This window comes from Pinus tabuliformis, chromosome 9 (assembly GCF_031772625.1).
Source record: "Pinus tabuliformis cultivar Carrire ecotype Pingquan chromosome 9, CPIR1, whole genome shotgun sequence".
NCBI classification, from domain to species: Eukaryota; Viridiplantae; Streptophyta; class Pinopsida; order Pinales; family Pinaceae; genus Pinus; species Pinus tabuliformis.
The window spans coordinates 1,765,587,665-1,765,659,753 of NC_142307.1; the positions used below are offsets into that span (position 1 = coordinate 1,765,587,665).

Here is a 72,089-nt window from a genome sequence, read left to right on the forward strand (position 1 = left end):
GCAAGAGAAAAAATACTTAGATACAACAAAATAACAAATGGTTTAGTAAATGGGGTATTTGCTTGAATGCGTGTCCCATAAACAACAAAGAGATAAAAGCTTTTGTTATGGAAATGTTCTACAAGCTTACTTGGGATAAGCAACTAGGAAGAAAGAAAAAGTACTATATTGAAGTGTTTAATCCCACTCATAGTCATCAACCAATAGCATACATAGAGGCCAATATCTCCTGGAGAGCCAAAATTCTTATTGCCTAGTTAAGGACTAATTTTCATCAACTCCGTTGTGAAACAGGGCGCTGGAAAAGGCTAAAAGAAGTGTGGGAGGAAATAGTATGCATTTTTTGTTCTTTCGGAAAAGTGGAAATAGAAAAACATTTCATTTTAGAATGTGAGGCCTTCAAAGACAACAGAGAAAATTATGCAGATACGTTGGCAGCTAGCTCTTGGGATAATCTATTTAGCGAGGGGTTTGTGAAGAAGCTGGGAGCATTTATTTTGAAGCTTCACTGAAAAAGGGCTAGCTCTTGGGATAATCTATTTAGCGAGGGGTTTGTGAAGAAGCTGGGAGCATTTATTTTGAAGCTTCAGTGAAAAAGGGCTGAATACATCAAATAGACGAAGAAGCAATGTGTCCCATAAGCTATCTTTAGCCTTCTGGATGTTAAAATAATTTTTCTTTCTTTCTTTCTTTAATATTTATCACACAATAATTAAAAATTAAAAATAAAAAGAAAAATATCATATTAAAAAAACAAACATAAAATATTTAAAATTATATATATTTATAATTTGAAAAAATATAATAAAAATATATATATTTAAAATGGAGTTGTCTTTAGTGAGACTTTTTGGAAGCTTTTCCGTTCAAATTTCTCTAAAATCCTGCAGCAATTTATCGAAATCACAAGTTTGATAGCTAATTTCTGCACAATCAAAACGTCCCAAGGGTTTTTCAGGGTGTTGAATCCAAATATGCAGTTAAAAAACCATTTTAAATAATACAAATCAAGATTTAACCTCAATTTTTTCGGCCGGATCACCGAAATCTCCAAAAAATCGCACTAAAAACAACTCCATTTAAAATTAAATAGGTACCTAAGTTATTTTTATAAAAAAATATAAATAAATTTTTAATTCGTAGATAAACTTAAAGTAAATTACTTGTATAAAAAATAAATAAATAAACCTAATTTTTTTGGGATTCATAAATAGAAATTTTAATAAGATGGTTTCGCCTTTTCTTTCTTTGGTTTTTCCAAAATAACTAACTAAATACCACCCCGCAAAAATTCTAATTCTAAATTCAAACCTAAGTGAATATGTCTAAGTAGTTCTTTGCCATCCCAAATTAAATTTCCACGCAAAGAAAGATTAACCTACATAAACAAAATACTTTCTTTAAAAAAATACATAATTAAAATGTCCACCAACTAAAAAGGAACACTTAAAGCTATAAGTGTTTTTTCGTTTTTACTAAAAAGAACATTTAAACCTACGGGATTTAAAGCTATAAGTGTTTTTTCGTTTTCGTTGTTTTGGATGGATTTGAGTCATTATAGGGTGAAAAAGGTGGTTTTTTCAAGTCCGGTATCCTGGTACTGGTAGTCCCTAAAAATGATATAGCAGGTATATTTACAGAGCACTCTGAATTTGGATTTCAATGAATTTGGCGATCGAATCGCCGATCGACCATCTATGCACATATGTACATTGTTTAGTGGGATATTTAGCGACTCCGTAGCGTTGGATCATCATACTGCTGTCGTTGCTCTCTCTGTCAGACCGCCAATTTCTCAATTCGGCCCTCAACCCGTCTTATTCGAACCCTCTTAATCGCCGTTTGAAACGCATTAAATACCAGAATCAGAAGGCTCTGCTAAATTTAGCTGGCTGCCATGGCGGATTTGATGAGCAGCGACGACGAGTGTGATACCCTAGAAGGAATTGAGCAGGATGACGATGAAGCCGTTTGGCCCTCCGGTTCTCCGTTAACAGTCAAGGTAATTCAAATCCTTTCCTTCGGAATTATTCCTTCTTCTCTATAGCGTGTACAATTCTGCTTAAATTTCAAATTTTCTGCTCTATTGTGTGAATCATGGCAGGTTTTCTAATTATGTTGAAGATGGGGGTCATTAGTTTATCAAAATTTGTCACTGAGAGGTCCAGGTTTCCAATTCCACGTGGTCCTGTAGGCAGTAATTGGAAAATTCTGAGTGGCTAGCTGAAATTCTGAACGTGAAAACTAGACAGTAGCTGGAAACCCTAGGCCTGTAGTCAATGTCTTGTTTAGACTCAATGAGCTTTTTAGTTGATTGAAATCGAGAATGAATATAACCAGGGTTCAATCAAATAAATAAAAATTCAAAATGTGATATTTTAAGAGTTCATTTCTTTGATTCAACCGCTTTGATATGAATTCTCTCTGTTTGTGTTGCCTCTCGTGGTCCGAAAATATCTTGGAATGATTTAGAATCGTCTCGGATATGAAGTGTCGTAGTTATCGTGTTTAAGAAATTAGCACTCTTTATTCCAAGGGGTTTGCAGCTGTGTCCACCATAGGAGCATAATTTGGCTGAATCAGAGCATATTCCTTATGGAAATTGGACCAGGAGTTTGTCTCAACTGAATTTCTCCCAAATTGGATTAGATTCACATGGAGACACTAGTGTGCCAAAAACGTCATTCGAACTTAAAAATCTCAATCCTCCTTCAAAACTGCAAAGTCAAACTATCGCAGGCGTTTGTGAATGCAAACTATCATAGGCGTTTGGAAATAGAAACTACAATAGATTATGTTGGGACTATAAATTACAGGAGTATCATTTTGTATTAGTGTGACATATGTTTCTATAATTTTGTTGAATTGGATTTTTTTTCCGAATCATACCGAGTTCCAATCCAAATTCGAATCTGTATATTGTAAGTACGGTGACCACCTTCTAGTTTTTCCTTGTAGGTCATGTGAGTTTGGTCAGATTCTTGAAATGTTGCTTTTCCTTTTCTAACTCACCCTTGCTAGTAGTTGCTAGGTAGTTTTGGTTCTCCAGATTTGGGGTGATTATGTCTTCGGAAGATTGTAATATACAGGGCATTTTTTCATTGTATAATATTGCGATCCAAGGGATTTTCTCTGTTTCTGTTTTCCACGTTAGTCTTTATATTAAGGATGTCTTTGATATGAAGTTCCGTGTTCACATATCACACCAAACAATTTTGACGATTTTATTTATTTATTTATTTAATTATTGTTTTATCTCCCCAACTTTGCTTTATCCTAGAATGGTTGTTGCTGGCTTGTATTACTGATCATAATATATTAAAACTTTAAAAGTATAGTGTACACTGATCAACGATGTAAATACTATAGTCCCAAGGTTGCCAGGAGTCCATGTTACGAGTATGGAGTACCTGGTATGGATCTCTTAAAATAGGGTATGTTCGGTATGGGTCCATATACATAGCTATGAATTCCATAAAGACTTGAGGGTATGTTCGGTATGGGTCCATATACATAGCTATGAATTCAATAAAGACTCGAGAGCATTAACATTATTTATGCACATTAAAGTTTGAAAATCATGAAATTATGAGTTATGGAATCAATATTATTAGCATAGATCTATCTATCTAAACGCTAGATTTAACAGGCATTGAGAGGGATCAAATTTCTAGAGATGCAAACTTTTTTTTAGAGTACAAAACTCAAGGAAAAGCTTAAACTATACACCTTGAGATTGGTTCCTGCATAGTGCATGATAGATTCTGGGTTTAGATGGATCTATGCTAGTTGAGATGAATCTTTGTTAGCATAATCTCAACTATAATATTGATATTATTTATATAAATATACCTATCAATTACATATTTATAATATATATTATCCATATATGCATGACATTAAGGTTACATATTTTCAAGTATCTTAAAATAAATTGCATTATTTCAATTGCTTTACTAAAAAAGCAGGCATCTCTATTTATGGCAAGAAAATCAATATTCATCTATATTATTTTTTTTTTTTTTCCGAGGAAAAAATCAAAACTTTTTATTAAGAACTATAAAAAGTTTTACAAGCTATTTTGGTCTTAAGCCATCACTGGTGGCTCAGAAATTTGCTGTTCTGCTCAACATTAAGGAGCTGTTCTGCTGATCGTTGGAGTTTGGAACCTGTACAAACTTCCTCCCTATGGAGGCAACATGTAAAAACATGGAGAAAGAAAAAAAAACATAACCTGGGGTCTCCTTCAAACGGAAGGAAAACAACCCCATACAACAAAAAATATATATAAGTTTTACAGCCCGGGAATGATACCATATGAAAGTAAATGTCTGAAACGGTATGCTGTGGTAAAAAACAGTGTACAAAAACTAAGTAAAGTAAAACTGGAAAATACATATATATACAGAACTGTATATAACCGCTACAAAACTGCTGTCAAAAAAGAGGAAGAACGACTGTGGTCAAAGAGACTGTGCATAAGGAGCCATATTTGATATGACTGACTGCCCCTGTCTGATCTCCTCTATGGTCCAGCTGCCCATATCCTGTTGTAAACCAGCCTTAGATAGCTGGTCTGCTTCCTCATTCTTGTCCCTGTAAATGTGGCAGATAGAAAAAACATTAAAAGATGCCTTTAATAAAGAAATTTCTTCAACAAGAGTCCTCAAAATCTGATTTTGACAAGATGCCTTTCCATTGACCCAATTTATGACATTTAGAGAATCCCCAAAAATCTGGATAGTGTTTATGTTTTTGTGAAGAAGCCAGCATAAGAGGTAGCGCAGAGCAGATAATTCAGCATAGTTATTAGTGCCTGTACCCAACCCAACAGAAGCTTTCAATGAGTGTTCCGGATTGATATGAATACACAGGCCAGCTCCAGCCCTATTGTTTTGTGAGGCCCCATCAAAGAAGCCACATGGAATGCCTTCCTGAATGTTGATTTGATTTTGTTTTGGTTTAGGATTTTTAGACTCAGGGGGCGGTAATGCAGTGTATATGGCAGCTATGTTAATGGCAATGACGGTAGAAGGGGTGTCCTTGTCTTGGAAAATACTTTTATTTCTGGCAAGCCAAATTCCCCAGCAAAAGATCAGAGGCAAATTTCTCAAGTTTCCCTCCGGAAAGTCTTGCCACCATTTCCTCCAAGCAGTCTCCATTGAATCATGCCCCCACTGGGCTTTTATCTTGAGCAAAACAGTGACCTCCTCCCAAATCTGTCTTGAGACAGCACAAGTTATGAAGAGATGATTGATGGATTCTTCTTCAGACTTGCACAGGGGGCATCTACCTGGCCCAACTAAGAACCTTGCCTGTAAAATTTCCCATGTTGGGACCTTCCTTTTTAAGATACACCAGTGGAAAAGCCTGGCCTTTGCTGGACTTTTGAGTTCCCAAATATTTTTGGCCCACCATTCCGGAACTCCCCAGCCTTTCTGTCCCATTAAGAAGAGGTAACCATCTTTTGGAGAGTATTCCCCTGATTTACTCTGAGCCCACATTAAGCAGTCAGGTTCATCTTTTATCCTGACATTTGAGCGTTGTAATTCTTTGATGTATCCCTCCCACTCAGCCTTCCATCTGGCATTTATCCCCAGATCTACATCATCCTTCCAAGCCTGTCCCCAAATAGTAGACTGTCCGACCTTCTCCAAGTGTCTGAGTATCCCTGGTGATAAGGCAAAATCCTCATTGCATCCTACCCATGGATCTCTGCCAATCCTGACCAGTCTTCCATCTCCAACTTTCCAAGCTAATCCTTGTTCGATCACAGAGAAGGCTTCCACCGTGGCCTTCCATATGGCTGATATATTATTTATCTTCTTATTTTGACTCCGAATCCAGTCTTCCATAGGTATGGGATCAATGTACTTCCTTTTCACCACTCTAGTCCATAGATTTTCCATAGTTATTAGCCTCCAGCCAGATTTTGCAGCTAAAGAGAGGCTAAACTCGGGGAGTCTCTTAATTCCCCATCCTCCCCATTCTTTTGGTCTGGCCACTTTGTCCCAGGCTACCCAAGGTAAAACTGAGGACTCCTTTGAACCGGCCCATAAAAATCTACAACATATTCTCCTGATTTTCTCCAGCACACCTTTGGGGATCCAAGTCAGGGCGGCCCAGTAGACCGGAATGGCTAGAAGAACTGATTTAATAAGAGTCAGTCTCCCAGCTCTGGATAACCATCTAAAGCTCCAATGTGATATTCTGGCTTCAATCTTAGCAATGAGCCAATTCCAGTCCTCTTTTTTGTAGCCTGCTGGCTTTAACCAGAAACCCAAGTATTTGAAAGGAATATCCAGGGGCTGTATGGGAAAAGGGAATAAATTTGCCAGACTATTCCTTTCTCTTCTTTCAAAATCTGCCACACATGCTTGGGACTTTCTTGAGTTTATCTGCATTCCAGTGGCTTTTAAAAAAAGATCAAAAATGCATTTTAACTCCTTTAGTTCATTGGAGGAGCCATTAGTGAAAATCAAAATGTCATCAACAAAAAGAAGGTGAGTGATGAAGAGATTGATTGCTACCTCGATACCCTTTACCTTCTCCGCTCTTCTGGCTTTATGAATCAGTCTACTTAGCCCTTCTGCCACAAGAAGAAACAGAAGAGGTGATAGAGGGCAACCTTGCCTGAGTCCTCTCTGACTGTTGAAAAAAGAGGATGCTGCACCGTTTACCAGAACTGCAAAGCTGACATTTGTGATGCACCCCATGATCCAGCTAACAAAGGAGTAGCTGAAGCCTAGTTGTGTCAACAACATCCGCAAATAGAGCCAGCTGATCCGATCATATGCTTTTGATAAGTCAATTTTGAGCACAGCCCCTTTCTTTTTCTTCAATCTGATACTATGTATAACCTCCTGGGCTACACCAATGGCTTCATGTATTTGTCTTCCATCCAGGAAGCCAAATTGTTCCATCGATATATTTTGAGACAGGATAGGAGCTAATCTGAGGGCAATAACCTTTGCAATAATCTTGTGAGTGCAGATACAAAAAGAAATTGGTCTGAAGTCTTCAAAACTTTCCGGATCCTCCTTCTTCGGAATAAGAGCAATAAAAGTTGAGTTGAAAGGTCTATAGACTTCACCTTTCTGTCTCGACTCTTCAACTACTTCAGTAATTTCGGTTCCTAATTGGTCATAAAAATGGAGAAACAGTTCTATAGTCCAGCCATCTGGGCCTGGGCTCTTATCCTTGCCCATGAGCTTCATAGCTGCTTCAACCTCCTCCTTTGTGACCGGGAATGACAGATCTTCTGCTTCATCAACCTCAATGTACCTAGGAAAGCTTTGCACCGTTTGGAAAACTTCTGCAATAGTAGCCTCCCCCGAATCTGAGAAAATATTCTGAAAATGTCTTTTTCCTAACCCAGAAAGCTCTGGGAAGGAATTGACAACCCTCCCTTCTTCGTCTTTAAGACGCCAGATAGTATTTGCAGCTTTCCTACCTTTTGCAAAGTTATGAAAAAACCTAGTATTCTCATCCCCAGATTTTAACCATATTGCCCTACTTTTTATCCTCCATTCTTCTTCCTTATCCAAAAGAATTTTATTTTGCTGCTTCTCCAGATGGAGGATTCTGTCTTTGGAGGACTGTGAATAATAACCATCTACCTCCATACTTTCCAACTGCTCCAGTTCCTCCCTAATTTTAACCATCTCCTCATTTTGTTTCAGTTTTCTTTCCTTTGCCCAGGAGATTGTGGCTTTCTTCAGTCTTTTAAGGTTCTCCATAAACAAAAAACCTTTGTCCTCATCTGTATTATGAGCAGGGTGGATCCATGTAGCATTAAACAGATTGCAGTATGAGGGGTCTTGGAGCCAAGCAGGATTGAACTTAAAAGGGGCAGGAGGTTTGGGAGGAGGGAGGGAAAGGTCTAGAAAAACAGGGAAATGGTCCGAGTTCCCTCTTTCCTCAACCCACTGTCTGAGCATGGGAATTTTGGTAAGCAAAGACTCAGCTACCAAGAAGCGGTCAAGTCTTTTTGCAATGCGATCTTCACCAATTCTTCTGTTTCTCCAAGAAGGCTTTAGTTTGATCGGAGATGGATCTGTGAAATTATTATCCGAGATGAGGTTAAGGAAGAAATCTGAAAGAGGGTCTTCTCTAGCAGATGGTCCCCAAGCTTCAGCTCTGCCTATGGAAAAATTTAAATCACCACCCATAACCAACGATGGGGTCTTCATCACAGATTTCGACATCAGATCTTCCCAAAAAGGTTCCCTGCCCTGACAGGGCCCATAGACATTTACTAAAGAGATAGGAAAAGAGAAATCAGGGGAGATAACCTCCATGCCCATAACATTTTTCATCCCCCATTGGTTTATGACTTTTACCCGTCCTTCTTTGATTCCAATAGCTATGCCCCCCGAGTGACCAGTGGAGTCTACAGCAGAAAAGATCCACCCAGGCAGAAGGGAATTTAGCATGGCTTCAATCTCAAGGGCCCTCCCCAAAGTTTCTTGCAGGAAGATAACATCTAGATTAGAGTTATTTATCCACTCTTTCAAGGCCAGTTTTTTAGGTTTGCTGGCCAAACCTTTGCAATTCCAAGAAGTCAAGATCATTTTATAACACTCTCAGGGGGATGGGCTGCTCTAAGAACCCCCAAAATAGAGTATTGTTTACCATCTGCAACATCAAGCTTAGCTTTAAGTTTAGCTTTGGACATATCCGATTTCCTACCTCTCTTATTTTTAGGGCAAACTTGAGAAGAGGTCTGTCCCAATCCACCTAAAGTCCCTGGGTCACTATGTTTCCCTCCCATAGATCTCAGGTTATATGGGCAGGATGATCGAGGAGCTGAATGTGAGAGGGGAGGCCAATGATCTTCACAGTTTAAATCCAGAGCTGGTAAAGCATCAGCAATAGTGTCTACATTTGGGGATATTGAAATATGACCAATAATTTCATCAACATTATATTCTGGTACAAGACAATTTGGTAACGTAACATGTGAAGGAACAGAAACATGCTCGGGAAAAACTTGAGAGGAGGAAGGAAACCCTGACATACCCTTTTCTTCGTCTTCGCGTTGATCTTGATTTACCGGATCTGCCTTGACTAGCTCCTCCGCGACCTCCACTTCTTTGTCAAGTTCCTCCACAGCAACCGCCGGGCAGTTAACGCTTTCCGGGCCTTCCTCATGATTCGGAACAGCTTCGCCCGCAGAGACCTTAACCGTCTCCTCTGCCTCCATATCCTCTGCTCCTTGCATCTCCGGAGTTTCATTTTCCATGGGCATCTGAACAGGGGTTTGAACATTTCCTCTGTTCGCTGAAGACCGCCGGAAATGTCGCCTTCTTCTCAGCTGTGGGCAGTCTTTTGCCAAGTGCCCATACTCATGACAGAGATGGCATCTGAACGACAGATATTCATAGTCTAATATCTGCTCAAAAACGTAATCCTTATACTGGAGATTTATTTTTTGTGCCAAGCCTCTGCTCGGGTTAAGGAGAGCCAGGATACGCGCCATCGTTCTATCCTTTGTTTTCAAAAAAGTCATATCTGCCTCCAAATACACCCCCAGCCTATTACCAATGGATTTAAACACTTCTTCAGTCCACAGGAAGGAAGGTAAGCCCGGGACTCGTACCCACACAGGGAACTCATCCGTTCTCTCCTTGAATGCATCAAACATGGGAGTCCATTTCTTTAACAGGATAGGAATGTTCCCAATATGCCAATTGCGCTGAAAAACCCATTCTGCCGAATCTTTATCTACAAAACTGAGCTTAAACCAACCCTTCCCTAGAACTTGGGCTTCAAACTGTATCGGTCTATCCGTCACGAAACAAGACTCACCCCATACTTGCAGAAATTCAGAAGAGTATTTCTTACCTCGAGCTCTGCCGACCAAGGTGCAATCTGCGACAGCTAGGGTTTCTTCGATAGACACCTCCATCCCAAGGACCAAATTGCCTTCAATCTCCTGAGATCCAATGGGTCTTTGCGGTTTCCTCTTCGCCCCTTTGAAGCTTAAATCTTCCACCGGAGAACCATAACCCCTTCGACCATCATTTCTTTCTGTATTTGCCTGCGAGATGCCCCCAATAGTTTCTATCTCCGGCTGCGACAGGTTCTGACTCGCCAATCCTGCTTCATAGTTCCCTGAGGGAGAAAAGCCCTTTGCCAGTCCATCAGAGCCTGCCCGCTCCCCAACAGGAAGTTCTCCGGAGCCGATTGCAGAAGGCCCTTTTAAGGAGAGGGATTCCCTTGGCAGAGAAACCCTAGTAATCGATGGAAGACCCCCAGAGGCCCTTGTCAGACTATTACCTGCGGAAAGCCCTAATTTAGATAGATCTTCAAACCCCTTGGAAGGCGGAAAATGCGGTGATGCTTCTATACCCTTTGGGTCTATGGGCAACCCTTCCTCTTCTGCTCCTCTGGGAACAAAATCGTTGCCAACCTGCTTGGAAATGGCCGCTATGCCAGTATTATGGGCCGCATTGCCCGCATCTTTGTCAACTAAACGGAACAAAGGAGTATCAAACTGATTTATCTCTTCCAGCCTAGACAGTTCGAACGCCCCGAAATAATGCTCCACATTCTGGGCGTTGGTATCCTTCCCCCACATGGACAGGATGTCCTCTAATGCTGGGTCCAGGTCTACTAATTCTGCGGGGTTAACCATAGTTACTACCCGTTCCCAGTAAAAGCAACAGTCGGTGGTCAATGGAGGTAGCCTTCACGGTTCTTGTGGAGGATAACGTAAAAATGCGAATAAACAGACTGTAAAAAACAGTGTTATGATAAATCATGAAAAGACAAAAAGACCTGGCCCGACACCAGCTTTTACCTCCATCTGCCAGTCAACTAAGAACCCGTGCCGGCAGCTGTTCGTTAGACCCACTGACCTGCACTATCTACCCATGGCCCTTGCGAGGTTCCGACCTGTTTCCTGGTTTTGAAACCCTCTCATCTATATTATTTATACTTCCATTATATTAACCTTTTCACATAAATCCATGCTCTCATGACATGCAGCTATTATTATTCATTGGAAGAAATTCCAATTCATGGTTACATTAAATTAAAATTCCATTATTCTCACGGGAAGAAACTATTCAATATCAACTATGTTGATAACATGGAAGAAATTTCATAATCCAACAATATTATAATAATATAAGGTAGGGATTTTTATTTACTGGATGAAATTTCCGATTTTATTTACTGAATAAAATTCCACGCAGAGCATGGTGAGGCATTGATAACACTACATAATCCTCGAATAAGCTTGTCCTTATGTAAATCCACTCATGACTGACATGCATGTTAACGCATTAATAACACTAATATTATTTACTATTCTAAATCATCATGCATTAATAACACTATTGGCAATGTTCACTTCTCATGTAAATCTCGTTGTGGTATATGAATCTATTTTTTTTATCCAGAATCTCCTTAAGGTATGCTAATCTTGGTTGATCTGATTTCTTCAATGCATATTTTATTATTTAGATCTAATTTAACATTCAACCTGGTAACACATTAATTACACTATTCGCAATATTTTTCATTGTGGTATGTGGAATTTATTTCCTGATTTAGAATCTCCTGAGATATGCTATTTTTTGATATGATTTTGTTTTTTTTTTCTAATTTAATGTATTTATTTTTGTTTTATATATAATATCATCTAATTTTTTTTTTTTTTTTGACATGGTAAACATTACAGACCTGATTTTTTATTTGACATGGTAAGCATTACAGACCTGACATATCTGCCCCACCTGGGTTGCAGAAAGTGCCCCTTGGCACAAAATAACGCCCACTTACCACAGCCAAATATTGCTGCCCTTGCAGGAAACTGTCGCCAACAGCAAGGAAAAGTTATTCCCCACAACACAATAATTTCTGTTTGTAGTTACAAAATGGGTGCCACACAGGGAGAAACTAGTGTTCTCCACAAAATAATGGTGTCCAATGCCCACTCAAAAAATTACTTCCAGCAGTAAGGTAATGGCTGCCCATAACTGGAATTCGATGCTCACAGCCACATTTTCGTGTCCACAACTGCAAAAGGTTTAGCACACAAAAATCAATTTCTGCAGCAAACTAATGGTTCCCACTGAAAGAAATTGCCCTGAACAGCAAGGAAATGGTTGCTCACTGCTGGAAATCAATCCCCACAGCCACAAATTTGTCTTCCAACAGCAAGGAAATGGCTGCCCACCACTGGAAATTGATGCCTACAGCTGGAATTGGCACATAGAAATCAATTACTATGTAAAATAAATAGCAGCCATAGAAAGAAAGCTGGCAATGGCAAGGAAATGGCTGTGCACTACTGAAAATCAATGCCCACATGTATGATGTCACCTGGTTCGTGTTAATGTTTGAATTCAGGGAAATGAAATTAAAAAAAGTTTGGCTAGTGTGAAGAAATATGTTAAAATTTACCACCAAGTTTGGCAAAGAGAGATAGGTGAATTTCATTATAACATCCAGTATTCGAATTAAAATCAGATACAAATATTTCTTAACTTCAAATTTGACCGAAAAATTAAATAGCATGACTGCAAAATTGTTACAAACATCATAGTCTATTTCAAAAGACATTATGTATATATATATATATATATATATATATGGGAGAAATAATCCTCTTCACCCTCCTGCACTTAAGCAAAGAATGATGAGCTGGTACCTTGTCAGCTCCATTCCATGAATTGCCCCTTTTCCTGGGTTTCTGGATCAGCTCCGTTTTGTGGAATCCCCCCTTTCCTCGGTTTCTATATGGAGGATTCTGAGCTGTGGGCCACATCGTGACTTGTAACTTGGCAGGACTCGGTAGCAATGGATCCCATGATTTCCTTGGGCATCACACCTCAGTGGAAAGGGTCAAATCGACTGAGCTATACCTTAGGGTTATATATGTATTTGAGAGAGTGATTTTATTTTTTTTTGTTTTTCAAGATTAGCAAAAACCAAATCTTAGCGTTTTTTTAGAATTTTATAAAAAATTCATCTGTCCAGTTAAGTTTGCTATTGCTTGAGATTTTATGAGATCATTTTCTTTCGAAAAATATTGCTGAATGTGGGGACTAGGTTCACAGTCCGTAATCCATGTTGACAGCTACAAATTAGTGTTCTCAAAAGAATTTCAGTTCCCACTTGCATTTTTAGCTCCAAGTATGCAAAATAATGTTTGTTTTTGTTGTTTGGCAGCTCATATAGATTAGAAAAGCAGTTAGGGATTCAATAGATTTCATCCTTTTTTTGATGTTTTAAAATCTTTTTGTGGTGTTACCTGCTGGGGATCACCCCATTGACATCCTAGATTTTGATGGGGTTGTCCCTCGGTTTGCAGGAGATGTCCCCGAAAGGGGGTTTGGGGTGGAGTGGGGGCATCTCTTGGATTTCTTGGTACTAGACTAGTAGCACATTGTCATATGACGTACTGGGATGTACTGGTGTCCTCCTTGTTCTGGGCTGGGAATCTTTTGGATGTTTTGGTATCATTACTGATACCAGTATACCTTGCACTGGGACGTCTTGCAACCCTCTCTTTTTGGGCTGGTGATGCATCTCTATGCTACTTAGAAATTAGCCTACAGGGATACACTTACCTGATTAGTATAATTACGCATTTTACACTCCAACCATCTTAGGCTGCCTATAAGTCATTCTAATAGTTCATTTAAGCCAAGTTACCAGAAAATGGAAACAAATACGGATCCACCAGATTTTATGAAAACCCAGGAAACAGATGAGTATCCACCAGATTTTTGAAAACCCAAGATCTGGATATGGTGCCGAAACGTCACATATGAAAAGTACAATAATATTTCTTCTAGTTTTAAGAAACTTATTTAGAGTTAAAAATCAAAACCATTCATGAATCAAAATATTAGAACTGAAATCATTAGATAACTTATAAATCTGAAGACTGAAATCATGATGGATCATGCTTTATACAAAAAGGATAACTGCAAATACAATATTGAGTATATAATCAATGATCACTCTTTTGATATGATGATGTAGAGTAGGCCTAACTACATGTTGAAAAATTGGTCTACATGGTCATCATTTGAATATTTCAACTCTATATCATGATCAACCTGTCATCTTCTTTGAAATTAGTCTGAAAGTCTAAAAATTCCCATCTAATTACAACGGTAAATGAATATTGCACTATTTGAGAACATGCTATAGTCTATGTTGAAAATTGTAACTAGGTTCGATCTTCATAATTATTTTTGTACTTGTATCAATGTATATTTCATGAAAAAGCAAAAAGAAGAAAAAGAAAAATTATTATTATTATTATTTTTCTAGTCAAGCATGTTCTTCATGCTTCTAGGGTTTATTTGAGTCAAGAAGAAATTTTGTCATGTGTCAAAGTCCCATTTGAACAATTTGTATCAAAAGAAAAATATTATTTTTGAGTTTAAAAGAGTCATTTTGACCCCCAAGACCAAGTCGACTGCCTGGAGAAGTTGGCCTAGAAGAGGCCCAATTTGACCACATGGATGGCTATAAAAGGAAGAGACTTCGTCCTCATTTTCTGCACACTCTCACACAAGTTTGATCTCTGAGCAAGAAAGGAAGAAAAGAAATGCGAAGGCCAAGGAAGAGAGAGAAATCTGAGGAAGAAAGAAAAATTTGAATTTTTGCTTGCTTTTGCCCACGTGTAAGATTTCTAGGGTTATTCTGCGAGTTGCAAGGCCGAAGTTGCACGGCCGAAATTCTGAGTTTGAGCAGATTTGGTGAAGTTTGACCAGCGTTGACTTTGTGGACCTTGACTTGTTTGAGGAAAGGTTTTGAAGGAGGGCTGGATTGGTGCTTGTGGAGGTCTTGGTCTTGGTATTTGGGTCTTGGATGTCTCACTATGATCTAATTCTATAAGAAGAAAAGTTGTTTGGGTTTTCCCCCTTGTGAGCTTATGCCCTGGCTTGGAGCGTATATCTTGTGTTCTCTGTGTTCTTGTGATCTTCATTCATTTTATGTTTTGGTAATTACTTGATGAAGAAGACATAATTAAGCAATAAAAGCCAACAAATACTCACAAGTAATTATCAAGTAAGAGGAATCAACTCTAATCTTCAAGAACATTGATTTCTCAACATGGTATCAGAGCTAAGGTGAAGGAAGTCTGAAAGATCACATATTTGTTGGCACTCTTGTTGGAACACTCTCTTGAAGCAATTATCTATTCTCGCTCTCCCTCTTCTATGGCAAGCTATATAAAGAAAGGCCTCAAGCCTCTTAAGATTCTCCTTGAAACTATCAAAGGTTGCATCATCAAGTTCATCTCCAAGCTATCAAAGGATATCTTCATCATGGATGGAAGTCTCTTTTCCGCCTTTATAGGTACTTTTGAAGATGATAATATATGAGTATTCGACAGTGGAGCCTCAAAGACATATGACAGGGGAATGTGGTCAACTCCAAACCCTATCAAAAGTAATCTCTTCTCATTCACTTGAACTTGGAGACAAGAAGAGCTACTCAGTGAAAGTTGTATCTACTTCTTTGAGGCTGGAAATCGGTGGTAACATTCATCTCAACACTATACTCTATGTTCTAGGTTTGAAAAAGAACTTGTGCTCTATTCCTTGTTTAGAAGATAAAGGTGATGAACATGCATTTGTTGATGGAAAGGTTATTGTATGGGGCAAGGGATCTAGTATTGAAAATGCTAAGACTATTGGGATTCGTTGGGGGGGAGGGGGTTTGTATAGGTTTCTAACACCTCTTTCTCAAGCTCCTGTGCATTAGATATTAACCCTTGTGAGCTATGGCATGGAAGGTATGGTCACCTTCATTATAAGATATTGCCATCATTGAATCTTATGGTTACTGGTATCCCCAAGCTGAAAGGAGCATGGAGGAGTCCATAAGGGATATGCTCTTTGCAAGAATGTGAAGAAACCCTTTTCAAGCAGAGATACAAGATCCAATAAAATTTTGGATCTCATACATTCTAATGTTTGTGAACCAATGGTAGAGAAGCCTCTTGGAGGTCATCAGTACTATGTAACATTCATTGATGACCACTTTAGAAAGACATGGATATATCTCCTCAAGTCTATAGATGAAGTATTTGAGAAATTTCAAGAGTTCAAGGCATAAGTGAAAAATTTGACAAAAAAGAAGATAAAAACCCTAAGATCTGATAATGGTGGAGAATATACTTCAAAATAAGTTGTAGCTTTTATCAAGGAAGTAGGAATTAACAGAGGGAGCTAATAGTTCCCCACAATCTTCAACAAAATGGTGTGGCTGAAAGAAAGAACCAATCAATTGAAGAATTTGTTAGAGCCATGCTACATGACCAAGACCTTCCCAAGTTCTTATGTGGAGAAGCATTTGTTACAATAGTTTAAATACAAAATCAAAGTCCTTATATAATTCTTAATGGCATGGACCCCAGAAGAAGTCTTCACCGGAAAAAAGCCAAGTGTTGATCATCTCCAAATATTTGGATGTCTTGTATACATTCACATTCCCAAGGATAAAAGGAAGAAATTGGACCCTTCTAGTATAAGGGGCATCTTTGTTGGATATAACACTTCACCAAAAGCTTATAGAGTCTACATCAAGGAATATCGATGAATTGAAGTAAGCAAAGATGTTATCTATGATGAAAGCATTGCATACAAGAAGTCCAAGGACATTCCTACTGATTTTGATGAGGAAGAAGAACCCATCTCTGAAGAAATCTCAGGGTATGACAATATTCAAGAACCTACTACAAATCATGAAGAAGTTGAAGGATCAAGTGAACTCGTGCAACAAGTCATCATTCGAGAAACATGCAAGAGGCCAGCTTGGTTGAGGACAACTGTACAGGACGTTGGAGGACACGCAACAACAAAGGGAACTTTTAGAGAAAGCAAGAAGCCTAAAATATATTCAGGTTATGTAGCTTACATGGCTAAGATTATTGAAATAGAATCTACCACTTATGAGGAGGCAACCAAACATCAAGAATGGAAGAATGCAATGCAAGAAGAATACAAGTCTATAATGAAGAATGATGTTTAGGAAATTGTTCCTAGACATAGAGACAAATATGTCGTCACTTAATGGGTATCCAAGATTAAACATGCAATTGATGGAAGCATTGACAAGTATAGGGTGAGGTTTCTCTCAAAAGGAAGGAATCAATTATGAAGAAACTTTTGCTCCAACAACTAGATATACAACCATTAGATCTCTTATCTCTCTAGTTGTTACTATGGGTTGTAACATTCATCAAATGGTTGTTAAAACAACCTTTTTGAATGGAATGATTTATGAAGAAGTTTACATTGAGCAACCCCAGGGATTTGAATTCCATGATAAGGAAACACATGTTTATAGATTGAAGAAGGCTCTATATGGCTTGAAGCAAGCACCTAGAGCTTGGTACACCAGGATGGATGCATATCTATTAAGACTTGGTTTTGTCAAAAGTTCTGCAGATCCTAATCTCTACATCAAGGTGGTTAAGAATGAACCTGTGATCATACTACTATATGTGGATGACTTACTAGTTACAAGTGTAGAACATCGTATTCAAGAATGCAAGAATTTGTTGACAACTGAATTTGATATGAAGGACCTTGGGCTTATGCATTACTACCTGGGATTGGAAGTATGGCAGAAACTTGGTGAGATCTATCTTGGTCAAGGGAAATACGTGATCAAGATTTTGCAGGAGTTTGGTATGATGGACAATAAATCGATGACAACTCCAATGACCACTAATTTGAAGAAGTTAAAAAGTTCAAATTCAAGTCTTGTTGATCCAATATCATACCGACAATTGATTGGCTCCTTGATGTACCTTGTGAATAACTGATCTGATATATGTTTTGCAATAAATGTTCTTAGTCAATTCCAAATGGAGCCAAGACATGATCATTGGATAACATCTAAACATAATTTGAGATATCTTCGTGGGACTATACATCACTGTTTGAGATATGGTGGTAATGAAATTCAGTTATTGGGCTATACTGATTCAGATTGGGGTGGCAATGATGCAGATGGAAAGAGCACTACTAGTGGATGTTTTACCTTGGAATCTTCTATGGTCTCATGGATGAGAAGGAAACGAGATTCAATTGCATAGAGCAGTGCTGAAGTCGAGTATATTACAACAAGTGAAGTTGGTGGAGAAGTTGTTTAGCTTAGAAAGTTGCCATTAGATTTTTTTGAAGGACCGTTGGACCCTACCATTGTACATTGTGACAACAAGAGTTGTATAAGGTTGACAAAAGACCCAATTTTTCATGCTAGGACAAAGCATATCAATAATAAGTATCATTATATTTGAAGTTTGGTGCAGGATGGGGTCGTGAAGCTACAGTATATCTCCACAGACGAACAAGTAGTTGATATATTGATGAAGTCTCTTGAGTATTTGAGAGAAAATCTTGGACTTGTAGATATCTCCTCCCCAGTAGAGAGGAAGCGATGAGGGACACTATATTCTCCATGTGTCATGCACTACGCTAGGACTAACAGCTGTAAGTCTAATGAAGGCATTGGTAGAGAGAATGGAGGATTAGATAAGCATTAGGGACCAATACTTCTTGAGGATTGGGAATCCAAGATAGAAGTAGTCCCGAGGACTGATACTCTTTGAGGATGAGGTAGGGCATCCAAGATAAGAGTAGTTGAAGAGGACCAATATTCTTTGAGGATTGGGAATCCAAGATAAGAATAGTCCTGGAAGGACATACCTGGTGAACTTCTGGATGGGGTATGTGCCTTGAGAGGCTATGGTGGCAGTGTTCATATGCATGCCTCCCAACATTGTGCTCTAATCTAGTGGAAAGTTAGAGCTTCTTAGTCAAGGCCTTGTTATATTGCAATTTGACAACGCTGGTTATTATGTTAATGCTTGGTGATGGCTTATCAATCTGACTCTTCTTATGAGAATATTTCATTTGAGTATCCCTATATCTTGTTATGTAATTATGAATACCTCCCTAGTTAAGAGAGAGTGTTGAAAATTGTAACTAGATTCGGTCTTCATAATTATCTTTGTACTTATTAATGTATATTTCATGAAAAAGCAAAAGGAAGGAAAAGAAAAATCATTATTATGATTTTAGTCAAGCATGTTCTTCATCTTCTAGGGTTTATTTGAGTCAAGAGGAAATTTTTTTCATGTGTCAAAGTTCCATTTGGACAATTTGTATCAAAAGAAAAATATTATTTTTGAGTTTAAAAGAGTCATTTTGACCCCCAAGACCAAGTTGGCCCTGCTTGGAGAAGTCGGCCTAGAAGAGGCCGAATTCGACAACATGGATGGCTGGCTATAAAAGGAAGAGACTTCATCCTCATTTGTTACACACTCTCACACAACTTTGATCTCTGAGCAAGGAAGGAAGAAAAGAAGTGTGAAGGCCAAGGAAGAGAGAGAAATCAAAGGAAGAAAGAAAAATTTGAATTTTCCCTTGTTTCTATCCATGTGTGCAAGATTTTTGGGGTTATTTTGTGAGCTGCAGGTTTGAATTGTAGATATGAAGTTGCAGTGCTGAAATTCTGAATTTAACTAGATTTGGTGAAGTTTGACCAACGTTGACTTTGTGGACTTTGACTTGTTTGAGGAAGGTTTTGAAGGAGGGCTGCCTTGGTGCTTTTGAAGGTCTTGGTCTTTGGGTCTTGGATGTCTCACTTTGATATGATTTTATAAGAAGAGAAGTTGCTTGGGTTTTCCCCCTTGTGGGGTTTTGCCTTGGCTTGGAGCCTATATCTTGTGTTCTTTGTGTTCTTATGATCTCCATGCACTTTATGTTTTGGTAATTGCTTGATGAAGAAGACATAATTAAGTAATAAAATCCAACAAATATTCACAAGTAATTATCAAGTAAGAGGAATTAACCCTAATCTTCAAGAACATTGATTTCTCAACATATGTATCATAATGTTCTAAGAGGACTTTTCATCTAGAGTTGGATTGGATTGATCTAATTAAATTATTATTGCCATAACTATCCATTGTACACTGTATATGGTTAACTATGTATTGTCTCAAAGCTTCAATGTTAGCATTATCAAAAATTGAAACTTTAAAATTTGATGTGTCAGACCTTTGCTACTAGCATTATCATGTGGTATACAACTTATCGGTAGCTGATAACTTACTTATACGACTATACAACTTACAAATTACTAATAAGTATCAAACTAAAAATCTAAATAGACTATTTGCTTTTTATGGTTTCATATTGGTGGCAAATATCTTAAAAAAAGAAGTAAATCAAAATCTCTAATGTTATTTGTTTGGGATCTAGTTTGTGAGGGCTAGTTGGCACAAGATCCATTTTGGTAGCATGGGATGTATTTTTTAGTTTGAAGGATTTGTTTCCGTGGCAGATTTGGGTGGATTTGTATTTGTATCCATATCCAAAACATGGATCCACGGATCCAACATCAAGTCCCCGTGGATCTGGTAACACAACATTTAAGTACTACTTGTTTTCTCTCTCAGGCACGTGGGATGGAAATCATAAAAAGTCACAGGCGCTTTATGTTGGAAATACTAAGAGGGCGGGGTGAATTAGTATTTCAAAAATTTCAAACAATTTAAATATCATAGAGCATTAACTAATCACATCACATCAAAGCTATACAAGATTTATATTAACAATTTATTTATATCTTAAAGGAAGCTACAACTCCTGATTATTTACTAACCACTACTAGAAGGAACTACAACTCCTGATTATTTACTAACCACTATTGGAAAGCTACAACCCCTGACTATTAAATGTTGACGGTGTTGGATACCACCAACATACAAAGGGGTCTCCTTGATGTGGAGTCCCAATTAGATGTCACACTGTTTGGAGTAGGAGCTCCATTCGGAGTATCGGCCTGCCCATCGTAACCGCAAGGTTTTCCTTGGTTTCAATGAATAACATAAGAGATTATATACATAACCCTTGAACAAGAAAGTAAATTGACATTGTGAAACATCGATTGCAATGTGTAAAAGGAGACCTTCACGAGAGGGAGACGAAAAGTGAGCCTCTAAAAGGAAGTAATAGTACTAACCTAAAAGAGACACACGAGAGCGTTATCATTAGCAAAATAGTTCACATAATGGTTGTAAAGCAAATACAACACATTCATCAGGATAAGTACAAAAGCCACCAAAATAGTTCAATTTCTCTAGTACACCCTCCATAGACCCTCGGCCTTGTTTCCAGGGCTAGAGCAGCCTACGACCAACCCTAATTTCCTTAGAAAGGACTACAACTAGATCAAAATTCAACCTTTCTTTAGCTCAACAATTTTTGACAGAAGAATTAAACCAAAACATAAAATTTTTTGGCCTCCCTTCTTAGGCTAAATCTGATCAACAACAATGGCGTAGAGTTGACCTATGACTAGGATGTCTTCTCAAAATACTGGCAGAGAACTGGGTCTAGTTTGAGGCCTTTTTCTCCAACGATAAACAAAAATCAACAAAACACTTCAGCAAATGTGTTGTGGCAAAAAACCAAGCAATACTCACGAAATTGCATTCGAAAGGTGTCCGATCTTCGACCTTCATCAACTATACTTCGTTCTAGGCTCAGCTTGTACATAATCATAAGATTTCTTGTGTATCAAATGGTGCTTGAATTGATGGTTTTTGAGTTCCATGACTGACATTTATACATTTGGAGGAAGGCCTAATTCAGGGCCAACTTGCTTGCAAAATTCAAAAATTTTGCCATAAATAAACCCTTTATTAGGATGACTTGTAGAAGGAGGATTAGGCTTCTTAAAAAAAATTGTATTTCATGAGAGCTCCTTTCAAGGCTGATTTGGACAAATGGACTTGGGGCAAATTGATTACATTTTGGACCTTCTTCTAGTGGCAATGATGGAACTATAAGGCCATTGATCCGTGGGGCATGAATTGGGGGGTGGGACACACTATTACATTTTGGGGCATCAAACATCAACTTGAATATCTCTCGAACCAAGACGACCCACAAAGCATGCAACTTATCAAATGAAATTTTGGTGGTCTTGCACCCAAATTCACTAACTTTTGCATGCATGTCATCAATCAAGTACGTCATATCAACGACCCATTCACCCTTTGACATGGATGCCAATTTCTTCCAACAATTTATTCTTGCTAGCCACACATCTTTTGGAAAGCTTTTAGCAATTTGTAAATGATGCATGGTTGGACATCTGTTCTAAATCTCTTATTATTCTCTTGTAATATAGGCTAAGCAACTAGGATGGTTCCCAACTCACATCTTTTATGTTCTTGTTACATAGTCTTTTGTTTTTGCTTTAGGAAACATTCTCCAAAGTCAGGAGAACATAGCATAATAGACCTTCTTTGTCTTAGGTGCCAGGTTGGAGTGGTGCCTATTTTGCCAAATTTGCTAGGTTGGAGGTGTATCTAGTTTTCCAAATATATTTGATATTTGCATTTGACCTCATCTCTTTTGACACTTCACCTTTAGGCAGTGCAAACTGTTACCACAAGATCTAGCAAGCCTTGGGGAGGGAAACCCTACAAGACAAGTAGCTAGACCAAGTGCTAACAATGGGTTAGAGGCCCAATTTCACCTTAGCCAAAACCTCCTTGTCACACCATTCATTTGATAGGTTGCATGCATATCATTAATCAACTACATCACATTAATGGCCCATTCACCCTTTGACATCAATGACAATTTCTTCCAACAATTTATTGTTGCTAGCCACACATCTTTTGGAAAGCTTTTAGCAATTTGTTAATGATGCATGGTTGGACATCCTTTCTAAATCTCTTTTTATCTAGGATGGTTCCCAACTCACATTTTTTATGTTCTTGTTACAAAGTTTTTTGTGTTTGCTTTAGGAAACATTCCCCAAAGTTAGTAGATGCATAACATAACATACTTTCTTTATTTTAGGTATCAGGTTGGAGTGGTGTCTATTTTGCCAAATTTGCCAGGTTAGAGGCATATCTAGTTTTCCAAATATATTTGAGATTTGCATTTGACCTCATTCCTGTTGACACTTCTCCTTTAGGTGTTGCAGACTGTTACCACATGATCTAGCAAGCCTTGGAGAGGGAAACCCTACAAGACAAGTAGCTAGACCAATTGCTAACAATGGGGTAGAGGCCCAATGTCACCTTAGTCAAAACCCATCGCTCTTTACGAATTTTCACCGATGGGAGAAGTCTCAGTAGGAGGGAGATCACTTAAAATAGATATGCTAGGTAAAAGTCACAAAGTGATCAAGCTAGAGCTAATTCAAGAGAGTGGTTCAATGATGGTTCAAAGCTTCAAAGAAGCAAAACACTCTCAAAGAAAAACCCTATAAAGAAGGCTCAAGACTAAGGGTTTTGAGATTTTCAATGGTGATAGGTATTCACAAGGTCAAGGCTCAAGGGAAAGGGTTTTTTATAGTGATATTCAACTAAGTCAAGGCTCATGAAACCCTCAAGAAATTCCTCAAGTTGAGGGGAAAAGTGACTAGGGTTTACCTCTTGGAGCAACACCTAGGGCAAGAGATTTTATTAATGAAATTTGAGTGGATGCCCACCAAATTGATAGGCTAGGTAGTGTAGACCTATCTCTTGATGTTTAGGCTCTTAAATCACCAAAACACCTCCTCCCTAGAAGTTTTCCCTACCCTTAAAAGGACCGAATTTTAAGGAAATAAATTTATGGAGAAAATTTTGAGATGATCACCGAAGACTTGGACTCGTGCCTTTTCCTTCAGGCATATGGAGTCAAGGATGTGATGGATAAGCCAAACTTGTTGTTAAGGAGGCTAAAGTTTGATGCCCTACGTATCAAAATTCCACCGTTTACCCACTCAATGATAAATGGAGTTTGATGGAGAGTTATAAGAATTCCACCACTAGGAACATTCATTACATGCTATACAATGAGTAACATATGCAATTATCAACTAAATAACCATTAAAATATATTTTCAACAAATTAGGGCATAATCAAGCGTAATCTAGAAGCAACAATTCCATACATTAGACAAATTCAAAATGATAATCTTCAACAATGGGTGCACTTACAAGATAACATGTAGTATATCCATCCATTCATCAAAGAAATAGCTCCATAGACAATCCAAAATAGCTTCTAAACATCAAATTGCATTCCAAGAATCTCCAATAGCCAAGAAGGAACAAGTGCAAATTCTCCAAGTGATGATGATGAGAGGATCAAATGATCTCTCTCCAATTTATACATGTCTAATGAAATCTAATTTAGCTTAAAAGCCCGTGTCTAATGAAATCTAATTTAGCCTAAAAGCCCCTCTTAGTTGTAAAATGATGGGCAAAACTAAGTGAGGTTACAAGCCAACCTCATAGCCAATGTAAAATCATAAGAAATCACCCACAAGAGGGTCGAAATGTTGACGTCATACATGCATAGGCCTCTTGAGGGCATGCGTTGGGCCCCTCTAGTGCCAAGCTAAGTGAAGGGCTCCAAAAATCATACTCTGGGGGTTGGACCCTAGATCTCCATGCAAATCATCATGAGGAGCCCAATTGTGTTTGGGGCACAAAATAGGTCTCATGGTGATAGAATAGCTTGGTTCCGCTCCAACGTTGAGGGCTTAGAGGATGGTGCTAGCCCTCCCATGTCTTAAGGGGTGAGACAAACCTCAAATGGGCCTCAAATCAACTACCAAACCATGTGATCACTGCTAAGCTGGATGGGCTACACTGGTCCAAGTGCATCACCTCATGAATAATGTGGGGCAAGGCAGAGGCTGTTGTGGCGTTGAAGGTGCCCATGAAATGGAGTGATGCTCTGCAAGTGATAGAAGTCCCATGGCTCTCAACGCTTCACCTCTAGGGTGTGATAATGCTCCACTAGTTGACCTGGGTACCAGTTAAGTTGCCCAACCCATGATGGAAAACCACCTTGCTAATCACACACAATGTCTAGTGCTGCATCTTCACTATTAGGTACAATTAATCATTAGTGCATCTAAGTGAACAAACCTATTAATCAAGGGCAAATTGAGACTTCATACGAGGCTTCTCTTCCAATTTTGGGGCTTTGATCACATAATAATGTTACCTCCCTAGGCAGGAGTGGCTAATAGACGACCTTATTAAGTGTTCCAAACCTCGAAGGGGAAAGACATGTCCCTAGTACATCTTTTAATCAATAGGTGGCATATGAATAATGATGGAATGGATGGGGATAAAGGGGGTCTAAGAGCCAAATGCCATGGGCCAAGGGGTAGCAATAATGAGGAAGTCCACATATTGGGCATATAGATGCGAGGAGGGGGAAATTGTAGATGCATGAGTTACCCCAACCTTTGTTTTTCCACTCCACTTTAATTTCCTTTCGCTTTTTCTTGATTTTTTCTTTGTATTTGATCCGGATTTAAGCAGGAACGCAATAGATTACAAAGATAACCATAAATACAGAGATGCGATAACCATAAAAAGGGAGATGCAGCGGAAATAATACTTCATTTCATTAATGGAGAATACTGAAATATGCTTACAAATAGAAATAACCCAGCTAGGGCGATGGTAGCTTATCTCTGAGAAGAGATGTGTCGGCTACATGCCTCTGAACTGTTTCGAACTGTGTTTACAATGAGGCTCAAAGGCCTGTTTATTATTGAGAAACAATGGAAAACCCTTAACATTCCAAAACCTAACCCTAGAAGATGAAACGCCAAACTATGGGCCCCGTTTGGGTAAATTGGTACATCAACTTCCCGGGGTCGTAACTTTGGCATACGATCTCCGTTTGACGCTCATGATAGCCCGTTGGAAAGATCTCTCCGAGGACTACGACGGAAAAGATGATTTTTTACCTAAAAAATCGCGGAGGTAGATTTCCCAAAAAACGTCGTTTAGGGCCTCAAAACGGCTCCCAAAGTTTAGGACCCGAAAAATTGCTAAAAATAGTAAACTGCGCTATAATTAAGGAAACTGAAAAATTGAAAGAGACAGTTATGGGGGGTCCAAATGGGATAGGTGGGTGGCCACCAACATCCACCTGGATCAGTATTATTGCTCGGGGCTCTAGGAAATGAGAGCATGTTGTGAATGATGTATAACAATTATTACCCCTTTAAGGTGGAGCAATTCATTGTCCACCAGGGGTTGGGACATGCATGGGTTCCTTCAAAGATATGAGGGGCACTCATGGGCCCTAGGAACACGTGCACGAATTCCTTCAAAGATATGAGGGGCACTCATGGGCCCTAGGAACCAATGTGATGTTCATAATGATAAAGGGTAGAGCTCATGTTTGGCTTTTGCCCAAATGCTATATTAAGTATCTCAACCATCTTTTCCCTATGATTTTCTTTTCTTTCGTTTCTTGCTTGTGGACATGATATCCTTTTATCTTTCTTTTAGTTGCATCAACCTCCGGGGCAACGTTTCCAAGCCCGACCCATACATGTGGACAAGGGAGGGGGTGTGCTAGTGCCTTGTGGACCTAAAGAAGGAAAATTGTGAAATAGGGCTCGTAATATGCGTAGGGGAATGAAAAATGTGAAACTAGAAAACAAGACCATGCCACCGAAATTAGGGTTTCCCAAGTAGTGCCCTTCTTAAAGCCATAGGCCAATAGGGGAGATCTCATGGGGCTAGGATTGAAGATTAATCCCCCATTTAAGGTGAGGGAACAAAACCATGGTTAAAGCCCCTCTTGCTTCCAACTCACCTAATAATCCATACCCAAAGTGCCCAAATGAGAAAGAGGCATAAGCACCTGATTGCACAATGAAAAACATACCTTTTGGGTCGGATTGCCTACCTTCTAACATATGCTCTTGACGGATGGGCGAGGAAACATACAACTAATGCAGGGAGCGAAGATAAAGTGGCACATCACATTGGCTATATAAGGTGGCTCTCAGGGGTTGTTGGTTGCCGGTTGGAAGAAGATGAATAGGAGAAAAACTTTCCTGGGGTACCCACTCACTTTTGGTGGGCAACATAGATCATAGTGAGAATGGAGCCCTCGTGGACTGCTTAAAACTTCGTTAACCCCATTAGTGAACTAAAGCTCCGTTGTCAATATAGAGGATTTGGAGGCCGAAATCCATAATAAATTAATCTATTGAGATTACTCGACTATTAATGAGCCTAGAGATTATCTCAGTAGTTTTATTTTCATACATGCTATTTCTTCCTTGGTTGTGAGGTTGTGCACCAACAAAATAAGCAAACTTGTCTCTTGCTTCTAAACCGTCATTTTAAATCCCTTGGCTGCTCTTGTGCTATATGATGGCCAACTTGGATGATTGGAACGAGTTTTTAGCAGCTCAGATGCTTTGTGTATTAGGTATTTTAGGATTGAAGATTGACAACTCGTATGTGCTTGAATGAGTCAGTATGGGATGATTCACATGATTGCAAACACATGCATGCAAATAAATGTTACAATTGATCTTTTGTCTTGGACTGACATAAAATGTTCTTGGACCATATAGTGGATCATTTACAATGCAATGTTTATGTTTGATTACGATCTTGGAAAGCAAGTGGATTACTGTGATGGTTTTGAATGCATTTTTAGCAAGCTTCTTCACGTCTATGAGATTAACTATTGCTCATCCTATTTTAGATGGTAATTTTGGAATATGACATGGAAATCAAATAAAAAAATCAATATACAAAATAGGCATCCGTGTTGCAAAATGACTTCTTAACACCAAGCATGGAAGATTTGTTTAAGAATTAGAGATTTCATGTTTGTTCCATCTTATTAGAAGAAACAAGATTATTTTTCATGTATTTGTATTTAGATCCTTTATGCTAGCTTCAGATTAACTATCACTTAGCCTATTTCAGATGTTAAGGTAGGAATATGACGTGAAAATCAACTAAAACAAATATACAAAATGCACATATATATGAAAAGATCTTTTTAACTAGGTATGGAGGATTTAAGAATTAGAGTTGCCTTCAAGGTTGTTCCATGTCATAAGAAACAAGGTTATATTATCGCGATAAATGTATTTCAGAGCTTTTATGCTTTTAAAAAAATAATATTTTGGTGTTTTTCCAATGAAAATATCGTATGTTTTTTTGTCCAAAAGGCACTTGACTTGGTCTCATGGGAGGCCCTATTTTAGAGGCTTAGATATATTGGTATTTCAGATGTTTTTATCACAGCCATCATGCACCTTTGAGTTCTCTTTTGACAACACACAGCTAATGGAGTTTAGGACTTCATTAGGAGCACTGTTGGGTGAAGTAGGTTTGCCCTCTTTCACGTACATTGTTTGAGATATACATTGATGAGATGGAGTCTTTTCTCAGGGACATATATAGCTAGGTGATGGGTGCCTTCTTCACTAGGATTTGATCTCCTTCCTCCCCTTTCTAGATGACATGGTCTTGTTGCCCTCCACTTGAGAGGGTTTGCAGAGAAAACTTGATGCCTTGTTTAGATTTAGTGATCCACATTAGTTGATAATCAACATGGGAAAAACCAAGTCTATGATCTTCAATGGGATGAAATACTCTCTATCTGACTACCATTTTTATTTTTTTGGGGTATGAAGGTTGGGATCATAGTTTTCAAAACCGTTTTAAAAACCGGTTATCGGTCTAACCGGCCGGTTAGCAAGGCCGCCGGTTTAAACCGGCCAAAAAACCCGGTTGGAAAGGCCCTTTCACCCATTTTTTGCCCTAACCGGTGAAAAACCGGCCGGTTTAGGACGGAACCGGCCGGTTTGTACAAACCGGCCGGTTCTGTCCTAAACCGGCCGGTTTTAGGCATGCCCACCAAAACTTGCAAAAAGTGTATTCCTGATTGTGGGGTCATTTAGAGCCTCATTTCTTATGTATTTTGCTACTACTACCTTAAGTGACATTTCCTTTAATTTTTATTTTCATCCTTTTACTTAAATTTTTAACATTACCATGAAATGACTCAGGATGTTTGAGAGTGGTTTCGACCTCATTGGATTTCATATGGAGAAACTAGAATTTTAAATTTCACTCAAAATTCAGCAGACTTAATGGTTTTCAGGATTTCATGGTTTGGGGGTAAACAATAAATGCAATTAGAGCTCCAAATGATGAGCAAAACTCCCGATCTAGATCCCATTGTGTTGGACGATATTGATCCAACATCAAAATGGGTGGAGGAGACTGAAGAACCTGTGTTTGAGGTTGATTTTGATATCGACATGGCTTTAGCAGGGGTTGAAGCAGATTATGTGGTGGCATCAGAACCAGGATCAGTAGCGGCATCAAGGAAAGGCAAAGAACCAATGGAAGGCACTAGTCATGCAGGTCGACAAACTCGTGCTTCCATTAGGTCCACTTCTATTGTCATTGGTGGCATTGATACTGAGGTTGCAGATCAGGCTGAGGCATCTTCAGACTCTGAACCAGATGATGTCTGTAGCTCCTGATGATGATCCTGTGTCTAGTAGTGGTTATGAACTTGATGATTGATCATGTGTACACTGTAGGCTTGTAGTAGGCCAATGGCCTCATAGCTTACAACATTGTTTTTAGACTTTATAGGCCATTTAGAGCCTCATTTCTTATGTATTTTGCTATTTTGTCGATGATATGTATTGCACTCGGTGCCATTTTGATATATTCACCTTTACATGGTATATAAATGAGCAAACTTTGCATATTTTGTCTCTATTGGCTTGGAATCATGGTTTTACATCTTAAAAATAGTTTTGTTTCATTAAAAATTAATTATTTAATGTATTTTTTTAAAACCGGTTCGTTTAGACCAAACCAGTCCCGGTTAGACCGGTTCCGGTCGGTAAACCGGTTCATTAGGTGGACCGGTCCGGTCACCGGTTCCGGTTTTAAAAACATTGGTTGGGATTGCCATTGCCTACACACCTGGTGTTTAGGGGCCAGATTTGGATTGAGGAAAGCCTTCAACCTTGGATCAATAAGGAATATGGTTCCCTTCCTCTTCTTCACTGTTAGTGTTTCCAGAACCATTTTCAGGGTGTTCTAGCCAAGATGGATCTCATGAACAACCTCATCATTCTTTTATCTTTCAAAGGTTTGGGGGCCCAGTTTGTTGGAGCCAGACTAGGTCATGATGGAGAAAGTTTGACTTATTGTTGGACATTGGATAAACCAACGCTCCCAGTGTCTTTTGTGACATGGACTAACCGCCTCTCGTGGATCCTTATCTCTAGCGATGCGTTTGTTGACTAACACCTACGGGTTTTGGTCTAACGACAATCGTGATTCCCAACAAGTGGTATCAGAGTGTAGGTCATGAGTTCAATACACACCCGGCTCGCGTTTGGGGGGGGGGAGATTGTTGGACATTGGATAAACCAACGCTCCCTGTGTGTTTCGTGACATGGACTAACCGCCTCTCATGGATCCTTATCTCTCGTGATGCGTTTGTTGACTAACACCTGTGGGTTTTGGTCTAACAGGCTACATCAATTGTGATTCCCAACACTTATCAATCTTCGTCACATCACTAGAGGCAGGAGGACTATTCCTTAAGCCATTATTCAGACACAGTTTGTGCTCTCACCCCTTATAAGGATTCACACCATCCTTGGACTGCCTTCCATTTTGCACTTAGTTTGATGCTTCGTGGACTCTTCGGTTGACAGTGACTCTGACCATTATACTACTACTCTTTGGAGGCCCCAGTCACTTCTGGTCAAATTTGTTGCTGGTCTGTAGAGGTAAAAACCTGTCTACTTTAGTCGGTTGGTATCTTGATTGATCGCTACCCCTCGTTCAAATACTGTCTTGATGTCCTTGTTTGACTCTTGCTAAATAAACAAGAGCTGAATAGGATCACTAGAGATGGCATCATTAGATAATTTATTCAAATTACTTGGGTTGATCCACTGTGTGGGCTTAGCCCCAAGATGGCCTTCTATGTAGGGCACTTTCTGGAGCTGAGAGATGGCCTTGTTGTTAATTCTCTTTTTTCACTTTTTTGTGTTGGATTCATGCTCTCTTGATCCCGCTTGGGTAGTTTCAACTTTCGGGTTGGTTCTCATCATCTATGAGTTGAAGCTGACCATAACATCTCTTGGGGAGACGAGATTTGCCATCATTGTGATCTTCACAAGATAAAGACAAAGGAGCATTTCATCTTTAGGTGCCACATCTATTATGAGATCAGAGGATATTTTCATTGCCTTTTCATAAAGTCAGCGTCTAGACAGTGAGACATATCTGATACCATGTCTTCTTGTTCTCACAGATCATCTGACCAATCATCTATTAGGAGCTTCTTCCCCTTGTTTTCAGATTTATGAGAGAGAACATCAAGGAATGTTGATCCCCCCACCCTTAAAGGTCCGTTGGCTCTTTAGCCCATGGTTCTTTGTAGCACTTGCATATGTCTGCATCATTGCTTTGTTTTACTGCTCTATGTTCTTAGGTGTTACACTTTGGATTTTTCCCAGCATAGGCTAGATTTGCTTATATCATGGTTTTCCAGGCACTGCTTTAGCTCTATCACTTGGTATTCTCACTGATGTACTTAACAGTTCCATTGACCTATTGTGGTCATTTGGAAGACATTAATAAAATGATCTTATCTTCTTATCCTATCTATTCCATTCAGAAAAATTAAAAAAATATATTTTGTATGTGCCATCTGCATTTGAAAAACCAATCCAAATCAAGTGCCCAGATCGGAAATGATCAGTTTTGGCCTGAACTGGTCTGCAACTGCCCGGTTTAAGCCAAAACCAGCTAGAATCAGTAGGTTGACCGGTTTTGTAGTAGGGCACTTCCTTCATCCAAGAAGACCAAAACTTTGAATGCTTATTTGTTTTAATTTGATTTTAGACTATAGTATGATTAATTTGTGGAATTTGCAGGCCATTTGGAGCTGCAATGTAGTTGTATTTTTGTTCAGATATGTATTGCATTTGGTGTTATTTTTCTATATTCACCCTTACAATGCTATTTGCATAAATATGGATAACATGAATATATATTTTTAATCAAATTTTATTTTTTGGTAGACTGTTTGTGTGTGGTTTTTTACTGGTTTTGGACCCGTTCCTGTTTTTGGGGTTGACCCATTTGGTCACTGGTCCAGTTTTGATAACATTGTACCACACTACGTGCTTCTGAATCTCTACCTCAGAAAGATAAATACAGAAGTAATCCTTCCTTTTGGGTAGTCCTACTGGTTGCAGCTTCTATAGTGCAGTTGTCAATATTTGAACTTTTCCAAGTGAAATGTAAGAATATTTGATGGAATATTCCATTTGACGAGTTTTAATGAGGATTATAGTTTTCTTTTCCTTTCTCATGACCCAGGTTAGTTGATTGTCTTTTAAATCCTTATTTTGTGTTTTTCATCTGATTCTAGTATCATACTTTTGCCTTAAGTGCTCATAATACCTATGTGTTCAATCCATCTTAGATGTGCATTCAATTACTGTAATCACTATGTCTACTCTTTAGTGCTTTTGACCTGTGCATAAACATTGTTTTAATGTTAATGTTTTAGAGAGATCACTCTTATGACTACTCTGTTGTTGACTCGTTTCAGGTCATCACAAAGGCATCACTATTGGTTGCACAGGTATTAAACCTATATATATATATATATATATATATATTTAGATAGAGGCAAAATGTTTAAAGTTTAAAATTCAATTTGAATCAGCATTTACGCATTATATGTTATTTTTGAGAAACTTTCACAAAATCTTGATTTTAGTAGTGGCCTGTTTGAGCGGATGAATCATTGTTGGCAGAGAGAGGATTTGCATAAAGTGATGGAAATGCTTGGATTAAAGGAGCAACATGCTCGGACACTCTTAATTCATCATCGCTGGGATGTTGAAAGATTACTTGCTGTACTTGTAGACAAAGGAAAGGATTGGCTGTTTTCACAAGCGGGTGTTACACTTTTGGATGCAGTTGATTCACGCCCTACATCCTTTCCTTCTGTTGTTACCTGCAATATTTGTATTGAAGAAAAATTGCTGGAGGATGTGACTATGATGGATTGTGGTCACTATTACTGCAATGATTGTAAGAATTACTAAGTACTGTTGGTGATGTCTGGCCCATTAAAGCATAGAGTTTCTGCCTGTTTGAATTCCATAATTTCCATGTATGTGATTGTTTCTCTTTCACTGTACTCAGGTTGGACAGAATACTTTATTGTTAAGATAAATGAGGGGCAGAGCAAGCGCATTAGATGTATGGCGCACAAATGTAATGCCATCTGTGATGAAGACATTGTTAGAAAGCTTGTTAGTACAAAAGATCCTGAAGCAGCCGAGCGTTTTGAGCGTTTCCTACTGGAATCTTACATTGATGATAACAACAAAGTGAAATGGTGTCCCAGTGTTCCAAACTGTGGAAATGCCATACGGGTTGACGGAGATGCATACTGTGAGATTGAATGCACTTGTGGAAAACAATTTTGCTTCAATTGTTTGGCTGTAGCACACTCTCCTTGTTCCTGCTTGATGTGGGAACTCTGGGACAAAAAGTGTAAGGATGAGTCAGAGACAGTTAATTGGCTTACAGTTAATACAAAGGCCTGTCCCAAGTGTCGTAAGCCAGTAGAAAAAAATGGTGGTTGCAATTTGGTGAGCTGCATCTGTGGCCAAGCTTTCTGGTATGTATGGCCAAGAGTTTATGGCAGTGTTGTGATATATCGTATGTAGCGCTTGAGTTGTTCTGTCGATTTCTAGTCTGTAAACTTACATCATTATGAATTTGCATGTTGTTAATCCTGGATTTCTTTGTTGGACCTGATTATAGTGTTGTCTAGTCTCGTTTCTGTTTATTTGTGGGTTGTAATGGTTATTTTTTTTAGTTTGGTGGAAACTAGAAAGTTGAGCTTGGTTTCTGTATTAAATATTCTAAGACATTTAAATTATTTGTCAGAATAGTTTAAGATTGATCTATTTTGTTACTTTGTAGGCTTTTTGTCATCCTATACTATAAGCTTCACCTTTGGAAATGGATGAGGTTTTAAAATAGAAGACTTAATTTTGAGCCTCCTTCCTGCTTTTATAGCTTCAACCCACAGATATTTATTTGTTGTATAGTAATATTGTGTTACATTCAAGCTGAAGGTCTCCTTTCTGGCATTAACTATGTCTGGTCTTCTATGCGCAGTTAACTGTAAAGTTGGGTAATTTGCTCTAATACCTGTTGTTGAGATTTTTGTTTCTGACCTTTCACATTTGCAGCCGGCAAGTTTTGCAATTAGTTTTCTTTTCATATTCTTGCTAGGGGAAGATTTCCGAAGAAATTTTATGGCATTCTAGAATGTTAAACATCAAAAGTATATCATTATAGTTATTGGTCTTAAATGTTAGGGTTTTCAGATACACTTTTCAATCTACAAACCATTTATTTTACTAGAATATATAAACATATTATTGAATTTATCCACAACCTATTGTGGGGATTTTCCTCCACAGGATACTGTTTGGTCTCTTTATATTTGTGTTTGTGTTTTAATTTTAATATGTTTTTGCTATATTGGATACTGTTTGGTCTGTTTGATTTCCTTGTGTTTATTTAGTTCACACGCCGTTGCATTTTTTATTTCTCTACTAGCTTGATATCTACTGAGAAATATTCTATTTGTTTGGTTTGTAGTTGGTTATGTGGTGGTGCTACTGGCCGTGAGCATACCTGGACAAGCATTGAAGGGCACAGTTGCGGTCGATATAAAGAAGATAGAGAGAAGGAATCTGAGAAGGCAAAACGTGATTTGAAAAGATACATACATTATCAGTCACGTTGGAAAGCACATATGGATTCTTTGAAACTTGAATCGAAGCAGAGGGAAACATTAGAGGCAACAATTTCAGATTTAGAAAGGAAGGAATCTGGTGTCAGGGATTACAGTTGGCTAACAAATGGACTGCAAAGACTATTTAGAGCAAGGCGTGCCCTTTCCTACTCTTATCCTTTTGCATTTCACATGTTTGGAGATGACTTATTCAAGGATGAAATGACACCTAGTGAAAAGGAAATGAAACAGCACCTTTTTGAAGATCAACAACAACAATTAGAGAGAAAAGTAGAAAGCCTTTCAAAGTTTATTGAGGGACCTCTTGAGCAGAGTGAAAGACGTGTTATGGATATCCGAATGCAAGTCATTAATCTTAGTGTCCTGACTGATACTTTGTGTAGAAAAATGTAAGCCATTAATGTGTGCTGAAAAATGCAATTGCATTTTCTTTAGTGTCGCCCTTCTTTTGATGTTCATAAAAAAGTTTATTTTAATGTACCTCTATTTTAATTTTAATCACTCCAATTATCTTTTGCAGGTATGATTGTATAGAAAATGAGTTATTAGGTTCTCTTCAGTTAACAACACATCATATTGCTCCATATAACTCCAAGGGCGTTGAGAGGGCATCGGAGCTTAAAGACCTTAGGGAGCCCGATCCAAGTTCGTCAAGTACTAAGACTAATGTAGATGCTGATGTGGCACTTGAACCCTGTAGCTCAGGATCTAGTGGAAATTGTAAGGTTTTCAACTTTTCAGAATGTGTATACGATTAGTTCATTTGAACAATTATGTGGATGAGAAATTCATGATTTTGACTGATTGAATTAGTTTGGATTCTGCCTTTAGATGGCTATGTTAAACATGAAAATATTTTCATATGTTTTGGTTCAATCTATTCAGTTGCGTGGTTCTTAGGGCAGCTCAAGTCCAACTAATTTCTAAATAACACTGCATCTCTGAATGTGCATGTTCTTGGGTGAAATTATATTTGTTGTCATCATTTGTTTTTACACTGTTGTTGACTTGTCATTTGTTTCTTATACTCTTGTTTACTTCTGCAATACATGGAACACATATCTGGCCTTAACTTTGGTTTTTGAGTATGTAAAGGAAAAAAACAGGTCTTGAATCCCATAAAAGGGCCCTAAAACATGTATATAAGAACAGTTTTTCCTTCTAATCAAGTATTCCTCTTAATAATGGCCAAAAATTTAAATATTTTTAAATGGACTGAAAATTTGTATATTCTCAATGAGCGTCTTTGTTTTTGCCGCACTAAGAAACACATTAAGAATATTTGAGCTTTCGTCCCAAGAAAAGGTGATTTATGTAGTTTTAAGAACTAAAAGATTCTAATTACATGTCAATGGTCTAATTGTAATTGCAGAAAATTTGTTGGCCAAACACTTGCATCAGCTGGAATTGAAACTAGATTCTGATCAAGGCTGAATCTGAATATTCACTTAACATATTTGAACCTGAAGATCAGCCTTCTCCACTCATAGATCTGGTGGAGATGTTGGACACTTTTGAGCCTTTCCCAATCTACATTCCTGGCCATTAGCAAATCCAATGTGAAGGGATAGTTTGTAAAGTTGAGCTGAAAATGGAGACTACATTCTAAAGGACAAAGTTTACATAACAGACATTGACAGAGTTGGCATTGCTTGGGAATCTAGTGGCTTTACTCACTGGGGACCTACACCATAAACACCAAGATAATTTTTTAAGATACTCCATTAACTACTAAGAGAATTTCCTGTAATTTCATCAGATTCATTGCCAATAAACCATCACTTGTCCTTTGCTGGCAGCTCTAGTTATATTTCCAGATCCTGTCAGTTTATAGCACTTGTATTGTACGAGGACCTAATCTTATATTATCTCTTTTATCCTTTTAAATTTTCTTAGCTTTCTTTAGTTGACATTATTGAGTCAAGTCTCTAACTGGCTAAGATCTTAGACATAACTATCTTTCTGTTTTTAGCATTGTTATTGGTGATGCCTTGGCACTCCCTCCTTATGTTGGCACTGGATGTACTTGTTTACTCCATTTGACATACTTTTGTGGTGTTTTGTTAGACAATAATAAAATTATCTTATCTAATTACAGCCATTGAACTCAATGCTCAAAGCATATGGGATCTTACTTAAGAAATCCATATTTTGGGTTTGTAGTATTGTTATAGTTTATGGAAGAAACATGATGAAGTAACAAGCTGACCAACTTCATATGGAAGGGAAATTTGAAAGGGTTAAATGGTTTGTTTAGGATTTAAAGTTTAAATTTTAAGGAAATTTGATTACAGTTTCTGAAAAATGAAGAATGAATGAAAATAGTTTCAAGAGTAATTGGAATTTTGAAATCTTATTTGAGATACCGAAAATACTTTATATGAGCTCACTAGTAGACTTAGGTTTTAGAGAAAAATGACTAGAACTTTTGAAAAAGTGAAGAACAACAGAAAACAAAAGCAATTGTAAATACTATTAAGAATGAGACAAACATTGAAATTCAATGAGACAAAGTTCAAACATTGAAATTCAATGTGAAATCCCTAAAATATTCTTTGTTACACTTGTTATTGTGTCCAAGCTAGTTTTTCTCTTTATGAGATCCTCAGTGGATTTAAAGAAAAAATAACTGGTAGGTTTTGAAAAGGAAGCCAACTTTGTGCCCAAAATTATGAGCTCTTTAATGGATTTCAAAGTTTGAAGTTTAAAATAAAAAAATTCAAAATTAAAATTCAATTTTCAAATTTGATGACTTAAAATTTGAAGTTTGTGTCTTTAAAGTCCATTATTTAAACGGAAAATGACTAGTAACTTTGGTAAATGTGAAGAATGAATGAAAAGAGAAGCAAAGGAAATTAATAATTATCAGTAAAAATGAGGCAGATTTGAAATCTGATATGTACTGGACCTCATAAGAACTCCACAATTAAGCACACCCCGGCTAGAAATTAGAATAGTATTGGGATGGGTGACCTGTTGAGAAGTCCTAGTGTTTAAACATGCCTTCTAAGCCTTGGTCATTCAAGAGGATATTATCTACTTGTTCATTGGGCTAGTTACCCCTCTTGTTGTTTGAGGGTTACACTCATGATCCGGACTTAAACAGGTATGCAACAAATTACAGAGATAACCATAAACACAGATATGCAGCGGAAATAATACTTCATTTCATTAATGTAAAATACTGAAATATGCTTACAAACAGTAATGGAAATAAACTAGCTAGGGCGATGGTAGCTTATCTCTGAGAAGAGATGTGGTGGCTACATGCCTATGAAATGTGTTACAATGAGGCTCAAAGGCCTATTTATTGTTGAGAAACAATCGAAAACCCTTAACATTCCAAAACATAACACTAGAAGATGAAACGCCAAACTGTGGGCCCCGTTTCGGTAAATTGGTACATCAACTTCCCGGGTCGTAACTTTGGCATACGATCTCCGTTTGACGCGTAAATAGCTCGTTAGAAAGATCTATTTGAGCACTACATGGGTCCATGGACCCATGTTGCCCCAAATTTCCCAAAAAACGTCGTTTAGGGCCTCAAAACAACTCCGGAAGTTCAGGACCCGAAAAATTGCTAAAAATAGTAAGTTGTGCTACAATTAAGGAAACTGAAAATGTTGAGAGAAACACTGGTGGGGGTCCAAGTGGACTTGGAAGGTGGCCACCAAGATCCACCTGGATCAACTCGTGACTTTCATCAAGGAGATTTTGATGGATTCAGGGATAAACATGATAGATTACTTTTCCATTATGACATCTTTGCTAACACCCGTATGCTCAGAATCTAGATGGTACTATCCTTTTATGGAGTTGATTTTTTGGTGGGAGAAGACTCATTTCTTTCTTTGGATTCTCATGTTTGATGGCTCATCTATGGGTATTCTCTTCATATCACATGCCTTTTTTTTATGTCATCTTCTTAGTGGATACATGAGGAGATTCTTGCACCTTGTTTTACATGATCTATATTGGTATCATGGTATTCTTCGTTTCACATTTGTATGGTGATCTACCCCTTGTTTTGGTGCCATATGATGAGACATAGCTCTGGTTGGAGAGTGCCCTAGTGATATTTGATAAACTGATATGACATGGTATACTTCTAGTGGAAGTTAGTAAATTGGAGTAGAGTACCCCTCAGTATATCCTTTTGTATGACGACCAAGCCTTCTGAATGGTTATCTTTTGGTATGAGTTGAAGGAAATCTACTATTGCAGTACTTCTACTTCCACCCCTTGGATGTGAGGTTCCACTAGGAACAAGGGAACTAGATGTGGTAAATATGGAATGGCAAAACATTCTTAATGTGGTATCAAATTGGAATTTTTTTGCTTCCATGATATTTTGCTATATCTTACTTTAATACCTTGGGGCAAGTTTTGATTTAACCATCAGTGGCCTTGTGACCTGACATTATCCCACAAAGATGCTTCCTGACATGGTGTGACCTGACATTATCCCACAAAGATGCTTCTTGACATGTTATATGGATCGATGTAAAGTTTCACCCATTACTTCCATATCTGCACATAAAGTTCGTAGTTCCACCCTCTCCCCCCTCAAGTTTTGTCACATACTTCTATAAGGGTGTTAGCAAGTTTTCTTGTATCTTCATCTACACTTTCATCTTAATTTCCTTCATCCTCTTTTGAACCTTCCTCATTTTCTTAGAATGGATCACTATGAACTTGCTTTCTTCTTATCCATCATTTCGAATTCCCACTAACACCATGTGAATAGAAGTTGGAAGCATACACTACATGAAGAACATATTCCTCAAGTCTTGGATGACAAACCCATGATAGAACGAGGGAGGAGAAATGGGAAATAGTAGGAGAAGAGAGAACACATCGATAAAGAAACAACACAGATTTTTTTTTCAGAGAATGAGCTTTGAGATTATTATTTAACTTTCTAATTGTAAACAATAGTGGAATGTGATTAAAGTAGACTTCAATCTCCTCCAATCTCCCATTGACATGCTATATTAAAAACAGACAAGAAGCCTTTCAAAAGAGTTATAACCTGCGCCAAAGATGAATGGCATGATGGATTAGAATGAGATGGATGATGAAGGGGTTTAATGCTGCCCTTTACTTTCCATTAAGACATGGGGTCTATTGGGGCCATTAAGAATGTTTTTTAAATGCTTGAACTAGAACATGTGCGCAGTGTTGGTGGAGCAGTATCAGAGCGCTTGTGGAGCATTGGCAAAGCACAATTTCCTAAGGTGATTTCTAAGAGACCTGGGAGTGTTTTTAAAGTACTAGGAATGTGCTCTCAAAATGAATCAATTCAGAGTGCAAATTGAGAGTGGGTAGGCAACCCTATTAGGATGATTTGGGTAACACTAATCCAATCCCTTTTTAACTTTTTTTGGAAGCTATTAGTCATTTTTTACCTTAGGCCTTCAGATTTAATGCTTGCTCCTACCTTAGAGGCATCCTTGAAATAGAATTGAAAATTGTTCACCACATATAGGCCTAGCATTAATAAAATGAATATTTGTAATTTTTGATCTTGTAAATGCCAAAACAAGGTTGCTAGAGTGTGGAGCGGAGCAAGAGTGTTTTTGGGAGTGGAAACGTCAAGAGCACCATTTTCTAAAACTTCTCGGGAGGAGAGCATCCTGGAGCATCTATATATATCTTATATTGAATTTATATTAAAAAAACATGTAGAATGCCAAATTCTTGTAGGGGAAAGGAATGGGAAATCTGAAATTCAAACAGGAGGAATCAAGCTGGCCATGTGATACGTTCAGAAGTTATCTATATAAAAGTTACTTGTTCAAGATTTTAAATTCTTGATGATAGTCACTGAATTGTTCAACTCTAGGTTCTGGAATTAATATTTTATTTAATTTTTTTATCTTTTTTTGAATGAAAAACAGAGAGCACATTCATACATATTTATTGAAGTAAAAATTCCTTTTGATTGCATAAACAAGACTTCAATGTAGCCTGTAAGATCTTTGAACCTTATCAAGTTGTATGAATCTGTCTTTTTACAATTGTAATTAACCTTGAGGTCTGTAAACAATTTTGGAAAATTTCAAAATTCGGGGATTGGACGTTTTTTAGTCCCAGCCCCTGGTCACATGGGCCAGTGGGGGCTGTGACCACAGGCTTAGCAGAAAGGGACGAAAGAGCAGAATTTGGACATTCGAAAGATGAAAAATCCAGAAGATTGAAAATCTGGCAAATAATCCTTTTCTGTGAGTTGATGTGTATTTTCCCAGCAGATGAGTTGATCCTCTCTATTGCTTGTATAGTTTAGGGTCCACCGACTTTGAATTGGAAGCTGTCTCCTTCTTCAGATTAGTGTTCGTGGGTGTTGCCATGTGTTTGTAGTGTTGGAAATACTGGGGGGGGGGGGGGTGAATCAGTGTTTCTTTTCAATTGTTATTTTTACCAGTTAAGAGCACTTATAATTAGAACACAAAATGAACAATGATACAATAATCAGAAGTGACGAGGACTCCGACCCTCTTTACAATTAATCAAGTACAATAATACACCAGGCCTCCAACCCTAGATGAAGACTCCAACCTGATCAGGGCTCTATGAGGCACCAACCTCTAGGGCTCCAACCTGATCTTCTTGAGGACTCCTATCCTCTAGGGCTCCAACCCATGGCTTCAATTCTTCAAGATAAGTTCAATGGTTCTTCAAGGCCCCCAATATCTTCTGCAACCAACCCTGACAAAATCTTGACCTTCAACAATGCCTTCACTTAATCTTCAAATCACTTCATCAATGACAACTTTATATTCTCAGAAGCTGTCACCACAACTCTTCATGTTACCCAAACAATTTATCCAAGGTCACATCATGATGGCTTCAGCAATGCATCATGGTCTCCAATAATGTCTCCAAGATCAGCTTCCAGATATCTTCACCAGGTCTTCAGTGATGCTCCAAGGTATCTTCAATAAGTTGCTCAAGTGCTTCACAATGTGCTCTAGGATGATACTCCAAGGTCTACTCAAGAATATCCCCAAGACAACTCCAAAACCACTTCAAGATGTATATCAAATTTGCTCCAAGATACTTCAAAGAGCTGCCTTCAAAGAGAATTAGACTCCTTTCCACAATGACTACAATAGCTGCTAAGCCCAAGGTCCACCACCACAGGTCTGCAATCTGAGTTGTCTGAGCCTCCTTAAACTCAGATCACAGGTTCAAAGACTGCTGTAAGTCCGAGCTTGAAGGCAAATGAAACAGGTCCGAGTTTGCGACTGTCCACACACCGAGGCACCACAGTCTGCAATCCGAGCCTATCCAAGGCACTGTTCTTGAGGTCTGTCCTCCCACAGGTGGCTGTCCTTCAGCTCCGAAGGTGACAGGGCTTCAAGCCTTAAGATCAAGCTTCAACAACAGTTTCCGAGCTCTAAAAACGTGCCTCCAAGGAGACTGATCATGTGACCGAGCTTCTACAGGAGACTATCTGTCACAAGTGCAGATCCGAGCCTCTGTCGCAGTTGCAGATCTGAGCCTCCAAAACTGTTTATACACTGGTCTGGGGTCTGCAATCCTTCTACAATTCCTCCACAGAATGATATATAATCCGACGTCCACAAAGAGATTACTGTCCACTGTTCGAAATCTGTAACAGGACTGTAACTTTGGTCTTCCACAGCAGTTGTCCAAATTCAGGTGACTGTCCACTCATTTTATTACTGATCTGCGGTATAGAGTTGACCACAGATGACTGCCCCTATCACAGATCCGAGTTAAAGGTTCTTTGCAAATAATCCAACCTTCTCAAATTCAAGCTTAACACAAGAATTCCCCAAACTGTAATTTCCTTGTTCTCCTCGGCCTTCAAATCTGCTTCTGTCTTCTTATCTGAATCGATCACCGAATTGATGGCTAGAATGATAAGTTCAGATGTCAATATATACTAGTTTTGGATTATAATGAATAGACACGTCACTTGGAGGAGGAGCCGACTTGGACATGTAGGTTCATGTCGGCCATCATCAAAAATATATTATTTTAACTTGTAAAATTATTCTCTCAGCCTATGAGGAGTTAGAGGGTGAGTAAGAGCTTGTCGGAAAGGGGAAAATGTCTTCTACAAGCTGGTGAAAGATTCATTTTAAGATGATGTCTCAAATGTTAATAAAATATTTTTCTTTTCAGATATTAGGGATATATTCAAAAAGTTTAAGGATTATGACAGCCATTAGGTTATGGACATTTGGAATGTGGATAGGGCTTCTTAATATTCAAGGACTAGGATGCTAGGGCATAGATGTAGGTGTCATCAAATAGATTTGAGGCTATGCACCTTTTCAATATGTCTTCTTTCTTGGGGCATCTTCAACAAGGCTAAGGCTTAGGGCATCCTACTTGTCAATCAACATTTATCCATGCATCATTATCACATAAGGACAAGGGCTAGGGTTTCATCAATGTGTATTATTATGCATACATGTGCCTAGAAGGATCTCACGGTAAGGGCTTCTTCATTCATTATTAGATCATGCATCAACAATCTAGGGCTTGTCATCATATAGATAGGGATATATAAATATAGCCAGGGTTTGCATTAGAAAGGGATCAACAAGGACTTGGAGTTTTCTCCCTTAGGGTTAGCATAATGAGAGTCTTCAATGAGGTTAGGGCAACATCTCAAAAGGGTTATTCATCCATCATAAGGATTAAGACTTTTGCCATCTCCAACAATGCCATATCGACATCAATGACAACTTTGATCAACGTGTAGTCCTCCATTTGAAACCTTTTCAGGGTCTACCTTGCCCCAGGAATATCTTTGTTGGCATCAATGACAACTTTGATCAATGTGTAGTCCTCCATTTGAAACCTTTTCAGGGTCTACCTTGCCCCAGGAATATCTCCCTTGGTCTTTGCCAAAGCTCCAAACCCAAGTAGTAATGTCATCTCAAACTCAACTGCCATATCTTCTTTTCAACCTACAATGAGCTTGTCCGCATCTGTAAGAAACAAGTGACCTACATACAACACTATAATAAGCAGATCAGTCCCAACAAATATATAATATAGATTAGGATCTGCTTCATTTTAGGTGAAGCCCACTGATATACTCAAGATAAACTTTATTGTATGCAGAAAGAGTGTCTCCCAAAAACTCAATAAATAACATCTCGTTAGACTGCAGATTGCAATCCGAAAACCTAATGCCTGTACTGTTAGGGTGCAGATTGGAGTGGGTTGGTTTCTTTCTATTTAACCAGCGTTGTTTTGTTTGATCCACATCGCAATGAAACTGTGATATCTGGAGAAGAAAATTTTGATGTACAATCTAGTAAGCCTTTTGTAGACTGCAATAAACAGAAGTGGTTACAACTTACAAGTGTGCAATTTTTGAATGATGCTCCTAATGAAATAAATGAACATTCAAATCTCACAATGTGTTTTTGATCTCAAACTGACTCTGAAGATTGTCCAATGTGAATCTTAGTAGGAAGAAGAGAAAAATGAATACCTGGAAGCCACAAATGGAAGTACTTAGAGCATGAAACGTACTTATATTTTTCTGTGCAATTGTTCTTGGCATTTTTTTTCGAAACCACTTGTGCATTCTTCTAATATATTCTGAAATGTGTGTTATATTTGTTCAATGTCTTCAAGCATTAAGGAGTAGGCTGCATATTACTGAGATGGTGTTAGAGATTTAAGTTCCAGTCCTCTGTCCCGTTATACATTACAGTTATGGATGGATTAAGCCAATGTGGATTTCAGTTTAGTTTAATAATTTGCAAATCTGATCATTCAATCGTAATTTATTATCCTTGATGATCGATGGTTCCCATGTTCCACTTAGCATTTCTTTTCTCACTTGTATCTACAGCCTATGTATAACCTTAATGCTTCAAAATGACAACATAGGCAGAAATAACTGTGTTTAGCACCTTTGGATGTTGCTATCGTTTAAATTCATTCCGCTTCATTTTTTTTACAGGAAACAAACTAGCAAATTTGCCATGGTGGGACTGTTATCTTTTTTAAAAGTTCCAAGGTCTGTGTAGGCTTGAAATTGCCACCAAAGTGAAATTCCTGCTTATAAGATAACCACTGCTTATCTTTCGAATATTAATCAGGGCTATGTTTTAGATAATATGTCTTCTTTATTAGTATACTTTAAGTTGGTGTCTACATTGAACAGTAACGTTGGTTTGTCTGTAATCAATATATAATATAATTTTGCCATTTATTAGGTTAAGTTACTCATTATTACAACCTTCACAGAAATCAGAAAGAAAAATGCTTCCTATTGAGGGTTATGTTTTAATTATTTCATCTTTTAACCTAGCGAGGATTTGTCTCTTCATGATTTTGAATGGTCAAACTAATTTGAAGCCCCTAGAATGTTTTATAGTGTGTGTTGCTCTCATTTGTTTGCAAACATCCAAGGACTTTTTCCCTTAACTTATGTTGTTGTTGACATGGATATGTAGGTGCAGAAGTTATGCCTGATACTTCATACAAAGACCAAGTTATGAAACAAGAGACCTTTCAAATTTCATGCTCAACAAGAAAGCGTTCTAGGGAAGAGAACTCAGGACGCATTCCATTTGATTTAAATATGCCAGCTGGAAGTGATGGATAAAGATGGTGCTTTTGAGTCACCATATGATTTGCAGGCTGAGGTTAGTGCTGGCACATGTTTTATGTCTAAATCATATAGTGGGACATCTACTAGGCAATCTATCTAGGTAAAATTGATTTCAGACTGGTATTTTCAGAGGTGTCAGTGGTGATTCAATGAAGTTTCTTAATGACATTCAGCCTGCATAGTCAGCATCTCAACATCAAGTTGTAGAGCTGAATCTGTGAAATATTCCTCGCACTTCTTAGATTAGAAGCTTTGTAAAATGATTAGTGATATTAATTTTCTTCTCTACCTGACTAATGTGTCTCTTCTTTGTGCAGATTCATGATGTACAGTTTCGAGTGACTTGTCAGCTGTCAAGTTATCGATTATGCAGGTGCTAGATCCTATGAGCATTTAGGACATCAACTCATACCAAGCATGATTGAACAAATAGTTAGTTTTGCCGTCCTGATCGTAGTGCCAAGTCTAAAATTTGAAAGCTCGGTGCGTTCAATATGCCTGCTTGTTGGTGCATGCCAAACCTCGGGTTATGAAGTATCCTTGTGGGGATTCTTGATAGATGAAGCTTAATCCTAAGATCCTTGGATAAATATCCTCTCAGGTTTTTGCTGTTGTTATTTGATTGGATTGAGGAAAATTGATTAAGTCGGATTGTTCTCAAAAGGCATCTCCTTTAATCTGTAAAAATGGTATGCGTTGCCTATAATATGCAAATATGCTTATGAAATTAATAAAGCCAAGCCTTTGAAAAGGACTTCTACTTTATGCAAAATTCATATGTAAGTATTGTAATTGGATATGAACAACAGGACATGGCGATTTCTACCAGCCAATGGTTGGTCACGTCAGGCAGATTTGAGTTGCCCAGAAAGGGGGAGAATTGGAAGGGCGAATCTTAAGCCTTTTCCAGATTTCTTCAAATTTTGTTCTTTGGCAAACAGTTGGATATTTAAGGTCTTGCAGACATGGTTTTGTTTCCTCCAGTTGCTTTCATGTTTTTTGTTTCGATAAGTGGGTTATGTTACTAAGATTGTCACTCAGTGAAGCTCTTTTTGTTGATCTTTTGTTTGCATAACATGATGGGTATAGTTCTCAGTTGGAAATGCTCGCAATCAGAATGCAGAAATGGTGCAAAGGGAAAATTTTGTTTTTCAAAATTAAGAGATGATTTGCAGTAATTGGATCTTGGGAGTTCACAATTCATAAATGCTAAATGGACGAGTCTCTTTCAATATGCCTAAGGCCATTTCTTAAGCTTTATATTCCCTTAATGTTATCATTTTGAACTTGCACCTGAGGCAGACTTCTAGATTTTAAGAGTTACTCCAGGTCTTCTGTATTGATGCTGGGCCACATTGGAAGTAATGTCCAAGTTGAAAAAAAATCAACAATTGATGCTTTTGTTATACCAAAAAATTTCAGTAATTTTCTGATTTTGATTCATCTTCCACACGTATACATTGTTTAAGTACTTTCATTAGCTGTAGTGGCCAACACAATATTTGATATGGATTATCAATGGTATACGTCTTAATAACATATAATTCTGACAAAAGCCTCCAGAGAGTACTTGTCTGGTTCACACGGGTCAAGGAATATTATTCATTGACCCTAATTGCTGGGAGTTTCTCAGAAAGGTTTGCTTTGCAGTTGCATGAATCAGTTGACATTCTGGTGCAAGTTTTTCACTCTAAGCCCATTTCCTTCATCTTTGTGCAGAAAAAAGAAGATCTCTGCGTAGACCATGAAAGCATGCACCTTTCCACTGAACCATTGATGCAGACAAATTGCAACAAATGAGTGGTGATTGTAGTACAACGTTTCAAATGCATAAGAAGCCTGCTAGAAATTCAAGGATAAAATTTGAGATGAAAATGTAATTTAGAGAGTTCACTTTTGTAGTTCATATAATTAACTTTGTTTCTATAGAAGTTCATAGGATGGGCGTTGTGGTCAAAATGAGCACACTTATACTCGGACTTACGGAAGTGAGCCCTTGGCTACATTGCTGTGACTGGGTATTTGTCTTCCCAAATAAATCAGGGCTTGCACCTGGATCCAACCATTATCGCAAACATTGGTGCACAACAAACACAAACATGTTTTACGTTACCATTTATGAAAATGACTTACTTTCACCACCGGAGAATCACCATTGACAAATTCACGGGTTATAAGCCCCTCTATTCTGAATATAAAAAATCAGTAAATGTATCTATCGAATTTCCATTCAAGCTAAGAAACTAAAAGGAACATGCGTTTGATAACTAAGGAATTTTATGATTCTTATGTTCACATTTTGGTTGCCATTTTGTAATTGGCATGTAATGTACCCCCAAAGATTTAAATCCCAATGAAATATGAATGATAAATACTTTTGATCCTAGCATACAATGACTGCAATTTGGTTGCCATTCTTGTAATTGCTAGCGAAAGAATCCTTAAGCAATGAAGTGTAAGTGACAAATGTTAATTTGTCTTTTCATACTATGTTCACAATTTGGTTACCGTTCTTTTAATTGTCACGAACAATTAAGTTTGAATGATAAATGTTTATTGATATTTCTGTACTTCATACTTTTGAGAAGGAAGAGAGTAAACTAATACACTTGATACCTGTAGAAATAATTTGAATGTGTCCCAATGAAATTTGAATAACAAATGTTTATTGATTTTTTTATATATGAATTACTGGAAAGAAAGAGAGTAACTCAATCTGCTTGATATCTATGGAAATAATTTGTGTGCACCCATAAACAATGGATTCTGAATGACAAATGTTTATGGATCTGTTCAAAGTTGAACCTTGAGAAGGGCAATGGTAACCCAATACCCTTGGTCTTTAAGGATAATTTGACCATGGCTTTGGTTACTTGACATTGTGATAATAATGTGCACGGTACATGCTAGAAAACAATGTAGGAAATATGAGAGATTGTAACTCAGGAAAAGGGCTTGACACTTAGTTTTGGTATTCAGTTAAAAGTAACTTAAATCTTCTTTGAAATAATCATTCTGGATTTGATTAAAACTTTTTGGTGCCAATAACTTTGAAACTATGATCACATAGAAATTGCTTGTCCATTTTCTCGTGTCACATCTTTATTGGTTTCTACCCATTTTTGGTAAGTAAATTGGGAAAACACTACCAACATTAATATTATGGTGTTAGTGCATTGGCCATTTTATATCACTTGGTTCATCTTTATTGGTTTCTACCCATTTTTGGTAAGTAAATTGGGAAAAACACTACCAACATAAATATGGTGTTAGTGCATTGGCCATTTTATATTACTTTTGTACTTGGTTCTTGTGTTGAGGGATATTTATGTCATAAAAAATTACTCAAAACTTGTGTTTCATTGTTTGTTTGCCTTACATTATCATAGGCTTCTTTCAACACCAGGGCTCATAGTCAATGGGGCTTAAAATTAGGTAGTAGGTGATCACAATGTGCAGTTTTCAGCCTTTATTGTTAGACCATGGGTATCGTCTTGGTTGTTTCTACTTGAGAATGAAGCATTATCATCCGCATGTGAAGGCTATGTTTGTACTTGGGATTTCCAATTTGATGTATGTGCTCTAAAGTCCTTGAAATCATATGTGACTAGGAAAGTGGTGGTTTGGATCTCTAGGACGAAGTTATGAATCATGATGGAAAGTTAAACTTAAATGGGGGCATTATGTCTCAAAGCTGAACTTTGATGCGACATGCAAATGTTGTTAAATGGCGTGCTATCTTATTAACTTGAATATCATTGGAATACTAGACACACCAAGCTACTTTTCTTTGTCACATTTGCACACATTTGAATCAGGCAGTGCTCCATAAAAATAAATATAATCTTTTGAGAGGATAGGAGAGTATTTTCAATATTTATGATGAGTTTTCTTCTTTTGAATTTTAATTGCAACAATGATACATCCTTTGATTTCTAATGAGTAGAGTTTTTTTCTTGAGACAATTTTTATAGTATAATCACCTTTCTTGTGATGACAATTTTTAACATATCTTTTCTAGTTTTTTATTCCTTTGATCACAAAAATTTCAAAAAGCTGAGTTTGACTAGATTAGTAAATAAGTTTGTTCTCAATTTTGCTTGATTTGTTTTTTTAGTTTTAAATTTAAATATGATTTTCTTTGGTTTGCAAATGCCAAATAGAAGAGCTCGTGAGTTCTAATTATAAAACACATTAGGCACTAAAGATGGCCACACAATTATAGTGTTGAGAATCTTTGGTGAATGATATCTATCATATTTATTTTATATTAAATTTGTGGCGTGTTATAAAGGCTAATTTCCTGCTAGTGTTCTTACTCTTGAACAATCCCACTAAGGCATCATACATCTCTTTGGTAGTCTTAAACTTAGCAACATGTGGAATCAAGTGGTCCTTGATGGAATCTTAAGATCCTCTTAGCTTTTGCTTCATCTTATGAGGTTCTGAGACAATTTCCATCACATAATTTTGAATATCACTTTCTTCCAAGACAAGGAGTATCCTCGAGTCCCAGGTTCCGAAATTTGTAGCACCATCCAACTTGTTTTTTACCATGACACTGGGCACCATCTTGATAAGAGAACTAAAACTTGTACAAGCTCCCTGGATATTGAAATCTGAGGTTGTTCAATCGCCGAGTGTTTCAACAAAACTCTAAAACCATGTTGAAATTATATGGCAAGTGTAGTAAAATACAATTTTTTCTCAAGCCATTGATATCATTGAACAATTACACAAAATATCAATAGTAAATGCAAAGGAAACAATAAAAATCATAAAAAGACAACCATGCATAGTAGACACTATTTTCACTTGAGAAATCCAACCTTGGGAGAAAACCCAACAAATCTTTTCTTGAGGAGAATGTATTTTCAATAAGGTTTACATATCATAAATTTGTCTAGAAATTTGTGCTAATATAGAAGTCATAATACCATTCAAACTTGGTCAAATAGTTGTTGGTAAAATTAGTCAAAATTCATGAGTCAATGTTGATCAATAGCTTGGTCAAATTCCCTTGCAGTTAACTCTCAGCCTTGGTCAAATTTTATGGTCAAACATGTGATTTGCGGTCAGTTTGCACGTGTATCCTTGTGGTCAAATATGGTCAAATCCACACATGCGGGCTAGTCAAAGTTTGGTTGAGTTGTGGTCAACTCAATCAAATAGTTGTGATCAAATATCTGTCAAACTCGATCAAACAACGTGATCAAATCTTAGTCAAACTTGGTCAACTCGATCACACATGTAGCCTCAAGAAAAGTAGAATTGATGACAAAGAAAGATGAAGATGATTTTCCAAAATAGATTTCTCCTTAGCTGGAAATTTCTCCTCCACTAGAAAAGATAAATGAGCTTGCTATGTTGATAATTTGTCCCTCACTTGTCTATTTATATAGAGCTCTAATATTGAGTGGATACCCATCAAGGGGCATCTCATCACAAAAAAACCCCTTCACTAATGGAGCCTACATCACAACTCAACATTAAACTAGAAATGTTTACCGCACTATTGGGTGAAAAACCCCCATCAATAAACACATCAAACTCGCTCCATAAAAAATAGATCACTCCATCTCGAAGTACAATGTGAGCATCGTGGGCCAATCTCACTTAGCCAAATTAGCATGGTCCCATGTGAGAAAGACAACTCCTAGTCCTTTCACCCATAGCCAAATCAACAGGGTCCCATGGGCGAATGTATCATTCCCATACTAGTCAAATCAGCATGACCCCATGGGAGAATGTATGCCTGATGCTGGAAAAGCATCAATACCTATTAGGGTAAGAGCCCTTTCAAGCCATAAATTTGATGTAAAGAGTGGAGTTAACCCATAAAGGTTGTATGCATTCTCTCTCTCTCATGGGGTCAAAGAGTGGAATCCAATCATTTGGAGACAATATTGAGCTTTCCCAATACCACATCTACTTTAAGAATTATTTGTTTATCCTTAGTATATTGAAAAGCAAAAATTATCCATTCCCTAGCCAGAAGATGATAAATTCAAGCATAGCCCTATCTCTAAACCCTCTCAATGCACATACTCACTGATTTTTCTAAAATCAGACAACCATGAAACTTCCCAACTAGTGTCATATCCTAATACATTTGAACTTGATCCATAAATTCATCTTACTTCATGATCAATTTCAACCTTTCGACTTTGAGCTTAGCACAATATGGCTTCTACATTTTTCTCTTCTCTATAATCTATAGTGAGTTGTATTCTTTTGTGTCCTCTCTCCTCTTAGAACTCTTATCCTCAACCTTAAGTTCTTTCTCATCTAACACTTCTTTTGAGTTGACCCAAGGCATTTATATGCATTTCCAAGCTTGACAACCTAGTATAAACTTATACAAATGACCCCTTGTATTAGTTGAAATGCCAAACAATTTCCTTTTATTTTAGGATTGCTTCATTGTGTATGCAAAAGTGGAAAGTCATTTATAAGAGCTTCATATATTGCATTGGATTTCTTTATTTTTGAACATTCATCTATCCATAAGAATTTTTTGTTGGTGACAACCTTTCATAGGTGGTTCTCTTGTAGTTATCTTCTTTTGACTCTATGGAAGTCCATAACCTTCTCAATTAATTGTAGTTATTGGTCCTCTATGGCATCTTTTTATTTAGTTATCCTTTTGATTCCATTAATTGAGTCAGCCATCCAGATCCTAATACAAGTGTTTAAATACACCTTTTTTTTCATGTGTACACTTTCTTAGTAATGAGGATATTGATATGATTCATCCCTTATATAGGATTTGTTTCTCTATCTTCAAAATTATATCCATTCCGATTTTTTAATTTGTTCTATGTTTTGTTTTTGTTATTCATTCAAACTTACTTTGGAGAGTATCAATTTCTTTGAACATCTTCCCAAACCTTCCTTTATATTGTCTTCCTACTACCTTCATTGTTAAAGTGTGATATTAAAATGGTGCCAAATATTTTAATTATAAAATATGCAAATTGTCATAATGAACAAAAATGTTTTTTCATTTATTTAATTGAATATTAGCTTTATATCATATATTAGTAGTGATATGATATGAGTGGTTGGCATGGGCTTTCCAATTATATTAAATGAATATAATATGATATAAATGAAAAAAGGGAGATGAGATACAAAGTTATCAATTTATTTGCAATCCATGGACCAAATCTAATTTTATGAGATTGTTAATTCAAATCCTTTCACATTGGGAGTACCTTGCAAAGCTCTTCGATCTTAGAATTCATAAAACAATGAATTTCGTCATTTCTTTTCCTTTCTTTTTTCTCTTCATTTGTGACCTTTAAGTCTACATCTTATTGATGCATTATACATTTTTTTTCCTTGGAAATTACACCCTTACTTTCATTAAGAAGGGTTTAATTATAATTTCCTTCAAATTTCTTCCTTTGACTCATCATTGTCCTCCTTTAGGTTATTTTTATTGCCTTCTTTTAAGCTCTCGACCTCCTTAAGAATCCCATGATTAAGGGCTTACAACTTAGACATCTTATACTCTTTCTTTGTAAGTTGTCATTTTAACTCATATTTATCTCGCTATTTTTTGGATTCTTTAGCATCTTTCTTCTAGTTTTAATTCATAAAATGATATTTTGTCTCATGTAATTATTTTGAACATCTTCCAACATTAATCTAGAATAGATTTTCAAATTTATTACTTGGTAGTTTTTTTTATCTTATGTTTACGAAATCTAGCTCATATCTTGAATATAAATAAACCTATTTAGGATAAAAATAATATATATTGCATAAATAGATGAGAAAATGATGCGATGAGAATTACAAATGAGGAATCCATATATATACCTAAGTGGGAGTGCCATTTCATTAAGAGTCGTGTCCTTTGAGACATGTCCCTTCATTATTACTAATCACATCTTTGAGACATGTCCCTTCATTATTACTAATCACATTTGTTATGTTACTGCATAACAATGCCATATAAGATCTATTCATTTACATATTTCTTCTATACGATTTTTTTTTTTTTTGCGTTTGCAAAGTTCAATATTAGGTTTGTGTTTTCCAATGCAGACGACATATGAGGGTTGCCGCATATATGCTACAAAGCCTGGAATGTTCGCAAGCAACTTAGAGAGAATTAAAAGACATTGATTGTTTGAATCTGTTGTGGTTTTGATTGATAAATTGTTGAAGATGTTTGCTATTTGCTATGATGTGCATTGCTTTATTGCCAACAACCATAACAAATTATTAATGATGTGCATTGCTTCATTGCCAACAACCATAACAAATTATTAATGTCAGGTCTAGTCTGATTCAATTTCAATGTGAAATACAAACAAAAGTTCATCCACTAGTGAATTACATTTCCATCATCTAGTAATGGATAGTCAAATTCTAGTGTAAGTGTAAGGATCTCTAGTATGCATCCTATTTTATTAAAAAATTAGTATGAAAATCAGTATTGAAAACTGTGGCATTCAATCTTGTTCACTTGGTTTTATCATCCATCAGCAAATTATTTTTTGTTCTTAAAACAATGACCCATTTCCTTAGATTATGAGGATTGAGTTATATTTCCATGAGTTTTGTATTTTAATAATTATTTTATTTATAAAAATACACTTCAAAATTACAAGCTAACTCTCTATATAAATACATTTTTATTTAATTTATCTAATATACCCTAATATATATTGTTAAATATCTCTATTATACACAAAAATATAAATTCTTTATAAAAATTATTTTTAAATAATCATTAAATAAATCAAACTTAAATTATATTTAATAATTAATATAATTAAACAATAAAACATATAATTATTATATATCACTGCATCAATGACATATAGAAGTGATTCGTTTACACTTTTTCATCACATGAAAAAAAAATTAGTCTTTGCAAAGTTCAACCTAACGTTTATGTTTTCCAATGTTGGTGACATATGAACACGACCGCATATGGGATACAAAACTTGAAATGGTAGGCAACTCGGAGAAAATTAATGACTTCCTTTGGAGAGAAATGTAACGTTTATTTATATTAGGAAGTTTAAAAATAGTTTAATGTTTGTAAAGGGGTTGTTTTTAATGTGATTTTTTGGATTTTTTGGTATTGGAATTCAATAGAAAAATTTGAAGTGAAATTTTAATTTGTGTTATTTAAATTAGGTTTTTCATTATATATGGATTCAACACCCTGGAAAATTCTTAGGACATTTCGATTGCACATAATTACTCATCAAGCTTGTGATTTCAATAAATTCCTGCTAAATTTTAGAGAAATTAAACCGAAAAAACCCACTGTAAAAACTTCCAAAAAATAACAAAAATAACTCATTTACAAAGTTCAACATAATGTTTATGTTTTCCAATGTTGGTGACATATGAACACCACCACATATGAGATACAAAGCCCAAAATGGTGGCAGGCAACTCCGAGAGAATTAATGACTTGTCCTTTGGAGAGAAGTTTATTTATATATGGAAGTTTTAAAAGAGGTATGGTTGAGAGTAATAAATAACTAACGAAATTTATTAAATGTACAAAACTGTGTATGTTTGCTGTTGGATAATTAATTTATAAAAATTTAATAATAGATATATACAACCCCGTGCATTTATAGTCTATTGACAAATTAATTATTTTCAAATATAATGGAACACTACTACTTAATATAACCGACCATTACAATCATACCGATTATCCACCACAAGTGGAGAGAATGCACCGATTAATCAACCATTTCCACCAAAGTGGAAGAATGCAGGTTTCATTTTTGTTGTGTTCTCAAAATTAAATACTCTTAAACCCTGGTCCCATGGAACACATACGCAATTTAAATTTTTCCCTAGCAGCTGGACCTGATGAAAATATATATGTTGTTTCTGCTAGTCACATGCCCGCAGGGTAGCATAGATTTATACGGACCATGATAAATCAAAGCGTTGGGAGTAATTCGCAGTTCTAAATTTAATGATCCTTTTCGATTTGAAGTTGTTTGAAGTTTCCCATCGGCAGACATGATTTTTACGGTTTTAAATGAATTGACAATAAAAATTATCCGGGCTTCTAAGGATCGTGATCGTGATCCTACCAAGGGCTTTTAACTACCGTTATCCTTTCTGTAAGTGTTGTACTCTTTAAAGTGGAGTCTCTCCAAAATGAGCCTAGTTTGGACCCTATATTAGTCAATCTCCTACCTTCAAGGAAAGTCAGAGAACATAAAGGTCCAGACTGGCACTATTAATGTTATATTTTAGTTTGGTAAGTTGAAATTTCGGTATAAAAATGGGTAAAATTATGATTTTTTATTTTTTTAATGGATTTTTAATATATAAATAATTTTTTATTTAAAAAAATAAATAAAATAAAACATTGTCATAATTCAATATCATAATTCAAATATATAATTTTATTAAATTTTACTAATTTTTTTTTTTTAATTTCAATATATTTTTATTAAATTAGAAAAAAAGGTTTGGAATTATGCGGGTCATTGTATATATTTATAAAATATTGTTGTTTACTATTTATGTGGTGGTAAATCTATTTATAGTCATGTTAACCTTCAAGGACTCAGGTTTACAAGTCAAGTCACTCATTCTCATAATGTTTTTTTCTTTTTTCCTTGAAGTATACACTACATATGCTGTTGTCATCTCTTAGGGAAAGTATGCCATTGAAATGCTAAATAAGTTCCACATGAAGAGCAACAAGCCCATGGAGACGCCTCTAGCAAGGAATTGGAGGAAGGAAAATGCTACTTCAAGTGAAGTAGTGGAGGCTGATATTTACAAGCAACTTGTGGGTTCACTATCTTACTTGGTAGTAATATTTGTAGTTTGGACATGTTTTTTAAACATGACTATTATTGGCTAGGAGAGGTCTCATCTCTATATCAATGTGAATTAGGATATAAACACCTATATTTACAAATTTTAAGTTGTAGTCTTCTTTATGCTTTATATATTCTCTTGGCTATATAATATCAATATTGTTAGATCATTACTTTGATCAGTCTTAGTTTTGGCAACTTTTTCCAGTTAATTTCTAAGATTTGATTTTCCTAAAACAACTAGTTTAATCTAAGTTTTAACTTTCTCCAGGTTAATTTCTAAGATCTGATTTTCCTAAAACAACTAGTTTAATCTAAGTTTTAGCCCTGGTTTGAATTCAAGAATTTCATCTTATTTTAAGGTAAATTCAGAAATGCCATTTTTATTTTTATTTTTACTAATTTCAAGGAAAACAATATTTTAGATATATGCGTAAGATTACCTTACTTTTATGTGGTGCTTCATTGTGGTTAATCTAGCAAAATTAAACGCCACACTAAAAAAGACTTGTTAGATCTTCACCAAGCTAATGATATGCAAATTTAAATAACAAAATGTTTGATTTTCTTGACATTATTATGCGTATGAGGTTATTTATGCAAAAAGTTGACATAAAAATGATTATAAATTATAGATTTATGGGATGTAGAGAAGAGTTTTGAAAAGAATCAACAAATTCAACTACATATTAACTTGAACACAAAGTTTTCTTTGAAAAATGACAAAAGAATACCGTCCAATCATGAATCTTTGCTATTCCAATAACTTGCAAATTGACACAGGAATTCAAATAAAACTAGACGCACATAATTCATCTATACCAAAAAAACAGTGACATGTCACAACGTGGCTTTTGTTTATTTATTGATATTTGTATTTTTATATCTATTACATTCCCATTAAGAAATTATTTGTCATCCAAGCATAGTTATGGAAAGATTTTATGTCATTTTCCCTGGCTTGTAATGTCTTCACATTCTTTATTCTTGGAGTTGTCATAGTTGATGAAACTAGACGATATGAATTTTGGAGTGTTGAACAAAATTGTCAAATCATAAAAGCATTTGACCCTCCTAATTGAATATTTTGTGGCATGTTGCACTTCCATGATGAATTGTTATTACAAGACTTTATTGCGTTGACATCAATTTTTTTTTGGAAAATAAGTCAATTGTTTTTATCTTGAGGGATATGAGCACATTGAATGATTAAGATTCATGCTTTTAGGATTTGGATGTCGATAAGGAATTCTTGTAACATGATTTTTTTTATCATGCTAGTAGTGATTTCTTGCGACAACTTTAGGTATACAGTTTCCTTTACACACAGATGTTACTTGGTTGCTCGTTGAATCAGTTGCAATTTCCATTTTTGGTACTGCAACATCTGAGTATGTCTTTAATTGGATTGACATCTTTCTGAGTTGTGATATTCATTGGATTTGTATTTGTTCTCTTTTCTTCAATTTGGACTTTTTTAATTGAAGACTTTGATGCTTCCTTCTAGATAAGTTTTTTCATTCTTTTTTCCAATGTTTTTTTATAATTTTTTTAGCTTATCATTTTTTTTGAGTAGATTTATATTCAAATTCTTGAGATGTGAAAGTTCTTAAACTTTTGATTCATTGATTTTAACTTTAATGTCTTTATACTCAATTTTTTTTTAATGTTTTAATTTCTTTTAGCAACATTTGATTAAGGTTCTTCAAGTGAGAACTATCTTCATCTTTTGTTGATAGATTGTGCTTGAATTCTTTCTTATTATTATTCCCTTCCTTGTTCTAATCTTTGATAATTTTAATTCATAGCCTTGGACTTATCGACTTTTCTATGTAATTTTTAATTGTGATATTTTAAGTGGCAAATTCCCTTACTTTTATTCATGATAACTTCATCAATTTCTTTTTATATCCTTGATATTGATTTTTGATTTTTTTTCGATGACTACCTTTGAGATATCTTTAAGGCCTTTTGCTGTTACTAAATTTGACTCCAATGTAGTGTTCTATAATATTATATTTTTATTTTTATAGGAAAATGTGAAAAACTTCTTCTTTGTGTTTAAGATGAAAACCCCTCGTGCTTCCATCCAGGACAATTCTAGAACTATGTCATTATTATCACACTAAATATTTTATGGTGAATTGTGAGACAAAGGTATAGTCTCCAATGTTCGATTGTAAATTGCTTATGTCAATTTATTTTTTCATCCCCAAATCTATTGTTTCAATTATATTTGACTAAAAAATCACTAACTAGTTAGCACATTTGATACTAAAATAATTATTATTTTGATACAAGCTACATACATAATAACATCCTTCCATGCAAGTGTTCCTTCGATTATAAAGAACACAAAACAATTTTAGTCAAGCTCGTTCAAGTTGACGAGCCTTATCAACCATTTCCTTTCCGTGTAGGATAATAATGTTAGATCTAAGACTTTTGTGATCCATATTGTAGATAAATGTCTTTCGGATCACATCATAAGGATTGGGTCGACGTTTTGAACCAACTAATGTGGTTCATCCTCGGGACACCAACAAAACACTTTTCTTTTAAAGTTCTAAAAAATATTCATAAATAGTCTCCATTTTGCATAATTCAATAATTTGCAATTTTTTTAATTATTATTATTATTATTGAAGTTAGACACTTTGTATTACATCAAATCAGGATTACATAGACCAAAATTTTTTTGCTACTGGTCTGCCCGAAGGGAAACTAGATCGATACCATAAGTTTAGAGTCTTAAGGTTTTTAAAGCCTCACCTAACTAGAGCTTCTTGTAAACAAAAAATAAAATAAAAAATGGGTTAATTGTGCTAGATCTTGACATACATTGACATGAGAAGACAAAAAAACTATTAGTATTGCAAGAAAAAAAGCAGTGAGTCATAACAACTATTGGGTAGAATCTTTAGGCATCCATGATGGCTAGTCACTACCCTCATTTGAAGAGGAGAGGTTGGCTGATCTCCTGGCTAGAATGGTCAGTTTGAAATCAATACTGTCAATTTTTTCATCTAGCTCTACCAATTTGATATAATTTTCCCGCTTAGTCCTCTTATAGCCTCCTATGCCACCTACAATATCCAAATGATGTATAACCTTGTGCCAAATTTATGCCATGATTAGCGAAGTGACAGGAGCGCATGCAATGCGCCAAGTGTAAAGAGAGACACAACTGTCTTTCGTATGAGCTTGTGCCATATCAAGGTGGGTGGGGGGGGATGCCTGCTCCTAGACACCCTCCTTTTGGATGTTTTTTTATTATCATTATATCTCCCTTTGCACACCTTTGGATTGAAACCCTTCCCTTTCTTTTTGTTTTGTTTTTTCATTAAATATTGTTATTCATGACGAAAAAAATAAAATAAAAAATATTATCATTATTATCGTTATATCTCCCTTTGCACACCTTTGGATTGAAACTCTTCCCTTCCTTTTTGTTTTGTTTTTTCATTAAATATTGTTATTAAAAAAAAATACTTTAATTAAATATCTTCATTTAATGTCATTTTACTTATGTTCCACTTAAGTAAACTTTTCTCCAATAATTAAAAAGTTTTGTGATGAATGGACATGACTTATAAAAAGAATCATGTGGAGATTTATATTTTTTAAAGTAGATTTCCCTCTTCCTACTTAATTTAAGAAAGAGGTACATATTACAACATAGTTAAAGATAACCAACATAGACATGTCAACGAGACTTGAACCTAGGTGGGAGGTTATCATTAAACCCTCCTAACCACATGGGATACACTCAATTGATTGGAGAAATTTGAGAGAACGAACAAGTGATGATTTTTAAGTACGAGATGGAGGATATGGAAATAGAGAACCATACAAAAGCAATAGTGTGTTAGTTTTCCGTTTTAGGTTGTGATGGTTAATGGGGGAAATTTCTGGTAACCCCTTTTCTACCCGCAATGGCATTATAATATCGATTGAGCGATGAATAATTCGATTAAATGAATGATGGTGCTAACAACAATGTAAGATGACATTTGAATCCTTACTTTTTGTACGACAAGCAAAAAAAATGGTAGTTGATTGAATGCTTCGTATCCATGATTATTGCTCCTCATCCATCATCTTTGTTTACTTATATGTCTTGATGTCAACAATATGTCAATTTCATTGTGATTGTTGGATAGTATTGGATTGGTGTGGTTTTTAAATCATTGTTCCAAACAACTTTTGATAAGAGTGGCCTTATGTGGATGTTGAATTTTATCCTTGTTACTTAAACATTTAGCCTCGAAATATCTTTGCAACTTTCTCTTCTCTTAATATTTGTGTTGTTCTCTTAACAATTGGTGGTAGCCCCGAGGGTTAGCTCAATTGGTCGAGTCTCCGTCATTAAAGCATATTTGCTATTAATAGGTCTTGGGTTCAATTCTCTCGATTCTCTCAGGGTTAGGCTCTGTGGTTGAGCTGGCAAAAAGTGATCCCTTCGAGTGGATCAACTTGATACAAATATTCCATGGATGTAGTGGTCACCGATTTCCGGAGTCCATGTACCAAATAGAAAAAACAAAACAAAACAAAAAAACTACAAACTATAAAAAAACAAACAAAAATGTTGGTGACAAAACAATAGAGTTGGTTGATTATATAATATTGGCTAATTTATATTCAAAATGGCTATTAAACTTGAGTGTACATATTTTTGTCTGTGCTTCTATCACTGTTGGTAGCAATTGATCTTGATGAACTTCAAGTATGGCAACACACTTTCACTTTGCAATAGAAATTTTAAACTTTAAATGGACTAAAGGTAACAATTATTTTATTATTTTATTTATTTTTATCTTTAACTTTCTTTATTTGTAACATAACTCCGTTTTAATGAAATTTCTAAGCTAAAAAGGTCCAAGGTCAATTTGTGATCAAATACATAGAAACTCTAATAATTTTTATGACCAAAATTTGAGTTAAAATGGCTCTAATAAGAGCATGTATAAAGGATAGGAGTAAAAGCTTTGACACCAAATGTGATTACCAATCTGTCTCACTAATTAAATATCCAAAATATTTGGAAATAAAGAAATCCATTTAAGAAAAAATAATATACATTGAATAAATGAATGAGAATTTAATGATATGATGAGAATTATAAATGAGAGCCTCATATATATACCTACGAAAGAGTGCCTTTTCATTAAGAGTCATATCTTTTAAGACATGTCCCTTTATTATTACTAATTATACCTTCAAAGCCCACTTGCATGTCTTTCAATCTTAATGTTCCCAAAGGGGTTGGATCAATGGTTGACAGTGAGGAGTTTTTCACTATTGGGCAAGGTTCAATTTCCATGAGGGATTAGACTTAATCCATGGGGCACCTTGAGGTAGTAGTCGAACATGTGGTTGCACCCATAGAGATTATATTAAATGGTATTGTGACCCATGTACACATAAGTGATCAAAGCCCACCCCTATGTCCTCTGTTTAAGAAGTCCTATGTTGATAGCTTGAGTGGTTAAGTGAAAAAATTGTTCTCCCATCCACCTAGGTTCAATTCCAAGGAACATGTTTGGCCCATTGTGATAAGTGTAACAACCCCTGGTTAAAATTTCATGTAATAAAGTTAATAAAGGAAAAATAAGACCAAATAAGACAAGGTCATGAGACACGTATTCCAAGCTGAATGTATGGAAAAACATCCTAGCACGTGTTCACTTGGTTTATTATGGCTAAAGGAAATTGGCCAAGGCAACGGAAAATGCTTTAGAAAGAAAAGAGGCATTAATTGACATTGCATTTATGAAAAGAAAGGAAATTATGAGAAAAGGAAGGTGAAAGGTCACAGGTTGCATGTGAGGAGGCAATTGAAAGAAAATATTGGAAATTAAAGAAAATAGAAGCCTCAATGATAAAAAGGCTTCTGAGGATCACTTCATGGCTTTGGTCAAAACAATTTTTTGTCAGTTTTAGCTTGGAGCTCTCTCTCTACTCTCTCTCACACACTATTGCACACTTAGAGTTTTCTTGGAGCACTCTTGGAGCATTGTGGTATACTTTGGATTTGGAGCAAGAAGGCAAAGGAAGAGCGGGAAAGCACAAGGGAACATCGAGATCAACAACTACCTATTTTGCTTGCAGGTACCAAGTTGCATGTATGATTTCATTGCTAGTTTTGACATGCATGACATATGCATGTGGTTATTTGATTATGATCTGTTATTGGCATGGAGGATTTCTTGGATTGATAGTGGTTTTGCCTAGCCTTGTTGTTTCTTAGATAGCCATGGTGTTGTGAGTTTTACCTTTTGTTTATGGTTGGTGCTCATGTTCCTTATGGTTGTGGGTTGAGTTATTAGTTCATGGAGCCTTGGTTGGAAAAACGCTTTGGAAGCCCTGTAACAACTTGGGTTGAATTACTAGTGTTGGAAGCCTTGGTGGACAAACGCTTTGGAGCCCTTGGTGGGTTGAGTTATTAGTCCTGGAAGCGTTGGTTGGATAAACGCTCTAGAGCCTGACGACAGCTGTGGGTTGAATTACTAGTCCTGGAAGCCGGGTTGGAACAAATGCTCTGGAGCCCTAGGCAACTTGGATAGAGATGATCTGGTGATGGTTAGTGATGTCTGACAGTGAGGTGGAATCACTAGTTGAGGGTTGAGGTGGTGTAGCCTTTGAAAGCCTTGGTTTGGTTTTCTTGGTTTATTCTATGAAATCCCACATTCATGTTTGTAATATGGCATGGGGTTGATTGGCTAAAAGAAAGATTTGGTTCAACCCAATCTATGGTCGAGTGGTACATGGAAGTCCATGACTTGGTTGGATTTGCATATGTTAATAAGATCTCTTTTCCTCTTGTTTTATATGTTTAAATGTACTTGTTATTTTGTGGATATGATAGTTGTTTATCTGGTTATATGTTGGTTACAAGCATGGTTACTGACATACTTTAGTTATGCCTCTCATCATGATTTGGTTAGTACATGAAATGTTAATAAATGAATGACCTAATAGATGATATTGCAACAATGGTGAGAAGGCACCATACCTTCTTGACGATTCTCAGATAAGTATGAGACCCCTATGTTCATATATGTAATTATGACCTGTAGATCACATGTTCATGATGTGTTTGACAGAATGACTATCATGGTTAGGCTTGGTTAGGTCAATATCTTGACTAAGTTTTGCATTAGAGACTTTGTCCTTGTGTCATTTATTGTTTTCGAAAGTTTCATCAAGTTCTGGGTAGTGACCTGGAGCCTAGCCCTGAAAAGGTGGCACAACTTTCATGGTAGCAGTCACAGAACTGTGAAAAAAAGATTGCAATTGCTCCCTTAGCGAAAAAGCAGGTTAACTCAAGGTTTGGACACTTGGAAGGGCGGTTTATCTCTTAGGAGTCCAGTAGCACCTGAAGGAGGTCAGTAAGGTTTTGGTTTGTCATTTCCACTTCCTTAAGGTGAGCTAGGAGGTTGAATCATATCATAGTAACCCTTCATCACATGTTTACCCCAATAGGTTGGTTAACTTGGGTAAATGTGGGAGGAGGGTGTTACATATTTGTATCAAAGCATGGTTCAACCCTTAGACCGGATGGGCAGAATGTGTTTGTCATGCATGCATGTAGGTTTGTATATGTGCATGTTATGTATGCATGGTGATGGTCATTGTTGCAGCGGTATTTTCATGTAGAAGCTGATGATGTTGATGTTATGATGTGTTTTTCATGAATGTATGTCGGTTGTATATGCATTTGTTATGCATGTCAGTGTCTATATGTTATTATGCATGCATTGTCATAGTTATGGTTATGCCTGCATGCTAAGTCATGCATGCATCGTGGTGGTCATTATGTAGTTTGTGTCATCATGATGTTGTTGGTATGTTATGATGTTGATATTTTGGCTAAGATAGAGTAGGAGAAGAAGATTATTAGAGCAAGCTTTCAACACTGGACCTCGGGTAAGAGCATATCATTATACATGTTTGTATGTTGGGCATGCAGGTATATTGGTTAATGATTGTTATATGAATTAGGGTTATATACATGTTTGTCATTCTATTGTTGTTGTGGTTACATGCATGATATATGCTAGTGAATCAGTGTGGTCATATGCACGTTTGTCGGATAGTCATACGTGGTAGTTAACTTGTTATATGCATGATGATTATGGTCATCACATCTAAGATCTTGATGTTATATATATCGTGCTAATCTGGATTGGCTTGTGCAGATGGTTATGGTTATGATATTAAGGTATGAGTCAATATATTTGTGATATTGTGTTGTGCTAATATGGACTGACTTGTGCAAATGTTATAGCCTCCCCTGAGATACATTGAGGTATGCGTTTAGTTATGTCATCTATTTGGTTTATCTAACATGGTATGTTTATAGAGTGTCTGAATGTTTGATTAATTGCATGCTGTGAGTATGTGTATCTATAAGATTGCATGAAGGAATGATCTTGTTTTAAGATGGTTATACTAACACGATTTGTGCTGAGACAATTGACATGTACTTGAATGTTAGTGGGTGCTAGTTGTAGTACTATGATTAATGATTGTGAGTAGATTATGACATGGTTGTTAGTCTTGGTAAAAGTTGATTTCAAATTAATAGATATGATGTATTGATCTTTGGAACGTGTGTCTGACATGTGTGAACAATTGTAGGGAAGCATGCTTGGCATTAGCATAACAAGGTAATAGTCGATTTGTTTATATAACTAATAGTTGAGTGATGTGACAGTACATAGTAAGACTCGATTGTAGCAAGGTAAAAGTTAAAAGAAACGAATTGGGTGAGAATTCCTTTGGCTATGTTTGGAAACCACAATTCCAAATGAATGAGTGCTTTGCTTGAATAGATGAAGTCTTCTTAACCTTGATTTCATTTGAAATTATGTGGATACGTCCTATATTCATGAACATATATTTGACAAGTCTATTAGGTAGTCTCTAGTTATAGTTGGATTCATAAAGGGGATTGGAGTCCCTTAAGAGATGGCATGGATGTGTTCAATTACAAGGCAATGTGCTTGGCACAACGAGGTAGTGTAATAAGTATATTGTTATGTTTATTTATGCACTGACAGTTATGTGTTATGGCAGTATGATGCAGGGGATTGCATGGCAAAAGAGACTACCATATATTTTGAAGAAGGCTCTGGTTGAGCTTTCCCTTGGAGGCGTTGGGAATCCATGTGGATTGAGTCATGGTGTTTTGTTTCTAGTTTTGTGCTTTCGACGCTTTGTGATTTGTTTGCGCTTGATTTGTAGTTTTGTTTATGTCTAGTGTATGGCCATACCACTTTGCTTGTGGTGTTGTATTGCTATTGGTTTTTCATGGTTTTCTCTTGTTTGCTTCTTGATCTTGCCTGTTATGTTTTGAGGGTATTGGGAATTGGTTTGGGAAAGAGGAAAGTTAATGTAGCTCGGGGAGAGCTAAATGGAACTCAATAGGTAATGTAAGACCTAGATGAAGCTTGGTGCATGTATAAGGGCAACTGAAGGCAAGAATATGACAACTAGTTGGATTGGTTGGGTCCATTGGGGTAAATGGACGGTGGCAGGACAATCATGAGAAAGGTAACAAGAAAGGTAAAGTGAATGGATTTGAGGCGTCATATGCCTTAGCTATGTTGGGAACTGTTGTTCTCAATGTTGTGCATGTTGTGCACGGATAAAGGGAGTTATCTTAACCTTGACCTTATGATATCTGGTAATTATGTTGTGATCATGATTATGCTAATTGTTATATATGTATACATGTACGTATGTATGTCGTTGTCTGACAAGGTCGTTAGGGATCATGATGGTTATATATATATATATATATATATATATATATATATATATATCGTTGTCTAATAGGTTCGTCAATGTTCATGATTGTTTTATGCTAATGTTTAGATGTATATATGTATGTATGTATGTCGTTGTTTGATAAGGCCATCAAGGATCATGCTTGTGGAGGAATGATTGCATATGTAGGTGAACGACATGAAGAGGTTCCTGGTTTATGAGGAATCAAGTAGATAAAGTAGCCCTGACAGATATATGAGATTAGTATTGTGTGGATATGAATTGATATTATGTGATTATATTATGTCTATGTTTATGCTATGGTAGGTAATGCTGAGGGATACATCAATAGAATGAAAGCAGTGTGATCCATGACATGCTAAGACAAGCATAGATAGTGGAAAGGCACTTGAGGAAAGGTTGCTTGGTAGAGACAGTGTGGTCTCTGGATGTGCAGTACTACTCTTGTGTATATGTTGTACATGTTGTACCTATAATGTTGTGTGTGTGTTGTATATGTGGTGTTATGTACATATGGTGTTGTGTACGTGTTACATATGTGATGTTGTGTACATGTCGCATATGCGACATTGTGTACATATGGTATCGTGGGCATGTTGGATATGCGGTCTTGTGTACATATGGTGTTGTGCACATGTTGTATATGCAGTGTTGTGTATATATGATGCTATGTACTTATTGCATGTGTGGTGTTGTGTACATATGGTCTTATGTACATGTTGTATATACAATATTGTGTACATGTGGTGTTGTGTGCATGTGGTACTGTGTACATGTTGTACATGGAGTGTTGTGTACACGGCGTGCATGTGGTGTTGTGTACATGTGGTGTTATGCACATGTGGTGTTATGCACATGTTGTGCAGGTGGTGTTGTGTACCCATTGTGCAGGTGGTGTTGTGTACATGTGGTATTGTGTGTATGTTGTACACATTGTGTTGTATACATGTGGTACTATGTTATATGTATTGTGTAGTTGTATCATGACATGTGTATTCATTGTGTTGTACACTAGGTGTAGGTGTATGTGTTGTGTTGTGTTGTACACTAGGTGTAGGTGTCTGTGATGTGTCGTACGTTATGTGTAGGTGTATGTGTTGTATGTTGGGTGTAAGTGCATGTATCACGTGGTGTTGTATGCCCTGTGTGGTGTACACTATGTGTATGTGTACGTGATTGAAGAGAAGCAAAGGAACTGGGTACTTGTTGGGTGTGGCAACTAATTCGGTGTGTGTACAAAAAGAACAAAGATAGAAACAAAGAACAAATTGAAGGATGAGTATCAATGTTTTATTTCAGTTTTGATTATGCATGTGATCCATGACTCTGATTTATGATGGTTACATGTGATCTATGATTTTTATTATGATGGTTGTGTTTTGAGCTAACCAAATGTGATATGTTTATACATGATGATTTGATCGAAAGGTTAGTTTGATTTGTTAAGACAGGAAGTAAGCAAAGTTGCAGGCGTACCTTATTGACGAGCTACTAATGAGGTATGATTTGAATTTATTTCAATTTATTTTGAATCTAATGGAAGTTATGTGCCTAGCATAAGACAACATGGAAATGCCCGGTTTGGGTGGTTGGATTGACTGCCAGAGAAATAGCAACAACAGTGAAATGAATTGGAACAGGCATCAGTATGTTGCTAAATCACTTCAGGAGAAGGGTCATTGTGGGACACTGGTACCCAATAGTGTCCATTGATTTCCATGAACATGCTATGAGCGGTATGATGGTTTTGAGGTAGGGACATGCCTTTGTTTTTGGACCTTATGATGCGAGGAAACCTTGCCAAGGGATGGATCGCCCAAAAAAGGGGATGCCAAGGAACTTGGAAGGTGAGTGACTGTATGGAAGGGGGCTACCGGATTGCCCACAAGACTGTGTAGAAGAGAAGGGAAGGCCAAAGATGGATTTTTTTTGGTCATTAGCATTGCCAGTTGGAATCAAATGGACATTGAGAGTGTGCCCTCGAACAATGAACCGATAACTGTTCACTGAGGGAACATGTAGCGCAAGGATCATAGTGTTGGATATTGGATGTGGAATTTGACATTGATGGTGGATTTTGGACTTCCTAGGAAGGAGGTGAATCCTGACATTACTTTGAGGGTGGAGGTGTGAGCCTCTAGATACTCTTGTTTCATATGTGGGTTATGTATCCTTCATTGTTTTTTGGTTGAGGCAAATGAGTTTTGCTATATGCACATATTTATGTATGGTTTTTATTGTAAATAGCGTAATGAGTTGTGTTATAAATCTCTAGTAAATGGTATGATTGTCACGTTTTCAGCAGGTTGTTCATTGTAAATACTGCATCGAGCTAAGTTATAAATCTCCATGGGTAGTATGTTTTTATTTCAACGGTTTTTCTAGTTATAGCAGTCATTAAACATCAAGGACGGTGTTCCCCTAAGGGGGAGGGGTCCGTAAAAGCCTCGGGTTAAAAGTTAATGTAATAAAGTTAATAAAGGAAAAATAAGACCAAGGTCATGGGACATGTATTCCAAGTTGAATGTTGGGAAAAACATCCTAGCAGGTGTTCATTTGGTTTATTATGGCTAAAGAAAATTGAAAAAGGCTTTGGAAAGACAAGAGGTATTAATTGAAATTGTATTTATGAAAATAAAGGAAATTAGGAGAAAAGGAAGGTGAAAGGTCACAGGTGGCATGTGAGGAGGAAATTGAAGGAACATATTGGAAATTGAAGAAAATAAAAGCCTCAATGATAAAAAGGTTTTTGAGGATTAGTTTATGGCTTTGGTCAAAACAGTTTTTTTGTCAATTTTAGCTTGGAGATCTCTCTCTCTCTCTATTCTCTCTCTCACACTATTGCACACTTAGAGTTTTCTTGGAGCATTGTGGCATACTTTAGATTTGGATCAAGAAGGCAAAGGAAGAGTAAGGAATCACAAGGGAACATCAGGATCAACAACTATAATGGGTTTTGCTTGCAGATTCATAGTTGAATGTATGATTTCCTTGCTAGTTTTGACATGCATGGCATATGCATGTGGTTATTTGGTTATGATCTGTCATTGGCATGGAGGATTGCTTGGATTGATAATGGTTTTGCCTAGCCTTTCCATTTCCTAGATAGTCATGGTGTTGTGGGTTTTATCTTTTGTTTCTGGTTGGTGCTCATGTTCCTTATGGCTGTGGGTTGAGTTATTAGTTCATGGAGCCTTGGTTGGACAAACGCTCTGGAAGCCCTGTAACAACTTGGGTTGAGTTACTAGTCCTAGAAGCCTTGGTTGGAAAAATGCTTTGGAGCCCTTGGTGGGTTGAGTTACTAGTCCTGGAAGCCTTGGTTGGACAAATGCCCTGGAGCCTGGGGATAGTCGTGGGTTGAGTTACTAGTCCTGGAAGCCAGGTTGGAACAAACGCTTTGGAGCCCTAGAAAACTTGGATAGAGACCAATCTGGTGATGGTTAGTGATGTACGACTGTGAGGTGGAATCACTAGTTGAGGGTTGAGGTGGTTTGGCCTCTAGAAGCCTTGGTTTGGTTTTCTTGGTTTATTTCATGAGATCCCACATTCATGCTTGGGATTGGATGAAAGAAAGATTTGGTTTAACCCAATCTATGGTCAGGTGGTATGTGGAAATCCCTTACTTGGTTGGATTTTCATATGTTAATAAGAGCTCTTTTCCTCTTGCATTATATGTGTAAATGTACTTGTTATTATGTGGCTATGATGGTTGTTCTATTATTGTTCTTTATCTAGTTATATGTTGGTTACAACATGGTTGCTGACATACTTGAGTTATGGCTCTCATCATGATTTCATTAGTAAATGTAATGTTAAGGAATGGATGACCTAATAGATGATATTGCAGCTATGGTGAGAAGACATCAGAACTTATTGATGATTCTCAAATAAGTATGAGATCCCTATATTCATATATGTAATTATGACATATAGATCACATGTTCATGATGTGTTTGACGGAATGAATGTCATGGTTAGGCTTGGTTAGGTCAAGTTCTTGACTAAGTTTTATGTTAGAGGCTTTTTCCTTGTTCATTTATTGTTTTGGAAATTTCCATCAAGTTCTGGGCAGTGACCTGGAGTCTAGCCATGAAAAGGTGGCACAAATTTCACAGTAACAGGCACAAAATTGTGAAAAAAAGACTGAAGCCACTCCCTTGCAAGCTTATGCATGCGACTAGGAGTTTAGATTACTGAAAAAATAGGTTAGCTCGGGGTTTGGACACCTCAAAGGGTGGTTTAGCTCTTGGGGGTCCTATAACACCTGAGGGAAGTCAGTAAGGTTTTTGTTTGTCGATTCGACTTCCTTAAGGTGATTTAGGAGGTTGAATCATATCATAGTAACTCTTCATCACATGTTTACTCTAGTAGGTCGGTTAACTTGGGTAAATGTGGGAGGAGGGTGTTACAATAAGGTTCAAAGAGTATGAATCCCCACCCATGTGATGACTTGACTTTTGCGAAGGAAAAAACCCACCATTTAGATCTTTATAAAGAACTCGTATGTCAATCTAAATGATAAAATATAATTAGCATTACTCATTGATGTGTATATAAAGCTTTTTTTTTTTTGAAAAAATGGGAATCATAATGTATCCTGTGAAACTCTTTAAATACTTCTTCAATTTGAGTTTTGTATTGAAAGTTATAAGGATTTTATAGTTGCTAACAAAACAAAACAATGTTTACAACTTCAAGGCAAAAAAATATTTAAACAAAAAACAAAATGGTCTATAACTTTTAATCAATTGTTCTTCGATGTCCTTTTCCAAACACTATTTAATGACTTGAATTGGATATGTTATATTTAAGTTGTCGTATGAGAATTAAATGAAATTTTCAAAGACATGGTACCCTTTTGGTAGGGAAGCATGGAAATATTTTTGTCAATGACTGCTAAGAAAAAAATATTGGTCAATGTAAATTTTTAATATAGATTTAACAAATTTTTGATTTAGAGTTTGTTGAATCTTCGTCTAAACTTTGTTATATTTTATTTAAAATATTTTGAATTATAAATAATAATTACATTTTGAATCCAAATTTTAATAAATTATTAATTAAGAATTTGAATTTGAGTTTTTTTGGTAAATTAATTTTTATTAACTCAAGAAAGCAAATTACATCAAATTACAGAAAGACTTCATAACATTTATGATGTTGCATACCATAATTATTTATGGATTTCTTTCTTTTTTTCCCTTGTTTCTGCGAACGTCTACCCAACCAACAATTTTATCATTTACAATTGAGGAGCAAACCCTATCCTCATTCTTTAGAGAGAGCTCCATCGCTTTCGTATCTATAGAACATAAAACATCTTTATCACTTTCTAAATGGTCAAACTCATGGGTGCATTTTTACCCGCTACTTTCCGACACAATTATTGCTGATGTTGTTTCCTTATTCTGGGTCTGAAAATTCTCCTTTGCTGAGGAATGGGGTGGTGCCACAATTGACTGCTTTGAATCTTGAGAAGCAGAGTAGGTCAGGGGTGTCAAGTTCTTACCACTTGAAGTGGTCTTCTAGTCACTCCAACCTCTATTGGGTTTCTACTACTCTTGGGAGCAGGACGACCCCTTTGAGGAAGGGAAAGCCTTCTGCAAGTGCCCTAGTTGGTGACAATTTTGACACCTGAAAGTTGTGTTTTCATAGTCCAACGGTTGAGAGAATTTCTTTCCCTCCCACTTGAGAATAATATTATCTGGCAGTCCTTCAGTCAAATCCAATTCAACACATATACGAATGAAAGTGATGAAACCTGACTCCAATCTTTCAATGTCTGTTTTGATGTAGCAGCCCAACGAATTACCGATTTGTTCCAAAATGTCTGATTAAATCCATTGGAGGGGTAAGTTTGGGAGCCTTACCCATATTGGTGTAGCAAGAGATTTCATGGAAAGAGGGTTAAATTCTGAAAACCATGGTTGGAGCGAGAGACCTGCTCTTCCCCAAAACCACGGTCCTTGGTCGAAAACCCTCTGTCGATCGTCAAAATATTTGAAGACTACCACAAAATATCCTTTCGAGAAAAACAACAACTCTAAATTTTGGGACTAGTTCTGATGAACCCAGTCCCGGAGGGCAGAAGCTAGGGGCCAAAAACCATTGAAACAACATATAATTGCCCATTGCTTATAATCTTCTACCTTCATCATTGTTAATACA

The 72,089-nt window shown here is 36.7% G+C and overlaps 1 protein-coding gene across 2 annotated transcripts; it reads left to right on the forward strand.

The window, feature by feature from the left end:
- The first annotated feature begins 1,527 nt into the window (after positions 1-1,527).
- Positions 1,528-46,280, forward strand: LOC149155847 (putative E3 ubiquitin-protein ligase ARI2). Of its 2 annotated transcripts, none has more exons than XM_089446054.1 (8): positions 1,528-2,002; positions 32,451-32,483; positions 32,659-32,938; positions 33,053-33,533; positions 34,529-35,074; positions 35,206-35,405; positions 45,140-45,331; positions 45,615-46,280. In XM_089446054.1, the coding sequence occupies exons 1-7, from the start codon at positions 1,898-1,900 to the stop codon at positions 45,289-45,291; spliced, it is 1,797 nt and encodes a 598-aa protein (XP_089302180.1). In that variant the 5' UTR covers positions 1,528-1,897; the 3' UTR covers positions 45,292-45,331; positions 45,615-46,280. The 2 variants fall into 2 exon arrangements, with proteins under 2 accessions (XP_089302180.1, XP_089302182.1); XM_089446056.1 differs by having other exon boundaries at positions 1,908-2,002; positions 32,625-32,938.
- The last annotated feature ends 25,809 nt before the right edge of the window (positions 46,281-72,089 follow it).

Excerpts from the sequence above, each read along its gene's own strand:
- LOC149155847 (XM_089446054.1), top strand. The coding sequence starts at position 1,898 with ATGGCGGATTTGATGAGCAGCGACGACGAGTGTGATACCCTAGAAGGA. Across the intron at positions 32,484-32,658 it reads CATCACTATTGGTTGCACAG|AGAGAGGATTTGCATAAAGT; the intron begins GTATTAAACCTA and ends CATTGTTGGCAG. Across the intron at positions 32,939-33,052 it reads TCACTATTACTGCAATGATT|GTTGGACAGAATACTTTATT; the intron begins GTAAGAATTACT and ends CACTGTACTCAG.